This window comes from Glandiceps talaboti, chromosome 1, assembly GCF_964340395.1.
Source record: "Glandiceps talaboti chromosome 1, keGlaTala1.1, whole genome shotgun sequence".
Lineage (NCBI taxonomy): Eukaryota > Metazoa > Hemichordata > Enteropneusta > Spengelidae > Glandiceps > Glandiceps talaboti.
Genome location: NC_135549.1, coordinates 21,869,998 through 21,942,086, shown reverse-complemented (window position 1 = coordinate 21,942,086; position 72,089 = coordinate 21,869,998). Strand labels below are relative to the sequence as shown.

At 36.8% G+C, this 72,089-nt stretch overlaps 3 protein-coding genes across 3 annotated transcripts in view; 2 read left to right on the top strand and 1 right to left on the bottom strand.

Annotated features, from left to right (window-relative positions):
• Positions 1 to 20,428: 20,428 nt before the first annotated feature.
• LOC144436579 (importin-9-like) lies at positions 20,429 to 42,571 on the bottom strand. Its single transcript, XM_078125405.1, has 23 exons — positions 42,433 to 42,571; positions 41,627 to 41,688; positions 39,457 to 39,543; positions 37,184 to 37,385; positions 36,622 to 36,797; positions 35,515 to 35,634; positions 34,965 to 35,124; positions 34,138 to 34,289; positions 33,550 to 33,648; positions 32,810 to 32,916; positions 31,616 to 31,755; positions 30,993 to 31,071; positions 30,267 to 30,495; positions 29,829 to 29,907; positions 28,784 to 28,932; positions 27,816 to 27,944; positions 26,508 to 26,783; positions 25,778 to 25,944; positions 24,958 to 25,091; positions 23,317 to 23,444; positions 22,534 to 22,642; positions 21,479 to 21,555; positions 20,429 to 20,649 (listed from the first exon to the last, which is right to left on the bottom strand). Exons 1-23 carry the CDS (start codon positions 42,569 to 42,571, stop codon positions 20,527 to 20,529), a joined length of 3,123 nt encoding a protein of 1,040 aa, XP_077981531.1. The 3' UTR covers positions 20,429 to 20,526.
• Positions 42,572 to 45,376: 2,805 nt separating this feature from the next.
• LOC144440777 (protein SSUH2 homolog) lies at positions 45,377 to 53,472 on the top strand. Its single transcript, XM_078130159.1, has 12 exons — positions 45,377 to 45,488; positions 46,388 to 46,550; positions 47,111 to 47,211; positions 47,616 to 47,745; positions 48,309 to 48,369; positions 48,580 to 48,704; positions 49,701 to 49,763; positions 50,572 to 50,684; positions 51,053 to 51,145; positions 51,830 to 51,935; positions 52,385 to 52,489; positions 53,111 to 53,472. Exons 1-12 carry the CDS (start codon positions 45,409 to 45,411, stop codon positions 53,267 to 53,269), a joined length of 1,299 nt encoding a protein of 432 aa, XP_077986285.1. The 5' UTR covers positions 45,377 to 45,408; the 3' UTR covers positions 53,270 to 53,472.
• Positions 53,473 to 57,910: 4,438 nt separating this feature from the next.
• LOC144439872 (15-hydroxyprostaglandin dehydrogenase [NAD(+)]-like) overlaps positions 57,911 to 72,089 on the top strand; it is a 20,095-nt gene continuing 5,916 nt past the window's right edge. Inside the window, exons 1-3 of the mRNA XM_078129109.1 lie at positions 57,911 to 58,003; positions 58,555 to 58,681; positions 59,186 to 59,292. Coding sequence (XP_077985235.1) covers positions 57,911 to 58,003; positions 58,555 to 58,681; positions 59,186 to 59,292 — 327 coding nt within the window. The remainder of the gene's footprint in view (positions 58,004 to 58,554; positions 58,682 to 59,185; positions 59,293 to 72,089) is intronic.

Below are 72,089 nucleotides of genomic sequence, written 5' to 3'. Positions count from 1 at the left end.
AATGCCCCGTGTGACTGTGGTGCACAGATGGCTGTCTTATGGTTTCAACTGGAGTTGTTGGATTGTGGAGATGACCATCGAGCACTGAAGAAGAGGATAGCTACTGTGCAAGACATGTGTGCTGACTACAGCAGACAACTTAGTTATGTCAGTGACTTTGTACAAGCTGTCTTCCTGGAACTACCTCTCGAGGTATGTAATGTTTTATTTGTCATTTTACAGTGTGTAACCCGTGAAACAACACTGGTGCATTTGCTTGTTCGCAGTAACCAGGAAGGAGGCAAGTTTCTCACAAAGACATATAATGTGTTGTTGATAACTTATCAAAGCATAAACACTATAGGAGTCAGGATCCTATAATTCTCTTCACTGATAAGATGCTATACGGTGTAACAATCAAGTACAACTGTTACTGTTACATTATAACTTCCACAGATGTAAGCAAACTGATAAAAGCATCGCCTGAACCTACATCAGAGGCACTCACTGTTGCTTTGGTATCAGTTGTATTGTTGGTACCTAATTTTGCCATTGCATGAAATCTTTCCTTACCTCACTTCATTCAAGCTTATTCACCGGTGTTTTTTTGTTGGTTGTATCTAACTAGAGTTTCATTCAATAATTCTAAAAGAAAGAGAAAAAAACCTACAGACCTATGCTTTTATGGGAATTATTTATGGCAAAACTCGGCTTCATTTTAAATTTACAATGGGAACTACATGTATGCTACCTGAAACAGCATGTCTGGCTAGGCACGAGTTGCCCTAAATTCTTTATATGAAATATCATTATTGTAGCACATTCATGTCAAATGATTTACATATTGCAACAATCTGTCATGATAATGGTATTAAGTTAGCAATTGTTAGTAGAAATTTTGCCAGGTCAGATGAAATTTTCGATTTATTTTGTCGAGCCAGACAATGAAGTTTAGAACAATTAGTTATAATTTGTCAAGCCAGATGATGCTCAATTTTCAGGTGACTTGGGAGAGCTAACTTTTCTGTACATTCATCAATTCCTTTCCTACAATAATGCCAAATTCCGCTTTGTGTTAAGGTAAAATAATGCTTGAAGCTGTTTATCCATTCATCGCCTTATTCTTCATGTGGTATGAAATGCTATACATGTACACTGACACAACACCTTTTGAAGTTTGTGTGGGTTATTGACTTTCTTATGACAAGTCTGTTCAACGTAGAATTTGTTCACAAATGTTGAGACCAGTACCACATACAAAATAAGAAGGGAGAATGTGAGGGTCTGGTTGTTTTGATATCAGTTGATTCTCCTTTTGTGAAGAAAGTGCTCAGAACATACAAGAGGGCTTATCACCATTTTAACATTGTTTTGGGAAAACACTGTTCTATGTAAATCACCATAACCATCGTAGAGTCATGATGGTCAAATGGTTAGAATGGTTGGCTTGGAAACTGCAGGTTGCAGGTTCGAGCCCTGTTGCTGCCGTTTGTTTGTGAATGGCTGAAGTCCTTGGGCAAGATTTGAACCACAATTGTGTCTCGGTCAACCCAGCTGTATAATTGGGGACCTGGTAGGATAGTGCTTTGGTTGCAATGTGAATGCTTTAATCCTATGTGCTTACAGAGGCTGCAATGGATTGTATGCTCCCCAGGGAGTTGAGGAAGTAAAGGGCCATTGTGCTGCTATAGATCCGTGTCAGGGGTAATAATTGTAAAGTGCTTTGAGTACAGAGTGTGAAAGTGCTATATAAAAAATAGCATTATTATTATTAGTAGTAGTATTATATGTAAAAGATACTTAGTGATGCCATTTAGGACATTTCTAATTTCTATCTGTTTCCTGCAATCGTTATTTTGGGCAGAATAGTAGCAAGGAATTAATATTCTGTAGTAACTCATAATGGTCTTCTTTCCATTTGTATTCCCACAGCTGGCAAAGAAACTAGCAATGCCCATGGTAGAGTTCTGCATAGCAGTGTCAAGAGTGGTCGAAACTAGTGACAATTTGGAAATTAGAAACAAGAAGCGATCAACCAACAACAAGATGGTGTGTGCACTGAATTCTATCTTCTACAGGATTGATTACCTATTATTTAGGAACTCTGCAGTGACCTTCTTCACCAATGAACCTGACTCCAAGATATACAACTGGCTGCGGCTTGTCTATTGTTCCCCTGAAAAAGACCTCGGGATATCAAAGGACTTAGGTGCTGAGTGGCCAGTCATGACAGACCATTTTAGAATCAAGGTCATCGAGTATTTGAAAATGATGAGACCAGTGTATGTTGACCCCTACAAGGATTGGAAAGACGTTGAACAGCAAATAAAGACTCATTTCTGTTTCAAGAAAAACAAAAAAGGGTTAAAATACAAAGGTGCAACAAAGGTTAAGAATGAGAAGGTGCCGGTCACTGAGAGAGCCAAGTTGAAGGTGCTGACTGTCAAGAAAGCCAAGGCGATAGCTCCGACTATTATTAGGAAAACCGAAATCTACCCACCTGTAGAACTGGGTAGTGATGACATGAGAGACAAGATGACAGTGCGGACTGTGTATGCTCCTGTGGAGCCCTCAAATGGAGACCTGAAAGAGAAGAAAAACAAAGTCTATGCACCTGTGCCAGCTAAGAAAGACATGAATGACAGGGCGACTGTGACCAGTGCAAACAAGGCTAAAAGAAAACTCATCACATCTGTTCCTGAGGATGATCTCAAGCATTTGTTGCTTGGTGACAGTTTTGCATCAACTCAGACACTTTCTGCAAATAATCCATCCCAAGGTGTTGTGCAAATGAATACTGCAAATGGATCTCATCAGATAATGGGTACATCCAGTGATGTGCAGAGTTTGAAAAGGAAGGCTGACTTTGTCAATCAGCGTAGTCTATCCGGCAAAGAAATATCTGCCATACAGTCTATGGTAAGAATAACAAAGGAAACCTCGCAAAGTCACAGGAAGTTGCATAGTGAAAATTGTACTGAACTCAAGACTGGATCCGAGGGAAAACCTGGAAAGTCCAGCACTTATGTGTGTGGAGACAATTATCAACATACAGGTGCTGCAGGCCAATCCAATGCTTTGAAACACAAAGCTGCCAGAGTACTGAACTTTGAGTGTGAGACAGGAAACAAGTCACTGTGTGAACAAAGCAGTGACTTTGAATCAGTAATCCCCCACTCATCAAGTACAGGACCCAGTAAATCAAGCAGTGCTCTATCGGCAGAAAAACTTGTCACATGTCAGAATCAGAGTGAATATCGTAATCTTGTTCACCGGGTATCAAATGATGGCAGTAAAGATCACTCTACAGAAAGAAAAAAGGTGTCAGCTACATCACTAAAGAACAATGCATGTAACTTTGATTCCATTATTAATACTAGCTTCTCAAGAAATGCCAAAAAAACTACTGCCAACGTGAGATATTTCTCTAGCATTACCAAACCAAAGCCCTCCATGGTAGATTGGCCTGTGGTCAGAAGATCTCCAGCAGCTGCTACTAAAACTTACTTGAAAGATCACCGAGCCGCAGTCAAGAATATGTCTTCTGAGAGAAAAAAGACAAGATCTAAGTCTGTTTGCAATGAAAGCAGACAAAGAGTTCAACTTTTGCAAGATTGTGGTGAAGAGGTGCAGAAGAGTGGGATTATAGATGATGATTCACCTCCAACATTGGAGCATACAGTAATTACAGAAGAAGATAACTGTATGCTAGATCAACAAGAACAGTCTGTCATGTTTGGAGATGTCAAATCATCAGCAGCAGTGCCTTCTGAAGTTTCCAGTCATCAGAATTCAAACTCACAAGAGATGCCGGAGCTTGTGAAATGTCCAATGCATAGTCCCACAAGTTGTCCAAGTATATCTGAGTGTCAAAGTCGTGAAGGCGAACCAAGAGCAGATACATTGGAATACAAACCAACAAAGGTTAGCATTGCAGAGAAAGCATCTACCAGTAAGCATGATAGGAACACAACTGTTAATTCTGACAGTGTTCAAATCAACAAGGCTGATGACATTTGCGCAAAAAAAGTAGAGAAACAGCGATGCAAAGAGAAAGAACACATTTGTGAATTCCCTGCTGATGGTAAAGAATCCGCAAATACTGCCAGTGTTGATGGTATTGTTGATGAGGAAATTAGTCCGAGTAAAGGCAATTATGTTTCCAAGAAAACCAGCTGTGCATCTGATATCAAACATAACCTTACTTCACAGTGTGTGGACACTGGTGAGGAGAGTAGTACACATGAGAGAAAGAAATGTACAGTTAAAAGTAAAGGGGTCAGTGTGCCGGACAAAAAGCATAGACATAAACTCAAGGGGTCAATTCAAAATGGACAGAAAGGAAAAGTCGTTAAAATTGTGCGTGTTGTTGACCATGACTTAAGTCGTAGACCAGACAGTGCATTATGGTCGGCTACTTTGAACCGTACAACAGAAGAGGTTACTGAGACTACTGATTCCAACACCAATATTGAGAGTACTAAGGTTCAAGCTCACCTACAAAGACGCAATGTCAGCAATTTGCGGGCAGCCACTGATTGTAAAACACAAGTAGATTCATTGCCAACGACTTCACAAAGCATTACGATCAAGGATGGTGACAAAAACACTGTAATGGGCCGATCATTAAATCTACAGTGTTCCTGGAAAATGACAATTAATACAAACTCAGAAGAAATACCCATCGATAAAGACAAAAAGACTAATGTTTCTAAAGGTAAATCAGGTAATAACAGAGAATGTAATACAAAACAAAGTGTCAAAACATCAGAAAAGTCTTCGTTGCAAATCCATGATAAAGAATCAAATGACAGTTCCAAATCTGAAAAAGCAGAATCCAAAACTGAACAAGTAGAATCATCTTCTGATGAGCGCAGTCAAAAAAAGAATTCAAAAGAAAGGAAATTGAATGACACAACATTGTTAGAGGAGGACACTAGTGTACAAACAGGTGATGTTGAGTGTACAAAGAACTCGGTGTCGGATGATAGCAGTCATGATACGGCAGCTATTAAACTTGAAATTGAGACTGACTCTGAAACTCTGGATGGTTTCATTAACACAGAGTCAACGCAGTCACAAGATAGTGAGGGAGAACAAGATGGAAGATGTACAGGTCAAACAGATGATGATATTCCTGATACAAGTCAAAGGTCAACTCATCCTGAACTTGAAAGTGCAAGGTTTAAATCTGTCCTAGATTCAAGCAGTGCAAAAAAGGATGAAGACATTGTTGAGATTGAACAGCAATCTCGGGATATACAAATTGCATGTATAGCAGTGAACACGAGAGATGGTAGTACAAAAGACGTAGATGAAAATGATGATGCTTCACAGGTTTTGACAACAAGGCTATTACGTGCTCAGGATACTTGTGATGATTCTAGAGGGGAATCTGATAGTTCCAGATCAGATGCAAAGATTGCAAAATCAGATACAGATGTGGCGTTGCCAGAATCAAAATTAAAGTTATGTTCAAGCGATGTAGATAACAACAGTGGACATGAGGAGAAAGACAAAGACCATGATAATTTGGAGAAGGTTAAGACCAAGGTCAAGTTTGACACAAGCAATGCATCAAAGATTCTCACTGGGATAGACAACCAGAAACATAAAACCAGGCATGGTAAGGATACCCCGACAAGATCTTCCGTTCCACTCTCTGATTCTGTGGCTAATGCTGAATGTAAGAGGTCAGGTAGTAGACAGAATGATATACACAGTTGGCTTGAAACTGGCGCTATGTCAGCAGCAAATGATGTTGGCTCAGAAGATACTGAAGCAATGTCCTGCTTATGGGTCACATGTGCAAATACTTTCAGTGACAGTATTAGTAGTAGTGATGAAACTATTATTTATGAGTACACAAGTCCTGTTGCTTCCCCAGAGCCACTGTGTAAAATGAACCCTTTTCCAGAGTCTCCTGTAGGGAAAGAAAGTAATACTACTGCAAAGCCACTTGTACAACATGAAAACATAAGAAATACAGGACCATGTTCAGAAGACAACAGAGCAACTCTTGTAGACAGTGACAAAGGGACAAGCACAGAACCTCCTGTAGACAAAGAAAATCTAGTGTCCATCGAACAACGTGGAAAAAATAAAAAAACGACACTCATAGAATCATCCATGAGCATGGAAAGTGAAGAACTTCAAGGCAATGAGAAAACAAGCTTTATAGAAGAAATGGAAAGCAGAGTTCCCACAGAACAACTTGGAGACAGTGAAAAAACAATATTCATGGAATCATCTGTGCGAAGGGAAAGTGAACAACTTGGACAAAGTGAAAAAACAACATTAATAGAACCATCTGTAGACTTGAAAAGTGAACAGGTTGAAAAAAGTGAAAAAACAACTTTGGTAGAATTTCCTGTAGAAATGGAAAATGAAGATCTGACAGAAATGAAAGTACCAAATGTAACAGATGAAACTCTCTCAGAACACTCAACAGAATCTAGCAGTACAACTCATAAAGAAATGCTAGCCAAAAGCAAATGTGGACATTCTACACTAAAGGTTGTAAAAAATAAAAGAAAAAGTCCCGCAGAAAATGGAAATACCACAAAACAAGGTTCAGAAAAGAAGAGCAAAAATCCCACAGAAGAGGTCACGGATGTGAAAAGCACAAAACTTGAAAAAAGCACAAATCCCAAAGGACAAATTGCAGAAAAAGAACATGGAAGTCCCACAGAACAAGTTACGGAAAAGAGAAGCATAAGTCCAAAAGAACAAATTGCAAAAGTGGAGAGTACACATCCCAGAAGGCAAATTACAGGAAGAGGACGTGGAAGTCCCAAAGAACAAGTTGTTGAAAAAGATTGTCCAAGTCCCACAGAACAAGTGGTTGAAAAGAAGAGCACAAGTCCTGAACAAGAAATTGCAGAAAATGAGAGCTTGAGTTTGAAAGAAGATGCTGGAAAGGAAGACAACACTCCCACGGAAATACTTGAAGAAAATGAGAACAATGTCATAGAATCAGAGGAAGAAAGTGAATCTTGCACAGAACAAGTGGAAGTGAGTGAAAACAAACGTTTCCCTACACAGCTTGTGTTCAAAATTAATCTAAAGGATGTTGATTTAGGAGATTTTTACAAGGAAAACCCAAAGAAAGCAAAAATGAACGTGAATGGCAGAGATAATATCATTGCAGGTATTTCTTCAGATTGTGTGTCACGTAATCAAAGAAGTAGAACTTGTGAACTTCCTAAAAACAAAAGCAATAATCAGACACTTTCCCCAGAATCTGAAATTCCAAATGAAGATAATCACCAAGTAGAAGGAAAGAACAGAAAGGGTAGACAAAAGAGCAGGAGAACAAGCAGAAGACAGTCGAGCAAAGTTCAGAATGTTACTGATGGGTTTGGAAAAGCCGAAGAGATTGTAGAAACCTCAAGTCACGTTGGTGGTAATAGTTCAGGTAAAGAAGAAAATGACATGTCCTGTGAACAGAAACAGGAGAATAGGGCTGTTGTTGATGAAAATGCAAACGTCCAAGACACGTCAGCTGGTACCGTAAATTCAAACAGCAAAAATTATTCCCAGGATGATAACATGAATGACACCAAGAAAACATCAAGGAGAACAAAGCATGCACCAAATGCAGAAAGTCACAGAAAGGTAAATGCAGGTACGAGGGAAAAGAAAACTTCTGCTGGTAAGGAAAGGATAACTAGGGAATGTAATAGTAGGAATATCCAGACATGTAGCCAAGTTAAAGAAACAGTCCATTGTTCTGGAAAGAATATTGAGATGGGGAGAAGCATTCCTGCCATAGAAAAGTCAGTCGGTGGAAGTGTAATCATGGGAGATGGCAAAAGATGTACCAGGAAAGGAAATAGGTTGACCAGGCAGGCTGGAGCTGCTCACAATAGTTCTGAGGATGGTCACATGAACTCAAAATCAGTAGACATCATTCAAGATGCAAACATTTCAAAATCTCTCCCTGTTGTAGAACCAATGGTGTCCCAGGAAACAAAACTCAAGAATGAGAAAAGCAAGACAAAGCCTGTTAGGACTGTTAATAGGATACATTCTGTGAAAAGAAAACAATCACCGCAAGCCAAAGAATATATTGAACAAACACCAAATGTGGACAGCAGTCATTCTGAGAGGGAAAATCTAGCACAAAGGTTAAACATCACAAAGTGTTTACCTGATGTGAGGTGTGAGGACACAACAAAATCTACACCTGCTACTGAGGACACCAGAAAGTGTACACCTTCTAGAGAGGACGTCACAAAACATAATACAGAGAATGTCACAAAACGTACGCCTACTACAGAGAATGTCACAAAACGTACACCTACTACAGAGAACAATTCAAAATGTATGCCGACTAGAAAGAATGCTACAAAACGTATACCTACTACAGAGAATGCCACAAAATGTACAACTGCTACAAAGAATGCCACAAAGCATATGCCTCCTAGAGAGAATGCTACAAAACATACGCCTACCACAGAGAACGCTACAAAACGTACGCCTACCTCAGAGAATGCCACAAAACGTATGCCTCCTAGAGAGAATGCTACAAAACGTACGCCTACCACAGAGAACGCTACAAAACGTACGCCTACCACAGAGAATGCTACAAAACGTACACCAACCACTGAGAATGCTACAAAACGTACGCTTCCTAGAGAGAACACCACGAAACACACGCTTACTACAGAAAACGCCACAAAATGTACTCCTACTACAGAGAACGCCACAAATGGTATGCCTACTACAGAGAATACTTCAAAATGTACGCCCACTACAGATGACACCACAAAGTGTATCCCTGCTTCAGATGTGAGCACCATTGAATGTTTGCCATCTGGAGAAGACAGCAGAACATGTCCGCCTGTCACAGATAATGGCAGCACCAAGTGTGTGTCTGCTACACAAAGGGACTCAAACAATAAGGTTGAACTTTCACCCGATGATTCCTGGAAAGCTTTCCATCCCTGTTTCAGGCGATCTCTTAGACTTTTGGGGACCTCTGCTGAGGAAGTGGGAAGCTTACCGACTTGGAAGAGGAGCAAAGGACAGAGTGCCAGTATGAATTGTAAATTAGATGAAGAACAAAATAAAAATAACAGTATTGATAAGACCCAAAAAAGTGAAAGCAAACCAACACCAAAATCACGGAAAATGGTAAATGAACATACAAGGGACAAAAAAGTAGCAGCTAATGATACACCTAGTACTTGTATACAAACTGTAGAGTTAGATGTTGAAGATAAGAAATCAAGAAGTGAGGACTCTATCACAGAGATACAAGTAGAGAAATGTGTGGCTGAAACAAACACTGTGAATAACATGGATGACATAGCATGCAAATTTTATATGCCACGAACCCGTAGTGGGGCTAATACACAGGCTAGAGATCAAGCTAACATAGACAAACAGACAAAATCAACGTGCAGTGCTAGAACACAGGGAGGAAGAAATAGCCAAGTCAAGAAAAACAACCACAGTCAAAATAGATCCAGAAAACGAAAGTGCGATGAAGTAGAGACTGTCTCAGATACACCTATTTCTACATGTGACTCTAAGACAATGGCAAGTACTGCTGTTACCGAGATTAATACAAGTGGAATGAAGGAATTGGGTGAGCTTTGCACATGTTCTAAAAGTACATGCACTTTAGGAAGTCCAGCTCATAGGCAGTCAGCTTGTGAGTACAAAACTGCTGATGGAACGTATATTGTCATCAGTCCCTCAGATAACAAGCTTCGGATAGTTGGTTCGGAAGGAGTACACAGTTGCTTTCCAGTAACTAAAAATAAAAAGCTGGATTATAAATCTCGAAAAAAAGTGAGATCAATAACACAAAAAAAGAGCCAATCAAAAGATCATTATGTGCACGTATTCACCAATCAGATGTTACAAGTGTTATCTGAACCACAGCCTGCAACAGAGTGCGGTCCTCCAATTCCTACACCATGTACAAACCTCCATAGTAAACGCGATGGGAATCCAAAAGGTCAAACGTCAACAAAGCCGACGAGAGGCTCGTCACAAAAACGTACAGCACCCCAAAATAGCAAAAATCAAAAGGCTGCTCAACAAAAAGTGACTAAGAAGCCAGTGAGCTCTCGACACACTTCTGGAAAGCAGCAGTGTGCAGCAGACAAGAAGCCCGAAAAAAGAAGCCATCCTGTCGTCGAGTCAGATAACAGTGAGAGTTGTCCAGCAAAGAGACAAAGAAGTCTGAGGTTGCGGAGAAGTCAACCGCAGTAGCTGACTATAGCGCAAGACAATGGGAAGAACAAACCAGTACTCGTTGATACTTGAATATTGTAAGATTCAATTGTTAAGAACTATGGGTTCATAGTTATCCAGTCAATTCCATTTGACATTTTGTGAAACTGTAGTACACATAACTCTTGATACAACATGTGGGTAGGTGTGGATAACACTTCAGATGTGCCAACTCTTTCCCAATGTATTGAAATTACAACTAATACGACAAAACACACGAGTGTAAGTGTGGCATACTTGGGGTATTTGCATGAGTGCTTGCAGTGTTTTCTGTCGCAGTACGCTCATGAAAGTGCAGCAGAAAACACTGCAAGCATGAGCGTAAATACCCATCAATACCCACACTTGCACTTGTGCAGTATGGGGTTCTGTTAGTATTACATGTGTTTATCCTAAGCAACAAATTTCCATAAAAGTGACACTGTGCGATCACACACTTTTGTGTAGAACGAACGATCGCATACTCATTTGCATATCATTTGCATGCAGGTATGCAATAATGCTTTTGGTATTGCACTGCAGTGAAAATACCACTAGTATGCACGCACACCAGTGCAAGCAATCTCGGGTAAATACGTAATAAAAGTAACATAGTGTTACCATTGAAGTCTCGCTCATCTAAATACATGCATAAAGTTTAAATTCATCCCAGAGTTCAATGATTTCAGAAGTAACAATGTGTTCAAACTAATATACATACTTCGTGTTCATTTGTAACGAGTCAGTATGTCTATAGAGTTGTCGTCACCTACCCGCTGTTGGAGTCTCAAATATGAAAATATGTTTTCTGACATACACAGTTTCGACAAGGTCAGAAGAAGTAAGTTTCTTACTCACTAAGTTGAAAAAGTATGGAAAGAAATCCTACATTGAAATGACCGATCTCATCGCCATCAAATGATGATCATCTACATAGTGATTCCAATCCTTTTATTCCATATTGGTGACAGTAGTGTTTGTCTTGGTTCCTTTAATGTGCCAAACTATTAACCAAACCAGTGCAAATTTGGGATTTATTTTTCCATAATTTTATGCTTTGGGAGTAAAAAAAAAACTTGAATAGTAATCTGAAATAGCATTTGTAAATATCAGGTAAAAGAGAAAAAAGACATTGAAAACAACCATAAACTGTTTTATGGCAATAGACTTGACAAGAGCGTGTTACATGTATACTGGTAGAGTACAGACAAATGTGTGTAATCAAAATTGTTTTGAGAATATCTCCTGTCTTGTGTTGGGGTGCTTAAAGTTAAAAGCCCATGTTTGACAAGAATTTAGAATTTGGGTTTGAACATCAACAGTCGAGCTATAGTAATTGTTTGTCTTGAACAAAGAAATGATCCTTTGTAAATCTCTATGGCTTTAATGATATGATAGTTGTGTTGTAATCCAGTACCATGGGATTCAAACATTGGGGTTGAAACATTAGTAATAACTGATGTGTGTTATGTCAAAAGTTACAAATGGGAAAGGGTACTTGCCAATTGTTGTATAGCCTGTATCTCATTACCTTGTTTCTTTTTCTTTTTTTAGCACAACTGAACTGAGGTTCAGTAGTGCTAATGGCATGTTGAAATGTCTGTCTCTGTGTGTATGTATGTATGTATGTATGTATGTATGTGTGTGTCTATGTGAGTGATTTAAAGTCAAAAAACCGCTAGACCTATTGCTTTGAGATTTGGTGGAGACTTTACTTTTGGTGTCTAGATGAAAAATTGGTCAAATGAAAGTGATCCAATCAGTGGTTTTCAACTTGTGTCCAAAAGAGTGATTTTCTATCAAATCAGTCCTTCTATGCGGTAGGGTTATATATTGTTAGAATTAGATAATGACTTGGCTAAAGTCCATGGGATGTTCCATTATCCTGAAGGGGCGTTTTCATGTTTGAGGTGTTTTTCTCACTGCATGTGTATGTCAGACATTGGATTTCAGTTGTGCACATTGCCATTTGCAGTATTTTTTAAACTTTCAACTTTAGCTACTTATTTATCATATACTTATATTATTCTACTTGTGTACAGAGTAGATTGTGTACTTTCAACTTTAGGCTTCCTATATAGCAGTCTTCCTCTCTACTATCATTAATTTTTGTACATTCATCATTGTACTCTTGTAAAACTTAATTTTTTTTACTCCCTTGTTTTGTTTTTGTTTTCAAGAATTGATGATTGGAATATTGAACTTGAATGACTGTAAAATTTGTTGAATTTATTTTTGAATCACAGGATGTATGCTATGTACATGAACTTACAAGATAAGGAGAAGCCATACGGTACAAAAATCGTATGCACATATTTAACTTGAAAGATCTAGACAAAACGATGAACAGAATAAAAAAACCCAAAAAAACCCTGAAGGACGGCAAAAGGAGAAAAGAAAGCAATAAAGTATTCCAGGATCTTGTAATACTGGAATGACAAATATCTCCTTTATGTACAAAACAACATTACACTGAATTTCGAAGTTGCCTTGAGGCTTCATACTGTGGTTTATGTAAAAATGACATTATAGAAATTTATTGCGGTTTTAAAATGTGTGGGAAACCATGGAAATGAATGTTTTTGAAACCCTGGCAATTTAGCAGTAAATGCAGATAGTCCTTGAGTGACAACATGATGAACAGTCATTGAGATCAATCCAACTAACTGATAAGACTTTAAAAGAAAATCATAACAACTTTTACATCGTGTATTCATGTCATTTAACTCTCAGTCTTTCAATATTGTAAAACATTTGTGGCTCATTGTTGTGTTAATTCTCTCTCTCTCTCTCTCTCTCTCTCTCTCTCTCTCTCTCTCTCTCTCTCTCACTATTTCTCTCTCTCTCTTAATTGTAAAAACGTTTGCTTCTCATTTTTGTGTCGTTTTTCTGTGTCTATCTCTGATCTGTCTCTGTCTGTCTGTCTGTCTGTCTGTCTCTCTCTCTCTCTCTCTCTCTCTCTCAATATTGTAAAAACATTTTCTTCTCATTTTTGCGTCAATTTTTACTATCTTACTCGGTCTTTCAGCTTTGTAAATATTTCAAGAATTTAAGAATTGCGGGCAATGGGCACTGTGAACATTTTCTTAAAGTTTGGTTTCTACTTTTTATTAGGTTTATTGAATAACCACAAGACTTACAAATAAACCTAAAACTCACAAAAGTCAGTTATTAATCAGACAATGTGTACATATATTATGCTTTTTGACCATTTTACTAGACTTTTCATTATTTTTTGTCTTTTTTTTTTCAAGATTTACGGTTAAATATATCAGATTTTTACTTCGTTTCTTTTTTCAAACTTATGTATATAATGTTATAGCATTTTTAGAAAATTTTGAGAATGAGATATTTATTAACACGTTGAGAAAGAATCACTGCCAGTTCGAAATGCATGCTTTAGTTACAAATCTAGACATGTATAAATAAGTATTAGATTCTGTCTAACACAGGAGTTGTCAAGACGGATATTTCCCAGTTTGATGTCATTTTAAGTATTGTCATTTTTACAGGAATTAATTTTGTTTTGGTAGAGGAGACAAATTTTTTACTTCCATTTTCTCTTCTCTAAATTCAAGAATATATATAGTATGTAGACAAGAGGAATTGTCTGTAGGGTAACCTAAACAATTGAACACATTTGTGCAAAAAAAAAAGGTGAACAAGAAAATGCTTTTCTGTTTGATAGGAATTTGCACAGAATTGAACCGTCTACTGCGCATGCGATCTATTCACCATTGACATTTCTGTATCAGATCTCAATATGTCTTACAGTAGGAAACTATCAATCCTGCCATCTTGACTGATGCATCATGGGAAATGGTAGCATCCCACTGCAGATATGAATCAATCACAGTTTTGTAAACACAACTCGTCATATTGTTTGAACCATGGATAATCTAGTCTTCGCTACCCAGACTCTTGTGGAAGAAGGGCTAATTTTTGCCTCTCCTGCTCACCCAATATCAGGTATTACCATGATTACCCACAGTGCTTTGCATCTGAGCATGCTCAATTGTGATTGCAAGTCAGACATTGTGCTTTGATCTGGAGAACCACTATTATTAAAGAGCTCATTTTCATGATAACCTGTATACAAAGCCTTCAGCTTCAAAATTATTTGAATTACAGAGACAGAAATAGGAAGATTGAGAATTCTCTTCCCGCTTTACACAGACTGAGGTTTTCCTCGAACACATTATTGTACATGTAACTTGTAAGGTTTAACCTTCTGAAGAAATATTCTGGTGCTGCTAACATGCTCAAGCATGTTCTCAACGCAAGCAGATTTTTACTTATCTTGTATGATGCATTGTTATCACTTTACTCCAGTTATTTTTGTCCATGAAAATGTGTCTGTTGTGTGATGGTGTAATATGAAAAAGTTCACTTTTACTGCTCTCAAGAAGTTATTGTCAGTCACTTTGTTGTCATTCTCAAGAGATTAACTTGTTTCCTGTTGACCACTGCTCGTTTCCATTTTGAAGTTGTTGAATGTTCAGGTTTAGTTACATATTGGTTTATGTAAGGTGCATCCTGTGAGGACAAATTTTTTTCATAGGAACAGATTGTAATGAGAAAATGTGAAAAAATTCATCTTGGAATCATAAAGTAAGGTTGTTAAAGTTACTATAGCAACAACACCATTCCAAGATGGATATTGGTGGCAGTGCACAGGTACTTGAATTACATGTTGCCGTCTCCTCTGTTGATCTGCTAAATTCTGTGTGTCTTCAAATTTAGCTTTCTTCAGCGATAGTTGAAGTCATTGTGTTCTATACAAGTTCAAAGTTCCTATAAATAAACAATTTTACATTAATTTTTCCATTCCACAAAGTATTCATGATAACCTAAAATGTTCATCAGCTGGTCAGATGGAATGAATTACAAAGATTATAACACACAAGCAGCTCAATTTTTATAAAGAACAAGAAAGATGTCAGTCAGTCAGCCCTGGTTGAGGAACCCTTATCAGAATGACTAATTTCTAAAGTTACAGCTGGCATCTACAACTACCTCACCTCTGATTGGCTGGTTATACTGCCACCTAGCTGTCAGCTGGAACTAAGGATTTCTGATTGGCTGGTTATACTGCCACCTTGGAGTTGGCCGTAACCAGGGAAATATTGAAGTCAGTCTGTAAGGGTTTGCCAGCCAGGACAGATCAAAACATGTCTCAAAACAACTTTACTGTCATAATAACATTTCAGACATTAGTCCATTTTTGTTTGTTTTGTATTTAAAAACATGAATTAACTTTTGTAAGATACCCCAGAAACTGCTTGGCATGGGTATTATTCAGTTTCCACATATTGAATCTCATTTGCTGTGTACATATCTACAAGGCCAAGGCTAATCTTTTCAGAAAGTTGGTTATTGATAGTTTATCTTTGTTGTTACGCAATACTGAGGAAACTTTTGTTATCTATTTGTGTTCATGTTTAGTCGTGTTTTTTTTTAATTTGAGTGAAAGGTATTGGAATGGCAACATTTTTAGATGCTGCCTTGGTTCTCAATACTTTAATAGGATACATGTACTTGAATGCTGCCCTCTATGGTGGCATCACTCAGTCCAGAATGTAGCAAGAAATATTTGAAGATAGAAAATACATAGAGTTTCTATAGATATTTAGTGTAGTTTACTAAGTTCTAGTACTAGACTTACTTATAATACATGTACAACTGTGCTGTGTTTTCAGACTGCTTGTATATCACAAGACTACTTATTTAAAAAATGTTCTGTAATCAACAGTTTCTTTTTTAAAAATACAAACAATACTTTTTGGCAAGTTCTAAGAAATGTGTTATCTTTCTTTACTATATGTGTGTGTGTGTATGTATGTATGTATGTATGGATGGATGGATGGATGGATGGATGGATGGATGGATGGATGGATGGATGCATGCATGCATGCATGCATGCATGCATGTATGTATGTATGTATGTATGTATATATATATGTATGTATGTATGCTTGTACTAGTAGTGTATGTGTTTATGTATACTCTGTGAAGAGGATTTTTCATGATCCTTGGAGAATCACTTACTATATCCTCACCTCCAACCCTTCACATTCTTGGACATTCTTGGTCCCTCATCAAGTATAGTTTCTACAGGTCTGTTGTGACTTACCTCCACCATGCATGACTACACCAAAGGATGTATAAAAAGTGATGTGCATGGAACATCGGACACAGTTCTCCCAAGTGTATTATTCTTAATATAGGTCAACCTGTACTACAAGTGGTGTTTGAGTGGTGATAGAAGTCAAAATTATCAGCTTCTAGTACTAGTACAAATAAGGCATTATTCAGGTCAGGATAGGAGTCAAGCTACATGTTTTGTGTCAATTTTCTCTCGCTGTCTCATTTTGTTGGCCAATCAAGATATAAAATTACTCAATATGTTTCTTGACATTTATTAATTTTGAGTAGGCTAACACAAATACAGTGCATGTGTGTATAGTTTAACAACAGTGAGAACAATGGCACATATATATATATATATATATATATATATATATATATATATATATATATATAAAACACATCGCATATATACATATAGAGACAGACATTCATACATGCTTACATACATACATACATACATGCACACACACACATACATACATACATACATACATATATACAAACATACATACATACATACATACATATATACATACATACATACATGCATACATACATACATACATACATACATATATACAAACATACATACATACATACATACATATATACATACATACATACATGCATACATACATACATACATACATACATACATACATACATATATACATACATATACATGGCAAAGAATCAAGACATGCACACAATATTACTTACATGTAAGTCTGGCAGTATTTTATTGTAAAACTTGTGAAAGTTTAAGAATTTAGTAATGGTTTGTCAATGGATATCCTGGCCTGCTGATATAACACACACAAAGTTAATCGATGCACTATTCCTATCCTACAGGTTGCTACAATAATGTTATTGTATAGAGACATTGCAATTGTGAAGTTTTCCTTTCAAGTTCAGAGATACCTCCTAAATAAATAATAAACAACATGGAAAATAAAATGATTTGGTCTAAATATCTTTCAATATTACGACAAACATACCCCCCCCCCCAATAATTTGCTCTAAATATCTTTCAATATTACAACATAAAAAAAAACCAATAGTACAAAGTAACTGTCTTTGTCAACAGAAGACAGCGTTTTTGGCTCTCTAGCTTTGTATTTTATCATGAACATAAAAATCATGAGTGAAAATCACTAAAAAAAAAAAAAAATGGTGGAAAAGCGGCACAATTCCCATTATCTCTTATATGTTAATATAATAATGTATTGGTATAGTGCATACTTCCATATTTGTTATACATTGATAACTATGACTTAGCAAGTTGAATTAGGTAGAATGAGCCTCAGAGACCAAATCCAAATTCTTAAAAACTTTGCCATATTAATTAAAGCTTTCACCTGGTCCTTTTGAAATAATAAAAGAAATTTTGGGGTTCACCTAATCTCGTAAACAAGAGCTGATATTTCTTCCTGGACATTGCGAAATATCTTGTGTCATGTCTTGGACGGTGCCGTAAAAAGAGGCTGGGATGGGGCTTCTTTTCGGAATACAGATCACAAATTCTGGTGTTTGCATTACACCATGAGAGAGAGATCAAGGCTGGTCTTGGGATAAGCATAGCTACTCTTGATGCTGAAACCCCAGAAAGAAGACTGTCTCTTTCTTTATTTTAAAAGTGTTGTATAATTTTATTCATATTGGTCATGTTTTTGCCCTCGAATTTTGTAACTTAGGATCAGGATCTGAAGAACGTCTGAATAAGGGTGCTCCTAAATTTTGACATCATTTTGAGACCTATTTCAATAACATGAACAGTGAGTGACCCTTGGGGTTTTGAGAAAAAGTTTGGATTTTATGAGTAAAGTGACAACAAAAGTGTTAAGATTTTTATTTCTGAGGCTCATACTATGTTATATAGAGAGATGCTATAGTTACAATACTTGTCAATAAGTTCTAGCATAGACCCTTCACCAACATAAATGGAAGGTCTATGGTTCTAGGCTTAGCAGCTAACATTCAATTCTTACTTACTGAAAACTTTCATAGGAAGCTCCTAGTAATATTTCACTTTTTTTACACACATTCTTGAATTGAATATTAACTAATGGATTTGTCTGATATATTTTGGTACGAATTGATAAGGCACCATCAATTTAATTCTTTGTTCACCGTCTACGTGCTGGTAAGTTTGTAGGTAGATTTAGATCATAAAACAAACACATTTTATTTTGTTCAAAATTTGAAAGGCCATATTTTGTACTGAGGCTATTCTGAATGGAAAGACCGTTCAAATATCGTCAGAACAACTCACATATCTCTAAATAGTTGTTTCCGACAATCCAACTTTGGATTTTTATTTTTATATTTCAACAGTCTAGTAGATTTAGGGGCAAACAGAAAATAAATCAACAGAAGAGTGAATGTACATCACATCCTAGCATTGTGGGTTTTTTCTGTCTTTGTTTTTTTCCTGTCTGGCTGGTAGATTGGGGAATTTCAAGGACGGCAAACAAAGTATTTAATTGATGGCGCCTAATGAATAATTACTAGTCTCAACACACAATTAAAGCAATGGTTATCAACAAAGAGGATGTGATAAAGCTGACTGGACCTTTTCAGTTCAGTATAAAATCTACAATCTTATTCACTATTCCATCTGTAACTATTGTACATACATGTTATGTATACCTGATTTGGGGTAAACAAGACACTCATTTTTTTTTTTTTTGAGATTCAGAAAGCTCTGGTCACAATATCTTGGAATACTTTAGAATTACTAGGATACATATATACATCTTGCTATATATGCCATTGACTTTTGCTGTGAAACAGTGGGAAATTATCTTTTTTTTTTCAAAAGAGGCTGTAGTACTTGACTACTGTGGCCTTCATTTTGACCCAGAAGTTACTTTGGAACAGCGCCCCCTTGAGACCAGACTATACAATCTTTTGTCTTTCTGATAACCATACTATGGTATATTGTGCGCTGTTATTAATTTAAGTCCTACTTGCATCTCCCTTTCATACATGGACACAATTCACTACCTCAACTTGCTACACTATTTGAAATCTTTTATATAATGTATGTTACTAGACTACTGTTGAACTTTAAATGGCTTGCAAAAAGTGATAGCTGACTGACTAGTCAATATGACTTTTAGAATGATAGATAAACTGCTGTTTTCATAATTTACGATCATAATCACTACTTTCAGTTTGGTCTGGAAAAAACTTTAAAATATAAAAACCAATTCATCAATTTATATTCATGAAAACGTGACCATTACATTGCTGTCTTTGACCTTGTAACCAAATTATAAATTCTCCTTATGTATTATATATTGTCTTAGCAGTACATCAGATGACTGCACTTCGATAAACCATGGATCTGCCTTGTGTCTTTCTAATCAGTCGCTCTCTTCAGGGCTTCGAAAAATTAGCAGTACTCCAGGGCACATAGATTACTAAACATTGTATCTAGACTACCAAATTTGTAAGGTGGCAGTCTGTTCGACCAATGAAAATCAATAGAAAACTGTAGCTGATTCGATTGGCTAAAATCTGATGACCCAGCCTAAAAAAATTAAATGCAAGAGCCATACTCTTCTATTCAGCATTCTGTTGTAAATATGACATGACCAGATGATATGGCACTGTAAGACACCAAAATATATGTGTTCCACTGGGAATATATTACAGAACTCTGCCAACACCCATCAACTTGGTAAAGAATGCCCTCTGATTGTATCACAGCTATGATTCAAAGTTAATACCTTACTTTGACAAAAATTCAAAATCCATCTTCTTTAAGAAATAAAACATTTCTCTAGAAGTCAAAGGTGGAGAAATATTTTGTTCCTGTTGCATTCCGAGTGCCACCCCCTGTCAATTAGAGTCTAGTGTACCTTCTGAAAGAAACCAGAGTGCCACCCCCTGTCACTTTGAGAGTACAAGTCTAGCTTTTGAAATAAACTAGAGTGCCACCCCCTGTTACTTAGATCGCCTAAGTCTAGCTTTTCAAAGAAACCAGAGTGCCACCCCCTGTCACTTAGAGAGCCTTCTGAAAGAAACAAGAGTGCCACTTCTTGTTACTTAGAGAGCCTAAGTCTAGCTTCTGAAAGAAACCACTGTCTGAGAGAACAATGGAAGACAACAAATTATTCTTTACTTCATGCTGATAAATGAAAAAAAAAAGAGAAGATAAATTGTCTATGTTGGAACTGGTATACTGGCTGATATTAAGACATGTTTCTCATTATCATTTAAGGCTGGTATGAACAAGGCATAACATGGTAGCTGGGACAATCGTTGAAGGAACTCTGTCAAATACGCCTGCAATACAAAGGAAAGAAATCATGATGTATACTTTGATTAGGAAGGGTCAACATCATGATATGGCTTTGGTGGGAATGTGTAATGCACAATATACATATTTAATTAGAGTTTGAGTTTATCTTTATAGATGTCTTGAATTTGCTTTCTGTGATACTTTTAATTTGTCTATCTAAGCTATCTACAAAAAGTTTTCCATAGTAGTTTTTGTCTGTCTTAGTCTGTCTACAAAAAGTTTTCCATAGTAGTTTTTGTCTGTCTATCTTAGCTTGTCTACAGTTAGCGTTCCATAGTAGTGTTTGTCTATCTTAGTTTGTCTACAGTTATCTTTCCATAGTAGTTTGTGTCTATCTTAGTCTGTCTACAAAAAGTTTTCCATAGTAGTTTGTGTCTATCTTAGTCTGTCTACAAAAAGTTTTCCATAGTAGTTTGTGTCTATCTTAGTCTGTCTACAAAAAGTTTTCCATAGTAGTTTTTGTCTGTCTATCTTAGCTTGTCTACAGTTAGCGTTCCATAGTAGTGTTTGTCTATCTTAGTTTGTCTACAGTTATCTTTCCATAGTAGTTTGTGTCTATCTTAGTCTGTCTACAATTAGCTTTCCATAGTAGTTTGTGTCTATCTTAGTTTGTCTAGTTAGCTTTCCATAGTAGTGTTTGTCTATCTTAGTTTGTCTACAGTTAGCTTTCCATAGTAGTTTGTGTCTATCTTAGTTTGTCTACAGTTAGCTTTCCATAGTAGTTTGTGTCTATCTTAGTTTGTCTACAGTTAGCTTTCCATAGTAGTTTGTGTCTATCTTAATTTGTCTACAGTTAGCTTTTCATAGTATTACCTGTACATCCACTTGGTATATTGGATCATTCAATGCATCAGGATCATCTTCCTCGTCATCGCATTCAAACTCATAACCTGAAAATATATCATATATCAGAATAATATCTTGATGATAACATACCAAATGAGATGCCAGATCTATTGTACAACTGCTGACATCAGACTATGGACAACTGGAATCTGTTACAAACAGGGAAAGTAAACAAATAAATTGGATTAATAACACCTGGCAACGCATGTTGGAAGTACAGAGACTTGTATTACATTCCATCATTTGATAAGGACAGTTTTATGGCCACTTTACATAATATTTCACCATCACAAACAAATTTCCAATTCCCTGCTATTTCACATGTACAATTAAAAGAGGCCTGAAAACTGTTCTCATCAAACCTTCAAACTTGTAATACAAGTCTCTGCTGTTCCATCATGCTGAGCCAAGTGTTATTAATCCTATTCATTTGTTCAGTTCCCTCTTTGTAACAGGTTCCATTTGTCCGCGATCTGATGTCACAGTTAGTTGTATAACATGTCCATGATGTAGTGGTTTGCAAACTAAAGTAATAACATGGTGTACTATTTTGTCTATTTCTTTGAACTGTGCATTATTATAATAGTTATAATAGTTACGGTGGCTGATAGAGCTGTATAGCTGAGAATTTGTACTGACATGAATTCTTGATGATTGGAGGGTTCAAACGAAAGACTTGGCTAAATTCTCAATGTCAATTTCAAACTTTAAAAAAAAATCTTTATTCTTCAAAATAAATTTGTTGAATGAAATTTGTTGAATGGTTGCCACAAGAGCTCTGCTCCAGTGTTGAAGAAGCAGGAAACCAGAGTACCCGGGGAACACCTGCATTGTTTGGCAGGGTCAAACTGAGCATCACCCTTCTTACATACAAACCTGGTTAAAATTTAATCAAACCCAGCCTACACCTGGTGGGTTTGAACCCAGACTGCAGAGATAAGAGGTGGTCGACCTAACTGCTCAGTCACTGAAAACCCTCACGTGACAACATTGAAAAGTTAACACAAGAGGTCAATACTTACCAGGAAAATCTGTGGCTGGGGCATACATTCCTAAAATACTTGATAGTGTTTGGGCTTCACCCTCACCATCATCACCATCATCCTCTTCACAATCTTCCCATCCTTCAGTCTAAGGACAGGTAGAGGAAAGAAAAAGCAGAAAATACAAAACTTTTGAAGTTTTTCTCATTTGGCTCTTGACGAATGGGAAATATCCCTGGATATTTACATTACTAAGTATACCATGCATCGATGAAAGGGTTTACAGTCAGTGAAAACAACGCGAGATGAAATTCTGTGTTTTTGGTCAAAATGATAAAAAAGTATGATAAAAGCTGACCTGTGCAGACATTCAGTATAAGTTCATAACTTTAACTTGGGACTGGTTTGTGAGGGGATTAAGGATGCAATTCATATACAGACTTTAAAACCCTCAATGAACTGTGATGGGGAACACTATCAACTTCTGAGAATTTGGGATAATGGTGCGTTGCGACTTCAGAAAACACTAACCAAGCCATGATGGCTATCTGGGGAAAGCTTTGGTGAGCTATTAGTATTTCTTGATGCAAAATCACGTTAAATTTATGAACTTGGATAAAAAGTATGTTTCCTTGTTAGTGACAACATACACGTATGACGGGATAGGGGCGCACCATATTTGGGTAATCACAAGAAAAATGCTGTGCATCAGAGAGTGGTATGTCAAATTGGCTTGGAGGGGTACACTACTACTATAACAGTGATATGATAAGATGTCTAACTCTTATAATCACTAAGACATAAATTACATCTAATTCTTACCTCATCGAGATCCTCTCCACCAGTTGATGCTTGCCGTGACATGTTGGTTTCCATGGCATTTGATAACTCATTTACTAGTAATTTAAATATCTTGACAGCCACTGGAATAGTTGTCCATTGCTCGGGCACTGTAATGTATGAAACACTAAACATGAAATGTGGGTTATGACTTCTTAGGCACTGTAATGTATGAAACATTAAACATGAAATGTGGGTTATGACTTCTTAGGCACTGTAATGTGAGAAACATTAAACATGAAATGTGGGCTATGACTTCTTAGGCACTGTAATGTGAGAAACATTAAACATGAAATGTGGGCTATGACTTCTTAGGCACTGTAATGTATGAAACATTAAACATGAAATGTGGGCTATGACTTCTTAGGCACTGTAATGTGGGAAACATTAAACATGAAATGTGGGCTATGACTTCTTAGGCACTGTAATGTGGGAAACATTAAACATGAAATGTGGGCTATGACTTCTTAGGCACTGTAATGTGAGAAACATTAAACATGAAATGTGGGCTATGACTTCTTAGGCACTGTAATGTATGAAACATTAAACATGAAATGTGGGCTATGACTTCTTAGGCACTGTAATGTATGAAACATTAAACATGAAATGTGGGCTATGACTTCTTAGGCACTGTAATGTATGAAACATTAAACATGAAATGTGGGCTATGACTTCTTAGGCACTGTAATGTGAGAAACATTAAACATGAAATGTGGGCTATGACTTCTTAGGCACTGTAATGTATGAAACATTAAACATGAAATGTGGGCTATGACTTCTTAGGCACTGTAATGTGGGAAACATTAAACATGAAATGTGGGCTATGACTTCTTAGGCACTGTAATGTATGAAACATTAAACATGAAATGTGGGCTATGACTTCTTAGGCACTGTAATGTATGAAACATTAAACATGAAATGTGGGCTATGACTTCTTAGGCACTGTAATGTATGAAACATTAAACATGAAATATGGGCTATGACTTCTTAGGCACTGTAATGTATGAAACATTAAACATGAAATATGGGCTATGACTTCTTAGGCACTGTAATGTATGAAACATTAAACATGAAATATGGGCTATGACTTTAATAATCGGGAATACTTCATATTTCAGATTAAAGAATTTGATGTTAGTTGTGAAAAATACTGGGCCAAGAGTAATGGGAATCACAGGCTTCAAATGACCTGTAAAAATACCTCTTTGAAGATATGGCCAGTTAGAAAGTGTATTTTTAAGTACATTCAAGACCACATACTACCTTCTACTGACAACTGATATATGGATTAAATCAACAGATTAAAAATAAAATTTGAAATAAGTTTGGAGATTGTCTGAATATTGGGGAAGTTGCTTCAACTTAGACTATTACACTAATCACATCAGTGTTAAGGCCAAACAGTGTGATATTTCCATCGATGAGTGATGTAAAAAATACACCCCGGTTATCAAAAATTTCATTGTAGATCAGTGGTTTTCCACTTTGTCATTTGCCAATCTAGAAGTAACATGACAGTATAAATGTTTAAGATTCAGTACGAACATTTTGATGAAAACATACTGAGGATGAGATACTTATAAAATACAAGTCTTAAAGTATTACTACATTTGAGGTACGTACTTTGTGCTGCTCTGGACCGTGTACGGATACCTTCTCCTGGATTAAATATTTGGTCTCCCTTGACAACGATACCTTCAAACCTCTTGTCATTGGTTGTGATTATATGTTCTAGTAACTTGACTAAGGCTGTTGTGCTGTGGGAAAAAAATAAGTTCAGTATTTCAAGTTCATTGCTGGTATGAGTTTTGATAAGCTACACAGTTAGGGAACTTACACATCCTACATCAATGTAACAGAACACAGCTATGTGTGAGGTATGTGGCCCACAGGGTTGTTTAATACAAAGTGTGTTTTACAGAGCTCTCTGCTATATGGTTGTGAATAACAAGAGAGGGTGAACATATCACCTCTATGCTAGGACAGGTCTGCATATCCCTTTGCCATGGTTGTGTACGGCATACATAGTACAGACAGCACAACAATGATTTTTTATGATTATTTTTTTTATGATACTATGTTCAAAGAGTTTTGTTTCAGCTTGTTTAAAGGTGTCAGACATGAGAATGGTAGACATGGTCTGAGGTTGAATGGAGTGTTATAAATGGGGTCGGGGTGGGATGGAAATTGGTGCTACACATAATGGGGTGCTAAACTAAGGGGTACTTGCCATGGACTGGGGTTGAAATGGGTGTTATAAATGGGGTCGGGATGGGATGGAAATTGGTACTACACATATGGGGTGCTAGACTAAGGGGTACTTGCCATGGGATGGAGTGTGGGTGGAATTGGGTCCTATGCAAACAGGGCACAAGACATTTGGGTGCTTGACATGAGAAGTATGTATGAAAGTCTAGGCTAATGAAATGAAATAGCAACTTACCTTACTTTACTTTCATAGGCACCATAAAAGAGATGTTGTCTTGCTAACCATTCTGTAAGTACAAATTCTAATGCTGTCTTCCCAGTTGGACCAGGTACACTGCACAGAAATTCTAATACAGCTTTCATTTGGGTGTGCATTAGGTTTGCAAACACCAACACTAGTGACTGAAGTATAAACATGTACCACTAATTACTTTGGAGGGCCCAAGTTCTGCTAATAAGATAGGGGTTACTAGTGACTGAAGTATAAACATGTACCACTAATTACTTAGGGGGCCCAAGTTATGCAAATTAGTAAGGGGTTACGAGTGACTGAAGCATAAACATGTACCACTAATTACTTAGGGGGCCACTACAAGTTCCTACACATTGATATCCCATAATCATCGCTGCAATATCAGTGGCAGTCATGATATCTGATTGGCTGTTTACAAACAAGATGGCGGCACACATCCATATCTCACTAAATAGTGTAAATATACACGGCACTTCTTTTCCCCATAAACTACCTAACATCTACAATCGGCTGATAATATCGCCACCTAGTGGTCAGCTGTAACAATGGAATTTGTCATTCTGATGAGGATCATCGACCAAGACAGATTGCAAGCTAAATGCTAAAAAAACTTTGAACTGCTTGTGTGTTATAACCTTTGTAAATCTCTTGATATACCAAGCTGATGAATATTTTCGGTCATTGATAATAAAAGTTTGACTACATGACTTACTTGTACAACACTCAGTGACTCGGCTTGTTGCATTTTACTCAGTACAGCCCTCAACATCAAGTCTAAGTCACTGCCAAGACTACTGCCACCTTTAGATATTAGTGTTGACACCAGTCTTCCAACGAAAGCCGCTGTGAACTCTGACGTCCTTGGATTGAGTAGTCTAGACACCACTTTGACAACATAGACAACACCATTGTTGCCTTCCTCATCACGCCATGCTACCAGCTGATCAAAGGCTACAGATACATAGGCCCTAATACACTCTCCACCACTCTGTAAAACAATGATTAACACAATCTGGTCACACACTGCAATGTTTTACATGTATGGTATGATGTACAGCGGAGCAATTTAGCATGATGTACTGTGCTGATGATTGGTTTGATGTTCTGACAATGGTGTATGGTGTTACAACTTTCACCTACCAACAGTGTGCCCTCTAACGATAGCCAAATTTTGTTCTTGTTAGTCAAAATGAGAAAAACTGGGATTTCTAGTGAGTCACCACATAGTAAAAGATGGGGGGAACACAAATTTAGGTGCGTCACTAGAAATTGTGTGTGTCAGTGGCGCGTCATATTAGCTTAGAGGGCACACAGCCTACCAGGCTATGATAAAATTGCATGACTTTATGGTCATCAGTTCTAGATATGTACAGGTACACTGTAGTGAGTGTACTGTTCACAGTTGTGCTGTTCACGTACTCCGAACCATCTCTATATCAGCATCCATATGATACAATTTGTTACAGACAATTGTGGTCTTCTGTATCATGACTTATTTGCATTGACCTCAGTCAATATGATTCTGCTGATAGAGGTGGTGTGCATTATGACCTACCTGCATGATGACAGCACTCTCATCACTTCTAGATATGCACTGTGCTGCTGACAACTGTACTGTTCCACACTATGACCTACCCGCATGACAGCATTGTCATCAGCTCGTAATGTACACTGTGCTACTAACCACTGTGCTGTTTGGCACTATGACCTACCTGCATAACAGCATTATCGTCAGTTCATAATGTACACTGTGCTACTAACCACTGTGCTGTTTGGCACTATGACCTACCTGCATGACAGCATTATCGTCAGTTCATAATGTACACTGTGCTACTAACCACTGTGCTGTTTGGCACTATGACCTACCTGCATAACAGCATTGTCATCAGCTCGTAATGTACACTGTGCTACTAACCACTGTGCTGTTTGGCACTATGACCTACCTGCATGACAGCATTATCGTCAGTTCGTAATGTACACTGTGCTACTAACCACTGTGCTGTTTGGCACTATGACCTACCTGCATTACAGCATTGTCATCAGTTCGTAATGTACACTGTGCTGCAGCTGGGAATGATTGGGTAATCAAAGCTTCTGAAATTGGTGTTGTGCTGTTCCTTACCACTGTACAAAGTACATCCATGGCAACCTGTGGTAGTCAAATAAATCAATGTCAATGACTCCACTCGCATTAATGTACTAAAATAACTTTACAGTTGTTTGTAACCACATAAAAAAGTCTAACTGGACTCAATACTTTGTAATGTTGATATGGTCATGAATCTACAAGATATGGGGTGGTAGAACAAGGCCCCCTTCTGTCACTCATATGACACAGTGACAAGCCCCCTTATGTTACTCGTACATCAGTGACAGGGCCCCTTATGTCAGTCATTGTGTTTCTCATCTACAAAATATGGGTTAAAGGCCAGGGTTTCAATCCCAGGTTCTTGCATTAGTGTTACAACCTGATCAGCGTGTTTGCATGCTCGTGGTAAGAAGGAATGAGACAAGTTCCATGCAAAGGGATACAATGTAATTAGTGTCAATAATTCATCTAAGTATGGCTGGCATAACTCTATATACTTTTTAGAACGCCACACGTTATAACAATCAAGTATATTACTGTAACATTACAAATTCCACACACATATATAAAAGTTATAAAAAAGTTATGTGAACCTACACCAAAGGCTGCCATTGTTGATTTTGTATCACTTGTATTGTTATTTTTACCTAATATTGTCTTTGAATCAAGTCTTCCGTTCACTCACTTCATTCAAGCAAATGAACTGGTGTATTTTCGCACGTTGTATTTTATCAATGGGTATAAGACTCCTCATGTGACTAATCCTTGCCAGTACAAAATAAACTGGGGGAATATCTCACAATTCTCTGTCAACTAATGGCCCAGTATTTCATATTAAAATAGAAGACGACAACTTCTGATTCAACTTAGAAAATTGTTAATATTACAGGCATACTTACAGAAGCCATTCCTAATGGAATTTTATCACTGGTTGAAGTTATTATGCTATTCAATGGTGGTAGAAGTCTGGCTTGTAAAGATTGCTGGCAGCCTTCATTCTGTGACAACTCTCGGAATATATCCTGTGACAATGACGTAATCAAGTGATCTGTAACAGAAATGTTTATAATATAGTGTTCAGTTTTAGTTTGTCAAACATCAAAACAAAACAAAATAAATTATTACTTTGTTGTTGAAATGCTGTGGTTCTAACACCTTTATAGCCCAGAGATTTGTCTTGGTGTTAAGATCTCAAAAAAGCTCTCTACAAGCCAAACCTTTTGCTCTTTGATGCAAGAAAATCTGTTCTGAATTGTCCTCCAACAGTTGTGTTAAATCTAAGAGGATGCCATATGTACACCTACGAGGGTAGCCAATTACAAGTGGCTGGAGATCCATGTAAATTAAAGGGGAACAAGCTGTGTTTAGACCTATTTGGTTGCAGTTTTTGCCGCATATTTAAAACATACTTGCAGTATTCTACTTACTGAAGCATACTTAACCACCACTTCCTATTCACTGAACTCAAACCAGGTATTTATATAGCCCATAAATGATCCGATGATGTAATTTATGATACGTGTTTAAAAAAAGAAATCCCTACTACATAATGGACTGTTCTAACGATGCTAGAAGACAATTGTACTGTTATAGAAGACGTACATTGACATTAATGGGAAAAAATATAATCTCAGCTTGTGCCACTTTAAGTACAGCTGTTGGTAGTATTTTCAAATTTAGAACAGGTTCATATGCGACCGAGGCTGAGAGACTAGGCTTAGTGTAGAGAGTTTCTTGAAATAGTAACACCAAGACTCTGTACTTTAACCTTTAGCAAGAAGTTCAAGAAGTTTGTTTATCTTAGCAGAACAAAAAATGTAAAAATTTGCACACTCAGCTCTGATTTCTTGGCTATACTGGTCAAAGGTCAAACTTCATGTCAGGTTGGTTCAACAAATGTCTACCAAAATAGTTTGATGAAGATTCAATGCTAATTTGACTCACCTTGGCAATATTTTAGAAATAATGCTATTGTCAATGGAGCTACTTTACTTTCCACTGATACTGTAAATGCCTTATCAATCTGAAATAGGAAAGATACAGACTCTGATGGGTGACCGTATGTATGAATATTTTGATCATAAACAAAAGATTGTACAGTTTGGCCATAAGGGGCACTGTTCGTTCCACAACAGATTTTGAGTGTGGGCTAGAACTCTAATCCACTCAGTGGGAGTGACAGTCTAGTTAATTTACTGTAATACAGCACATTAGAACACTTACAATCGTTTTCAGAATCATAATCATCATAAGATTCACTATATGGAAGTAACAGTATTGAATAACATTATAATAGAACAAATCAGAAAACTCAAATCGTTTTCAGACTTATAGTCGTCAGTAAGATTTTACTCAGTGGCAGTGACAACACAGTTCACTTACTGTAACAACGATACATAGAGTCTCCATGACTAACGCTAACACTTCTGAATGGAATTCCACTGCTAGTGCTACGAGTCCATCCACAATGTGAGCTAAATACGGAACAAGAATCTGAGTGTTGTTTGATGTCTTCAGATGATCACAGAAACCGTAGACTGCCCTCACAGCTGAAAGACGAACTGAAGGGGGCTGGGTCTTCTGGATACCATGCACAGTGGCTTCTAGAAATCTAGACAATGAGATAAATATGAAACCAAAGTTGTAAACTAGAAGCACTGAATTATTACAAGTGAACTTCTAATCTAATATGATCCAAACTGTCCATATTGAAATCATATCTGACAGAGGACCAAAATTTATTCAATATTTATTCAAAATTTGATCGAATCAAAATTTTTCAACTTTTACATTTTTTCCCTCAATAAATGATTCTAAACATGTGAAATCATGCACAAATAAACACATGCCGATAAATAGTCAGTGTGCCGCAACTAATGAATAATCACGTCTGCTAAGACCCATTATGCAACAGTGTATCAGTGAAAGAACATTAGAGGTGAAAAAGGGTTTCAATTTGATGTTTCTTAGCAACCGAGTGACATTTACGTAATGCAAAATCATGAAATGACTCCAGAACCCAAAATGTTTATGAAAATAACTTAATTTCCTGGAATGGCACTCCCCTTTAATAGATCAAGCTTTGATAGATTTACAAGGAAAACTTACTTTTGAATAAGTTCTGGGTTCATAGCTAACGTAAACCTGCTGGCTGCCCAAAGTGCTCTTCCTAGTAAAAATGGTGACACTGAAAATGAGAACATAACGTAGAGTTGTTAGTGTGCAGGGTCACAGTAGTAGTAGGCATACATAGAAATGTAAATTGACGACAGTGATTTCAAATGTCCAGAAAATTGGTTGTATATTTTTTTTTTCAATAATATTCATTTTCCATTTTCTATATTCCACCTAGCCTGCAAAATTACATTTTCAGGTTGATGAAAATATGAGAAAAAATCGACGATAGCATGACATGGAATTCTCTGTCCCTGTGATAGCATTTTATCTCATACTAGAGGATCGAAATAAAATAAGAACTTGTTCTCATGAATGTAATTACAGTACTCCATGTGTTGTGCACTGAATGGAAATCATGGTGTCATCCAAGGAATTGATTGATTACTATTTATACAATATGGTAAAATACAGCTAAACCATCGAGGGATCACCGAACGACTGTGTATATCATACACATTTTACGTTCCCCAAGAACAATTTAGTTAGATAAGAAACAGGCTTCCCCAGTATAGGGTTTGTTTGAAAGAGCAGACATCGTAGTTGATTCAACTTACCTTGCATATTAAGATCAGCTAGTATCACCGATGTTAAGAATTTTTCCATGTCAAACATTAATTTGCCACCTGCCACAGTATCAATAATTAATGCTTTGACAGAACCCATGGTTAAAAGACATGACTCATGAATCTTCCACCTTAAATTAGACAACAAAAATATCATAATGAAAAACTTGATGAGGAGAATTTGAAATAGTAGCTCTATGATACATAATTAGATGTTAGTTCCCAATACTTTGCTTCATTCAGCCAGGGAAATTACGAGTGACCTAAGGGGTCTTTGTCACTACACGTCGATAGGTGAGTAGTGACAACCCTTATGTCACGAATTTTCCGACTGAATGAAGAAAAATATTGGAGAATAACATAATTACACCAGCACCGGTAATATCAAAGAAAAATTAGGGAGAGTAATGGCAATTTTGAACATTTTGACTCATATTTCGAACCAGTGGCATAGACATGTGTTGTCGTGACGTAGAATGACCAGAGTATATATTCCATATTTTTTGCTCTAAATGGCTAGTGCATGGTAGAATACTTTGGGTACAAGACTAGCTGAACATCCATGCCCTAGCAGTGTGAATTCCCCTGTGGTTGGCCATGTATCAGAAACCAATCATATGTGTCAACAGTGAGAAGAGAGATGATTTGCGAGGGGCATGCAAGAAGCAGCTCACAATCATATACGTAACAAGGAAACCACATTGAAAAGACACGGAGGATGATACCAACTACCTGAGATCTATGACCATCTGTTGTGGCTATCCAACGGTGTCACATTCAGTCTCAATCTACTACTACGCCCTCTAGTGGCAGTGACTAAACAGGCTTTACATTAAACTTGACTGCATATTTTCACATGGAACTGAAATGCAGTTTTGAAAAATTTCGACCACGACAGTCAATACATCCAGATCTTAGACTAGGCTAGAGCAATATATATATATGTAAGTTTTCTTCTGTGCCTTTGAAAGTGTTTTACTTTCGGCAAAGACTTGGGTATGAATTGAAAGATTATAAAGTCAGGTGCCCGTCTTTTCAAGTTACTATGTCTAGTCTTTTGTACCATAAAATAACTGTCATCATCCATTATCTGAATTACTTACATAGGAAAGAGGTAAAGATGAATGTTGACTGCTGCCCCTGCATCTCAGGATGAGAAACCTGTCTCTCAGTCTCTTGACTTACCATTGTGTATTGCCGGCTTCCATGGCAACCTTAGCTTCCTGTAAATGCCTATCAACTGCACTGACAATACCCAGCGCACACTCGGCTTGAAATTCACTGGCTATAGACTGAAAGAAAGACAAATAATTCCCCATCTTAATCTTTTCTTTCACTAAATTCTACGTTTCATTTTCCTCTAACACAACACAGGTCAAGAATTTGAGGCAAGGACACTTAACAACACTGAATTATGCATTTATTTTTATGAATTAAAATAACAAGTCTTGTCACCTACTGCAGATTACCCCTGTATTTAATATAACCACTGGCACACACTAATTTACTTGTACTTTTATTGTTCATTGATTTTCCTTTATGGTCCCTTGATTTTTCTTCCCAAGTGTAGTTATGCCAAGTTTTTAAAGTTATTCATATTTTCAACAATCATTGTCAGTCGTTCATCTTAATTAATTATCTTTCACAGTGTCACCTTGGGAAGGGGAGCCAGAAAGACATCAAGACTGACAAATTTCCCAAAGTCAACAAGTCTTCTGCACTATTCTACCAACTGGTCAACGCCGCAAAATAAAGTTATGCCCATATAACCATAGTGTCCTGACATTTGTACCAGGTTTGCTTGAAATTGAACTATGGGTATCAGAGATAGGGTTTGTCCATGGACAGACATGGGTCATTCTATAGTCCCTTTGTGCTTTTCCAATTGTTGCATTGGGGCTAAATATATTACAATGTAAACTTACCAGTAATAAATCTTGTGCTGAAATTCTAACAGAATAGGAAAATGTGTCTTCATCTTCATCTTCTACAAATTGATTTGGGTAATCTGTCCAGGTTTTCACCTAACAATACAAACAAAATCAGGATACAACATTTTAACTTTCAAAAGCCATTTGCACATTTCAATTTTTAAAAGATATATAACTTATAAGAAATATTACAAGTACTGTATGTGATTGGCTTAAACATCACAAACAATATGCTTGGTGCTATTTACATCCATGGAGCCATAGGGATTGGAAAGGATCATTTTTGGGTTCAGAATCAACTTCTTCCATAGCTGTGCTGGACAACTGTTTTTTATATCCAAATTTTAATCCTCAGTACGACATGAATTTTGCAAGCCAATTTGGTGTTGATTGAATATCTCACAAAAAGGCTTAAATTTGGCAACAAACCATGCTTAGATATATATATATTCTAAAGCTTTGAAAGACAGTCCCATTTTCACATGTGATTATTACAACAGTAAAATCTAGCTGATGTGTGATAAAATACAATAAAAAGGAACAAAACTGTAAAAAAAAACCCCACTGATTGCCACCACTAACCTGTTCCTCTGTTATCTGCATATATAATATGACATAATAAACTACATCGTCTAAACTTTTCAGCACTGTACTTCTAAACTTTGGGGTCTCAATTAAACCGTGTACAAAATCAAATATACTAAACACAAGGTTCTCAAAGCCAAGTACTTCACCTGTAAGTAAACAGACATTACGTGTAAGTTTTCAATGATTGTGGAAATGTACATGTAAATAAACAAACACTGAATGTAAATGTACAAGAAAGTAAACTGAAATTGAAGTTTCAAATGATTGTGGAAATGTACACGGTTAAGTAAAGAGACACTGAATGTAAAAGGTTTTGGAAATATCCATGAATATGTGTCTATGTCTGTGTGTCTAGGAACAATGGACCAAGCTGCATTCCCAGCCAACCAATACACTGTCATGCCATAAGTTCACTAAACTATACCCTAGTACCAAAACCTTGTAAAACTGTCAATGCACATCGATGAATATTTAGCCAGAACACTCAGATTCCATACAAATTCAGGTATACGCTGACAGCAAAGTTTGTTTAGAAATATATTGTGTCACAAGTTCACAAATTGCCAAGAAATTAGAAATTTCTTTTCTTAACTAGAGGGCACACTTAAAAATAAGGTCCATCCATTTATTTTTTATTTGGTGAAAACTGACCTTGCCTTCAACATCATTCTTTTAATAATACAGCACACTTCATATACCAAAATTTGATTTTACTCTCAAGTGATACCTGCTCGGACCATTTCTCTACTTTATCAAAAGAGGGCACACTTTACTGGAAAGGTTATTGACTTTTAGATTGATGTGATTGGCTCACAACTTACCATCAGAATCCACCGGGTCATCAGCATCTTCTGTATCACTGACTACAGTTCTAATATAGACGGCAGCACTGTCTGTTAAAGTTCGCCAAATATGGGGAAGTAGATCCGGCAACCACTGAGCCATTTGTTTGGGGTAACTCTTAACGAGAGTGGTGAGAGCCTGTGATGACAGTAACAAGTGTGAAGTGTAAAGTTACCAAGAGTATTAAAATTTAAGCAACACACACAACATAATTTGATAGATAGCTTTCAACTTCAAATTGTCAAGCTTGTTCACTCAATGACAGATGACACTGTTTGTTACCAGGATACTCTAATAGATCTCAGGGAGAAAGTATCATCTGTCATCCCTGTTCAAATCTCAACGTCTATAAAGCTACCAAATTTATCAATACATGCTCTTTACAAAGTACGTCAGAAAGAGTGCTGGGGGCCGGGTGGAGTGGGGGCACTTCACTTCTGAATACCTATAAAGTATGGATGAAGTGATGGTGAGGCTTCTACATTTCTACAGCATAAATGAAACCCCTGATATATACATCTAACTTACCTTGATGACTTCCATTTTGAGACCACTATCTGACCTTTCTCCATCTGGAAAGGTCAAGGCTTGGCCAAATGCTATGACAAATTGTGATAACACTGGGAACAATAACTGCTTGGCTACACCCTGTATGGAATTACACAGACAACAGTGTTACAATCACAGTATTACTTTTATTGTCGTCTGTGAATGTTCATGATCTGCTCAACCACTTCTTTCATTTAATACTAATGTCTTACATGCTACAAGTAACTAGTATTTTGGTAGATGTCCTGAAGTATTCTTTAATATCAGTTCAGAAAAATATTACTCCGTCAACACTTTGAAATTTGTTGACAGTAATAGCTACAACACAACATAAGCACCGTTTTTACTCTGATTCTGTTTGACACACACACACACACACACACAAAACAAACATAGAGCATGCACACACACACACACACACACACACAAAACAAACACAGAGCATGCACACACACACACACTAACACACACACAACAAACACAGAACATGCACACACACACACACAACACACACACACAACACAAACACAGAGTATGCACACACACACATATTACATGGCATAATAATTAATGATCTTAATATGTAAATTTTGTATTGTATTAAAGGTCAGGACAGGACATCCTTCAAGTCAGGAAAGTAGTGTAATCTACATTTGCTAAGGTACTGGTGCCTCCACCAAGTGTGATGTAATGGTTCACATCAACTCAAACAACAAACAAATATTTATAAGCAGTATACAAATTACATACAGGAAGAGTTCACTACAAGATCACATGTATCATACACATTTCATAAAAGTTGATCCTTCGGTAAGTTGATGTTGTTGTTTTACTTGATAGACAGAGCACTTTTACCGCTGAACACGGCAGGATTATTATTGAGGATAGTCCAAAGATGTGAAGTACGTAAACAAAACTCTCCTCAATCACAATCTTGCTGTGTTACTTATTAGTAAATGTGCTCCTAGCTTAGCAAGTAAAATCGTTACAACGACCTCGACTCGCTAAACGGTAAGTCCTGATCGGTAATTATATCTGTTACATACAGTCTTCCAGTGAACACATCCAATTCAAACTGTATCTTACCTTATGTAATTCATTGATACTAAATATCATACCAGCACATGTATTGAATATCTCCACAGCTCTGGCCCTTGTCCGTATACTGTACACATCAGCATTGGTAAATATATTATACATCTCAGGAAGGATATTTGGGGCTACTTGGGGCATTTGTATATCTGTAACCTCTCGAGTAAATTCTGAAAATAAAACAGAATAGGGTTAATTATCAGTGAAACCATAAGAATTATTCTTTTATTTTGGGATAACTATATATATATATATATACAATATACCCTGGTTTTTCTATGTCACAACAACTCGCGTCTACATCATAGATCTGCAGAGTTCGAAATAGAAGTCAAAATGTCCCAAAACACAATTGTTTTTCAAGATATTTCATTTGAGGAGTTAGAATTATATTATATCCCAGTACTTTTCTTAATTCAGCTGGAAGATAGTTGTGATCTAAGGGTGTTGTTGCTTCTTCTCTATTGACTTGGAATGACAAGGCTTCTTGGCGTGGGTAACTTGAACAAAGACAGTTACTGGGGAATAATATGTACTTGTATGTAACACTTCATACCTGTTAAAACCCTCATGGCACCATGAACTGCATTACTGTCACCACTTGTCAATGCATTCATTAATTCATTAAACAGTTCTGGCCAGGCTTCAGGCCAATCCCAGTGAGCTATGGCAGAGATGGCATACGCCACACTGGTACGTACTTTACTGATTGTTTCCTTCAACCCACTGGGAAGCATGGACCGGATAGCCATCTTAGCCTGCAAAAGATAACAATACAGGTGTGAAATAAGGTATATTGGTGTAATAGAACATGTTTAGATACAGAGCCTGCAGGTGCTATGTGTTGCCAGGCCTGGGTGACTCTGGGATAAACTGTAGACTAACTGGAAAAGCCCTGACAGTTTCACAGTGAGGTGCAATAGCAAGTAGGCAACATAGCCATGTCATGTAGTCCTAAACCTGAATAGATTTCTGTAGATTGTAGCTGGAAGAAAATTCCCCATCACAAGAAATTTTTTTGGAAGAAGTATGATTTTTCAATATCAATGGAGAAATCTGGTAAAATTCACATTGTTTCTCTAGTGTCCAATTCAAGTTTAATTCTGTTGAAGAACAATAATTAATTTCAATAAGTTGGGTAGATTTTTTTCCATAGTCACTGACCTATAGCTAAAAAGAAACAAAAAGTCAGACAGGCAGATGCCAAGGAGTCTGAACAAAGTAGATGACAATGCCGACCCTTTTACATGTACATGATGTATGCCTTTGTAGCAATTAAACCACCACACAAGCTAAATTGTAGTATTCTAGACAATTTGCGATTTTTGTTTTGTTATCCTGTGTTTAATACTACACTTAGAAGTCAACCTGACACTGATGTATCGACCAATAGCAAAATATTCTACCTCATCTCATTTGCTACACTTGTCTATATCCTAAAGCAAACATCTTATGGAGAACAACTGAACACAATGGCTTAGATTTCATCTCCTCCTAAACTTATTGATGCAGTATAACACTGCTAACAATGTGCCTGGATCCATCTTTGTGAGCTACCATCCATCCACATTTATTCATGAAGATCTCTCTTTCGAATTCTAACTAACATTATGTTTACATCTAGAGTTATGACGTCACGTCAATGCAATATAATCTTATTGCTCTGATGCAACAATGTACAGCAAAGCTATATGTATATAATGAAGACAAATTGTTAAAATGATCCATTTTTTCCTTCAAATTTGATGAACTTGTTATTATTCAGTCAGAGATTTCATCATTAAGGCCTAACAGAAAGAAAGAATGAATGGTTTCTGGTGAGGACATTTTGTCTAAAGTGGTGCGATGATGCAATTACTTTTTCTCTCAACAAATCTGTCACTAAGTGTACTACTTATGGCAGTTACTGTTCTTTTTATTTAGTATTTTATTTAGCGTGTATGTGGGACAGATGTCATTTGCTTGTTCATGATTGGCTCTGCAGTTGTCTTCACTGAAGGAGAGAGTTATTTTTGTGTTTCCACCAGATCTACAGACTGCATGGGCTGGACAAACATGCAAAAAAGACAGATGCATGCACTGACCAGAAACAATTATCTTTTTTCGACCTGATTTGAGTTACTTTTAAGACATACTGCTTGTATCACCACTGTTTGTTAATTGTGATCTCTTAACACGACAACAATGTCTGTTACATATATATTTGTCAAAAATTCAATAATTCTTGCAGCTGAAGAAAGAAATTATTCAGTAACATGTAATATCAAATCATCTTTGTTAAAGTTGATTTTTCTAAAAATTATTAAAATGAGTATGTTTATTCTTTGAAGCCTTTTCATCAAATGTTTTACAAGTGTTGAATTTATGTGCAAGATTTATTGCGTTTGGGTCATGAAAACTGTACACTAGGTAAAGACAGTTGGGATATCCAGATTAGTACCAGATGTTGTTGAATACCATGAACTTTGACCTTGACATTATTTTGGAAAGTGTCTCAAGTATAGTACAGTGCCCAGATAATAAATCACTTATTGTAAAAACTATGTGATTTACTGATAAAAGTAGCAAGAGAGAAGAAAAACAGCTTGCAGCTTAAATTTGGACATACCAACATACTTTGAAACAGTGCATTGACCTATGCTAAACAATGAGATAGACTACAACCGAAATTTGAAAAACCTGGCATGGCAACTGATCTATAACATTCCATAGCTAAAGTAACATCAATGCATTGAAACCAAAACAGAAATTTGGGCTATTGACCATGCTTATGTACCAAACTGAGATATTTACCGAATACTATGTATATAATGATGCTTATGAACTTACTGTTTCTGGTGTTTCCGGAGATCGGAATTTATCACTATGTTCTGACCAATGAGCTTCCACATACTGCTTCAATACAACAGAGGCCAACTGGAGAGAGAATTTTTCGGAAGAAATAAAATAAACAAATTTGAAATCTGATACAACTCATTTTTGACAAACTGCTCTTACATCCTGTTTGCAGCCATTTATTTTTTTTAAAAGAAATATATTCTTATATTTTTTGTACTGTTGTCAAAATTCAAACCTATCTCTTTCATACCTGTCGTATAGCAATGATAAAGAGTACCTGAAATTTATTTTATTTGTTTATTTATTTATCTATATACCATCCAATAGGCATTGCCCAATAACAGGATGAAGGTTCAGTGTTAGTGCAGGAGGAAGTCGGAGTACCCGGGGAAAACCTGTATTTAAACTAAACAACATTCTCCTTACTTACAGCATGGTCAGACAATTTAATCAAACCCTGAATAGGTTCGAACCCTGACTGCAGTGGTAAGAGGTAAATGGTTTAACCACTAAGTCACTAACAACCCTTCAAATTTACAATACAATACCTGTTTGATAGCAAGGGTAGGGGTGACTGAAATATACAATACCTGTCTGATAGCAAGGGTAGGGGTTACTGAAATATACAATACCTGTCAGACTGATAGCAAGGGTATGGGTGACTGAAATATACAATACCTGTTTGATAGCAAGGGTATGGGTGACTGAAATATACAATACCTGTCTGATAGCAAGTGTATAGGTGACTGAAATGTACAATACCTGTTTGATAGCAAGGGTATGGGTGACTGAAATATACAATACCTGTCTGATAGCAAGGGTATAGGTGACTGAAATGTACAATACCTGTCTGATAGCAAGGGTAGGGGTTACTGAAATATACAATATCTGTCTGATAACTAGAGTATGGCCTGATTGACTGAAATATACCTGTCTGATAGGAAAATATGAGTTACTGAAATATACAATACCTGTCTGATAGCAAGGGTTGGGGTGACTGAAAATATACAATACCTGTCTGATGGCAAGATATGGGTGACTAAAATATACATACCTGTTTAATAGCAAGGGTATGGGTGATTGAAATATACAATACCTGTCTGATAGCAAGGGTATGGGTGACTGAAATATACAATACCTGTCTGATAGCAAGGGTATAGGTGACTGAAATATACAATACCTGTCTGATAGCAAGGGTAGGGGTTACTGAAATATACAATACCTGTTTGATAGCAAGGGTATGGGTGACTGAAATATACAATACCTGTCTGATAGCAAGGGTAGGGGTTACTGAAATATACAATACCTGTCTGATAGCAAGGGTAGGGGTTACTGAAATATACAATACCTGTCTGATAGCAAGGGTATGGGTGACTGAAATATATAATACCTGTCTGATAGCAAGGGTATGGGTGACTGAAATATACAATACCTGTTTGATAGCAAGGGTATGGGTGACTGAAATATACAATACCTGTTTGATAGCAAGGTTAGGGGTGACTGAAATATACAATACCTGTCTGATAGCAAGGGTAGGGGTGACTGAAATATACAATATCTGTCTGATAACTAGAGTGGCCTGATTGACTGAAATATACCTGTCTGATAGGAATATATGGGTTACTGAAATATACAATACCTGTCTGATAACAAGGGTAGGGGTTACTGAAATATACAATACCTGTCTGATAGCAAGGGTAGGGGTGACTGAAATATACAATATCTGTCTGATAACTAGAGTATGGCCTGATTGACTGAAATATACCTGTCTGATAGGAATATATGGGTTACTGAAATATACAATACCTGTCTGATGGCAAGATATGGGTGACTAAAATATACATACCTGTTTGATAGTAAGGGTATGGGTGACTTTAATATACAATACCTGTTTGATAGCAAGGGTAGGGATGACAAGGGTATGGGTGACTGAAATATACAATACCTGTCTGGTAACTAGAGTATGGCCTGATTGACTGAAATATACCTGTCTGATAGGAATATATGGGTGACTAAAATATACAATACCTGTTTGATAGCAAGCTATGAGTGACTGAGTGAAATATACAATACCTGTCTGATCAGATGCCAATATATATGGTGACTGAATTATACAATACATGTCTGATGGAAAGATATGGGTTACTGAAATATACAATACCTGTCTGATAGCAAGGGCACCCTGTGGATCAACTGTGAACTCTGCAAGGTGAATACCAAACTCTGAAAAGCAACAACGAAAATAACTTAAAAATTCAAGGAATGATGTTACAATTTCACGCTGCATATACTTAACTTTAAAAGATCACAAAGTTTAATTAAATTCGCTATAATAAAGAGCATAATATTACTAATTCTAGTAATTGTTCACTTGGTTGTTGAACTTGACATTTCTAATTAATTTTTTTAGGGGGGGGAGGGGCGGGTATTAATACAAATACTGATAATACGTTGTGCAATGTAATCTACTATTAATTAATGTTTGCCGTATTTTTTTCAGGGACGATTACTACAATCGTACTTGTCAAAAATGTGTTGCCTTGCTTAGACAGATATGCAAGTGATACCTATAACAAACACTTCCATTGTTTTGCATCAGTACGCTGACTCTCCGATAACCTTGTGGAGCCTTGTACATGCTGTACCGTGTACGCAGCAGCTGCAATTTCGGAAAACTGGGCCCGAGGGAGATCATGACACTCGACCCCGGCTCTCCACCACTAGTTACAAAATAAATATACTTGAACGTTACCTGTTCACGATACAAGACCACTCTAGTGACATCAACTACTGTATAACATGACACAGCAATTTTCAGGCCACGTTAGACATTGGCTGTCCGTACCGCTGTGTCAGAGTTTGACATATGTAAACTGGTCGGTGACATTGCATGTATGTAACATGTACAACATACCGGATGAGGCTGACGGTACGGTGTACCTATTTCTTCCTTTACGATTGTCTTACCTTCTGTAACTTCCAAGAGTTTTAATTGCTCTTCTCCATGTGCTCGTATTTGATGCTCCGGCGATAAAATTGCCGTTAAGCTTTCCAAAAGCACTTCTTTCAGGGATCGCTTGACTTGCTCCGACGACTGCGCCGCCATGTTTTTTTGATAGTTTAGTTCACTGCGCCTGCTCAAATAAATTGGCGCCAAATTCACATGCCTTGAATGTCACAATTCCGCGAAGCCCGTGAGACGAGATAAACACAAAAAGGCAGAGCCGGCCAGTCACAGCACTTACTTTTGTATTGGAGCTTCGGTTATATAGTATGAAGAATGTAACCAAATTTGGTATCAATAAGGGAATGTAACATCAATCTTACAGCATTGCCTTTAGCAAGCTCCTAGTACACTGACTACTGATATAGTCTAAGAAGAAAGATACATTGTGAATTTGTTATGGAGATCTGGGATTGATTTTATGTCACGGTGTTGTGGGGAAGGAACTTGGCGGGACTTATTAAGAAATGGTGATACTTTTTGAAAATGATAACTTAAGAAAACTTTCCAAATACAAAACGTACATATTTCCGTTCATTAAAAGAGTTGTATCTTTGTAATAATCCCAACAAAAACGTTATCAAATACAAAAGAGAGAGAGAGAGAGAGGTCGGAGAGAGAAAATTAAGAAGACACAGTTTAATAGTATACAAAAAAGAGAGACTAGAAAATAGTCTTGAGAAAACTAATCGAGTCTAGCCCGCACTCAATTTCAAGAGTATCAATTGCACATTAAACTGTGGTGACTGCAGTTGTTCAAATTAAATAACATTGCCGGGGCAATTATTAGCACACACATCATTTGGTAAAGGAAAATGGATGAATTAAGCAATATTGAAAATAATGTAGAGTGGACCCCATTTCAGACTCTTGAGCTCGAAAAATAACCAGACCTCATTTTAGACCAATGGGGAGAATGACATGTAAGCTTACGTTTAGTCAAATAAAGGGGAGTAGCCCCCCCCCCCCCTCCTATGTTGCTTCGATCGGATACGAACTGTCGAATATAAATGAGAGGATCACATTTTACTTTTAATTCTTTGTATTACATGTGCATCTAATTCTGCATTATTTTGTGATTTTGGCAAGATTCCATCGCTGTCACCAATTGCTGCAACATCCCACCGCTGCCACCATTGTAATGTAATAATAAATCGCTATAGTTGTGGTATGAAAAAGGAGTGGGTTTCGATCACAGGGGTGAAGGGGAAGAGTGTGGTAAGATATTGGGATAATGTGGTGGAATGGGGATGGAATTGGGATATTATGTTGGCATATGTACGTATGTCCCGTTGTCCCCTTGTAATTACTGGAGACTCCTATTCCTATTAAATATCTGAACACATGCATATATAATTTCGGTTCATTTTGATTACCATATATGGTACGACATTCAAATACTAGTATGTTCAATGCAAATATCGTCCAACCACCAAACTAATGAGAGTACGGACATGTTAAAACAGTGAATGTAATTCAAATACAACTTATGTCCGATTAACTTCAAATACTGTAGCATTTTTTTTGCGTTGCATCAAATCATGGAGCTACCTCAACAACGATCAAACTTAGAAAGAAATCGCCCATTTAATATACATAACAAGTAATCGATTCAATGCACTGATCATGATCATCAGTAAATTTTAAAGCGTACATTATGCAATAGAATTTCTAAGGTCACGACACAGACAGATGTCCTCATTGAATGAATCCCACCTATTGACTGAAATAAAAAGACAACCACCATATTCCATATCAAAGGATGCGACAGTTCAATTTGGCTACAATACTTGGTAGTGTTGTCCCAGGAATTTGAATACAAAGTTCACATGCTCACTACGTCTACGTCTGTAAGCACTGTGAAGTAGATTGATGCATCGATTCGGCCAAATAAAGAATAGTGTGTTTCCGATAACTCGATCGACCTTAGTTTAAGTCCCGACCCTCGACATTTTTTGCAGAATTTTTAAAGGTAGAATGGTAACAAGATACTTTATTTCCGTGTACAGCTTTATGCCTTTGCCTTTCTGTGGTCACTTATACAAATTGTATTCCAGAGAGAAAATAGGTCTTTTTAGACTATAACAGTACAGTCTGCATAACATGTTCGTCTACTTAATATAACTGTCTTCATTTACTTTTATAAATCATTAAACTCTCACGGAAGCATTTGTGACCAAAGAGTATCTTATTTTGGGGTCGAAGTAATGTTTAAACTTTAAAGTAAAATAAAATAAAATTCCAACATACCTACCCTATTTCCTGAAGGCATGTCGGAAACAAACAAACATCAGATTGTGTTGAACTGTGTAGATGACGAGCGAGGCTGTGGACACATGACGAGAATGTGGACACATGACGTGCATACAAAACTGGTAGCTTGTTTATTGGTGTTTCAATTTTGTGTCGTAGTATTGGTCGTGATTTTTCATTTTTGTATGAAATATGCATTTTTGTGCCAAATGAAATGTACCAAATGTAAGCTTACATATACTATGTATGTATGTATGTATGTATGTATGTATGTATGTATGTATGTATGTATGTATGTATGTATGTATGTGTGTGTGTGTGTGTGTGTGCGTGCGTGCGTGCGTGCGTGTGTGCGTGCGTGTGTGATGTGATGTGATGTGATGTGATGTGATGCGTATTTTCCGGTGAGAGATTATCTCCCCCAAAAATACCACTCCCAATGCAAAATTAAATTCAGAAAAAAAAAAGTTTTCGTAACATTGGCACTGGCATGAATTCACCTGAGGTAGTCATGGTAACGAGAAGTCAAAGAGGTACAAAATGTGGTCAAAGTGTCCTCCTTTACGCCACACGTGACGTACCTCTAAATATCGAACCACGCTAAGGTGAGTCATACATACGTCACACCAATCTAGTAATGACGTTTTGGATCCCTGCATGAGGTCAGTAGACCTGGGTACAGTCATATGGAGAAACCACTGACAAGGCCATTCCCGTACCACGAAGATCAATCAGTACAGTCCCAGGGAGGCGTAGCACCAGTCAGGTATGTAGTATTTTGTGATTTAGTCGACTAAAAAAAAGCTTACGTACGATAATACCGGTGCTTTTAGAATTAAATTGTTTGTTCATTTTGACATCGAATGGAATCGTGCGGAAAGCCACACACCTTTACTTTAGTCGAAAGACTCTAATGTTATTCTGAATATTAAATTATATTTTGTATTGTACATGTCCACAAGTATTGCAAGGTATTACAGCCATTATATGACAGCACATTGTAAACATACATCGATAAACCGCCGCGCGGCGACCGAGGTATTATTTGTTGAGCGCCATTGCATTGTTTTCACGCACTATATATAGCGCCTATGTATAAAAAGAGAAAGAATTCCGTGAACTTTGACCTTTGTACTCCTAGCTGTACCACAAAGAGTACTACCAAAAAAGTCTTTGCAAAATAGACAATGAATTTTACGTTTGGTCACTGAATGTGAATACAAATGCAACCCTAGGCACGCCATACTATTGATCTCAACAAAAATTCTTGATTTTGTGCTCTAATGTGCTCTAATGTTGTCTAAAGTTCTGCGTAGGTAACTAGTAATGGTAAACGAACATGATCTCTAAATAAATAATATATCCACACAGTAGGGGGCGCTATATCAATAACGCAAATGAAACTAAAATCAAAATCTTTCTTGTTTCAGAGAAATTCTAGTCGCGCATTGAAATTCCAGGTATTTTAGAACGTAAACATAAGTTGATGGTGGTCCGATCATGCGGATCGTGTAACAATGAGAATATTTACATGTCCACACAAACAAACAAACAACCAAACAACCAATCAATCAACCAACCAACCAACCAACCAACCAACCAAACAAACAAACAATATAGTAAAAATACATGTAGTATAAATTAGTATATCTGTTCTTTTATCAGTTTATCAAACCCGACGTCACCACCAGAGGGAGCTACAACGATGAGTCAAGGTGCCCAATCAGCAGTTATCAATCCACCGTCACGGTGCACCCTACCTGCACCTCCACAATACCACACATTACAGGAACCGCACTCACTCCCGTCAAATTTTGACTCAAGTGACGTAAGGAATTCTTAAAACTATCACTATGGTGTTCTTGTATGGCCCGTTTATTGTTCATTTTAATTGACCTAGTAACTTTTTAAAATTAATTCTATAACTTGCTTACTCGCAATGTGTTTGTTTTCTGATTAACAAATATACTACGAACGCTGTGAAGTTTTGACTACGTTTAAACTTTAACATTACTTCGACAACTGTGAATGTGACACGAGTTCTACATTTTTATGTGCCCTGCATCGGGTGACAAGACTATAACTAAACCTATAATTTCTAAAAATTCTCTAAAAACATTCTCATTACTCATATTAGTAAAACTTACATGTATGCACTGACTGTACTGGTGGTATTGATATTATGACCCCAAGCACTTTCAGAAATATTCGAACTAAATCCGGCTTGTAAATTACCACAGAAAGCAAGTGACTTGCATGTACAAATCAAATGATCAACGGGTGAATAAACTGAGTATCGAAGTAATTTATCTTTTCCCTTCTATCAGATATTAAAACGATCGAATTACATCACTGTTTTCATTTCAAATCTTTTTTGAATACTTTCAGATGGAGGTTCTCGAGGGTTATGAAAGCGTGGGAAGTCCCTTACAACCACCACCAAGTTACGAAGAAGCAATCTCTGAGAGACCTTCATCACAACACATAAAGTAAGGCAATCTCTCTCTCTCTCTCTCTCTCTCTCTCTCTCTCTCTCTCTCTCTCTCTCTCTCTCTCTCTCTCTCTCTCTCTCTCTCTCTCTCTCTCTCTCTCTCTCTCTCTCTCTCTCTCTCTCTCTCTCTCTCTCTCACACACACACACACACACCGTCTACATTTTTCTCGTCGCCCTTTCTCTGCCCGTATTTATCTATAGCTTCGTTTCATTCTCTCCACCTCTCTCATTCAATGGGAACGTTAACACACGTATCCATGGATATCATGGGTCCTCCGAATGGGAATAAACTTATACCATTTCGAAGTCCGGTCAGCTTTTCAATTTTTTAATAATCTTTCACACACGACTTTTATAGATCTTTAAACATTTACACATACACCTTGTACTTGTCAAACAGCTATCCAGCCATTACTGATGAAGATGTACGTGAAGCACTGCTCCAACACATCAACGAGAACTGTTGTTGGGGCACAACAGCTGCTACTGAAATGAAAATACATGATATACAAACTAATAGCGCTTTTCACGTGAGTATGATTGTATATGACATGATGGATGAGGCGTTGTTCCTCTGGGAAAAAACCACCACCATTTATATTAATGGCGAATTGTATCCAGGACTTAAACAGATTGATGAAATGATATACGATTCGTAATACATCTATTAATCTACTAAGCTTTGTAGCTATGGAAACAAATCAATTCTTTGTCAAAGTCATGTAGGATATATTATATAAAATACTTAAGTAAAGCGAAAACCACGTTTGATGAATGTCAAGGCATACTAGTCAGCATATTATGTGTAATTCTTCAAGATCTAACTCAAAGACCTACAACGGTTATATAATCTATATACTCATAGACAAATCACCCATTAAATAATTTAGAAACATTTCCTATATTTCCTGGCATCGCTGGAATTTAGACTGGAATCACCGCATGTTTGTGTGAAGTTAAATTATATATAATAAATGTTTGACTGCAAGAGTCATCGACTATGATGTTGCACAGAGTACAGTCAAGAAGAACACAAATTGATATAAATTTAATGAGCTGACTTTTTTGTATGTTTTTATGTTCGAATTCTCAGTACACTTTGGAAACTTTCACGGAGGGTAGAGCAACAAATTGGGTATACGAAGCTTACGTAGGTAAGAATCTATTAAATTCTATTATTGGCTTACGTTTTTTTTTAAACTGAGTGTTTATGTTTTATTGTTTATCACATATGATGATCTTTATGTCTAATATTTGGACTGATTTTGGTTAATTTCACTTTACATGTATTATTGTAGTAAACATTTGAATTTCGATCATGGATTTGTTTGGCTAATTTTGACTAATTCTGTATTTTGACACAGGGCAAGCCATTGATTCGCCGTCGAACGGTCCCCCACCAGGTCCGTGGGAAATAAACGTAGAACCTTCGGAGATGTTTGACAACAGTGAAACTTACCTGGAAGTGCCACATACTGCCAGTATTAAGGTGAGAATGGGCAGGTTAAATATGATATCACGGTCCCTTGTAAGCCGAGGATAGGTTCGATTTTAATACTGACACTTCGTGAGGTACGGTGCGGGTATACATGATGCTACCCCCACGGTATACAAATACCATTTATTTATTGACCTAATCTTTCACTTATAATTATATTCATACTACTGAGATACTTGGCAAAATGTACTATAATTCATAAGAGAGAACCGACCATCAGTTCATAAGCGACTGGGGCTCAAATCAATAACATACATGTAGGTCAACAATCCGGGATATTTGGAGTACAATGTACATACAAGTTGTTCTCATATGTCACTAATAATTAAGTACATACGATTCAACCACACATTTCGTTGATCAACATCAACAACTCTCACATAGTGATACCCATTCCATGACCAAAACATTTATGAAAGAGGAACACCACTCCAGGAAATAAGGTTTCCGGGGAGTCATTTCATAATTTCAGGTCACATGAATTTTGTGCGATTGCCAAGAAACATGAATTTGAAGCTTTTATTTCACAGTCATTGTCTATCTAGTCCACATGTCCTAGAAGTGGTCCAGTGTAACCTCTTCGGAGTTAGCAGGCATGAGTATGTATCAGATGAACAACGACTCTCCAGAATCTCAAGTTTACGAAATACCTTTGTGTTCCATTTTAAGGAATGTTCTGAGATGAAACAAACTTGTATTTGCAGACACAAAGTATGCGATAAACCAAATCATCAAATAATTCACAGTGTCTGAAGAATGGCGATGTGATGTTCCTGTAATATTGTATATAAAGAATATGGATTTCGTACACGTGCCAAATTTATGGAAACCCGTATTTAAAAAAAAAATTACTTGAATATTTTCATTTTCTCCAATTGTTCCTTTCAGTTCATGAAAACGGCGGATACTTCCTGTATAGTACATATTGTACTAGACTAAGTTTATTTTCCTATGAAATGAGCTTTCTTTCCTCCGTTTGATTTTCAGAATTGTCATTATTGCACTGGTAGGGGTAAACTACGGTGCGGAGCCTGCAAAAGTGAAGGAAGGGTGAGTTTCCAAGTACAAAACATTGAGAGAATTAGTGTGTGTGTACGTACAATACAATTTCTTTCCTTCTTGATTTCAAAAGGACCAGGAACATGCTAGGATGCATACTGTGTCCTATACAAACGTTTGAAGACAATTTCGACAATCAGCTTTTTTATGCGGAATCACAGGCCACTATATTTTCCATCATGATCTGAGGTGAAATATGTGGAGCGCCATCAAACAACGTTGTTTTTACCTTTCCATGTCTTTTGTTTCTATTAATTACATGTCGGAATTATTACTGAAGTGATCCTAAAAAACCTTGCGCAAGAGTGCGTCTGTCTGTCTGTCTGTCTGTCTGTCTGTCTGTCTGTCTGTCTGTCTGTCTGTCTGTCTGTCTGTCTGTCTGTCTGTCTGTCTGTCTGTCTGTCTGTCTGTCTGTCTGTCTGTCTGCCAGCCTGCCTGCCTGCCTGCCTGCCTGCCTGCCTGCCTGCCTGTCTGTCTGTCTGTCTGTCTGTCTGTCTGTCTGTCTGTCTGTCTGTCTGTCTGTCTGTCTGTCTGTCTGTCTGTCTGTCTGTCTGCCTGCCTGTCTGTCTGTCCTTTCATTCCGTGTTGTGCATAGGGTTCGATTAACACGTGTCTTTTAGTCTGTACGATAAAGTGGCATTTTCATACTGTAACATTCGCAATGTCGTTCCGCCCTCATCGGTCTACTCAACCGTATTGTCCGATGCGTGAGGGCGCCCCGACATGGTGCAACTTACAGACTAACCCATCAACTACATTGAACGACTTTGTCTGACTAACATAATCTTTTTATTTTCAGCAAAAATGCCCATATTGTGCAGGTTTGGGCCATCATTCACATCATACTAATGCAGATCGTACAGTCGAAGGATACGCAATATGTGGCACGTGTGCAGGCACTGGACATCGAACGTAGGTTTCACTATAAATTCGAAATATAAGGAAATAAATGAAATCTACTCTAAGCGAAACTCAACTCAACTCAAAAATGTTTCCAAAAATTCTGGCTATAGCCCCCCCCCCCCCGAACCATGAACAAGAGTGATAACAAACTTTAGCGAGATTTGAATAACTTTGAATTTCATGATACGAGGAGCTTTACACCATTCAGTTACGCCATTGGCTGCAGTATACGAATACATTACAGTGTCTACATATATTTACTGAACAAAGAACACGATCGAAGTTATTGATTGATTGATTGATTGATTGATTGATTGATTGATTGATTGATTGATTGATGCATCTATATACAGTTGTACCTGTTTATCTATTTTCAGTTGTATGTCCTGTAGTGGTAATGGCTACCATCCATGCCAAGTGTGTCAAACGAGAGGCAAACTTAAATATTATATCAGACTAACCATCAAATGGTAAGGAAAGAGAGGTTCATTATTTCTCACATTATTTAGGGCGCCATCTGCAAATACAAGGGAGGAGGGCTGGGGAATTCAGGCCCAGGCTGTTGCGTAAAATGTGACCCCTCCCCCGATTCCGCCGTGTTAATAAGTGGTTCATCTGTCTAAAATGTGACCTTTCCCCTGGTAAAATGCCAATTTTGCAGCCCTGGGATGTAGAACTGGTGGCAGTGGTGGGATGCTAAAAATCACAAAATAATGCCAAGTTAGACAATACAATGAGTCAAAGTAAAATCTTGACCCTCTCCTCGTCCCATTTTCCAAAATTCGTCTTTCTCGCGAGAACCGATTTGTAAAAAGTGACCAACCTCTTATAATTCCCCTGGCCCTCCCCACTGGTAATTACTGGAGGCTCCCTTACTTCAGACTAGCCACACCTGACGTAACCATATTCGTAAAACTATAGGCACTGTATCTTTACGGGTAGGTCGATGAGGGCGCCCCAACATGACCAATCTTGCAGACAAGAAGTATACAGATATTACAATACTGCTCAAGAAAGAATTAATCTAGATTTCTGGATTATTGCTAATAATTGTCCATACAATTCGTCAGTCTTCTCATAACAGTCATTACTGTCTGCTCTCTTTTCGTCTTAAAACCTATCGACATTTTAATACTGTTTATATTTCGTCATAGGATTAACCATACAGATGATCACGTGGTAGACAACCTGTCTCTGGTTCCTGGAAACTTAATACGTAAGGTTAACGGACACGAGGCGTTTAAAGAGGAGAAAGAAAGGGTAGGGCGAACCTTGTACAAACTATGGTGGGGTTTCTGTAACATGGATATCCATAAAGCAATTGCTCGAAAGTTAAATTTTTAAGCAAATAATTTATTAGATTAATTTTGAGCTTGTTCAACATACGAAATCAGGAATCTCTCACAACATGCACACGAACAACAACAACAACAACAACAACAACAGCAGCAGCAGCAACAACAGCAACAACAGCATCAACAACAACAACAACAACAACAACAACAACGGTACATCTGTTTGGATATAGAATCTACGACTTTGAAAGCAAGTTATGGAACTGCAACCGGTTCTAGATTTAATAGCTCACAGATTTGGCTCTTCGTGACTATGTCGTCCGGTGCTGTGTTGGTTGGTCACGTCTCTGGACTCGTCCAAAATTTGAACTGGTAACCTGGCTCAGATCTGCATGTTTATCTTATGATTTTCAGGTCTGGCCGATAAGTAATTTTCCTGACAATAAAATCAACTCAGCATCACGTCAACTCATCGAAAGGCACAGGACTGCCTTTCCATCAGAACGAATTTTGATGCAGGTAAATCTCAGGCGAACGTTTCTCTTTACAGAATACTTCATACCATATATTCAACGATCATTTGCCCTTATATACATTATAAGCATAAACATTCTCATCACTTGGTAAATTTTAGACTTAAATATTCGTCGCTGTGTACCCCTATACTGACTCGTGAAATGGCAGCGCCATCAACGACGAATAGTCCATTCTAGGCGAATTCAGACTACACAAAGTTGTGCTTTGACGAAGCCGAAATGTGTCATACTGTCGATGTATTGTTTATCTCTTTTTGTTTTCAACCAACATTTCATTTAATAATATCGTTCACTTTACCGTCGGGAAAATCTTGTGACCTTCAACTTTAATATACGCCATCTCCACTAATTTCAATGCAGCTGATTATTATTCAGTTTAACATACAATAAAATAAACAAGAAACATTTGTTTTAAAATAAAAAAATTTAAATAAAAATTTAAAATTTGAAATAAAAAAAATAAAAATTTAAAATTTATTCCAATCCATAAATATTTCATTGTATATACCCTCAGACCACTATAGCTATATGGTGGTCTGAGATATACGATAGCTACAGGTGATGTTCTAACTGGTTTACAAAATATGTATTGTTTGTTTTTCAGCGTCATCGTGTAAGAATCATACCACTCACTAAAGTTCAATGTAGCTGGCATAGTCAAAGCGTCAACCAGGGATTCACTTATTGTGTCTATGGTTTTGAAAACAAAGTCTATGCGCCTGAATACCCTCTTCAGTATTGCTGGGGCTGTGATATTTTGTAGAAGACGAACAATCCATCACATCATGTGTGCATGCACTCCACTGTGAGGATGATGTTTAAATGCGAGCAGAAGGCTATAATTAGATACACATAGTTCTCAGTTCTCACTGAACAAAGTGACAAGTGTGCCAAACTTCTCTGGCCCTTTTGTCAATCTTTCTTTCTAGATCTGTCTGTCTGTCTGTCTGTCTGTCTGTCTGTTTCCTCTCTCTCTCTCTCTCTCTTTCTCTCTCTCTCTCTCTCTCTCTCTCTCTCTCTCTCTCTCTCTCTCTCTCTCTCTCTCTCTCTCTCTCTCTCTCTCTCTCTCTTCCTCTCCTTCTTTCTTAGTGCGTTTTTGATATAAATATATTCCAGACTACTCCAATTTATGCCAAAACATTATCGTATCGTATCTTGGGCATTAACCGATCACTACTTACAGAGGGAGGTTGTGTCTCATTGCCCTCTTGTGAAAGTACTCTAGGGAGAACACCTTATCAAACTTCGCAGCCGGCCACATAATTTTATAACTCTATTATACAGTGAAACTGTATGGTTATTTGATGTTCAATTTGAAACAGCTGTTCAGTGTCTTTGAATAACTCTACATCAATGTGAGATTTTGACCATCAAGTCTTCCTCTCAAAACTATTTACAGAAATCTTTCACAGTTGTTGAGATCAGCCGTAGATAGTGCAGTACTCTCACTTTATGTGGTAAAGAATATCTGCAAAGCAATATTTTGATGCAGACATTGTAATGTTTTACACTTAGTCCCTTTTTGTGTGCTGTTATTCTCTTTACTTTATTGCAATTTTTTAAACTTCAGTATGTACAACGCGCTGAGACGCATTTGTAGCGCGTTTTTCTTACAAGAAATAAAATAATAATAATAATAATGTAATTTTTGTAAAAACAAATGTAACCTTTTAAGATTATTTAAAAAATATTAGCATTATTAGATTATGTATTAGCAACACGTGGTATTAAAGGATGTACGTAATCGCTAACAATAAACATCGACAGATTAACAAACTTAGTATACATAAGACATTTATGAATGTAAGTGATTATAATCTATTCTTCCGATAAATGTCAGATATGTAAGTTTTGAATTTTTGCTCTTTTAATTAATAGTCCAGATACTTGGCTTGTGAAGATTTTGTTGGCGGGGGGGGGGGGGGGGCAATCTGATGTTAGATAGGCTGGTTTTCCTGTATTTACCTTTATTCCATCGTTATTGCGTCTTTTACGTGAGTTTTTTTCCTGGGCGAACGCCGTTAAAAACCAGGAAAACCAGCCTATCTAACATCAGATTTTAATCAGATTGGGGGGGGGGGGGGCAGCATCGTCAACGTCAAACTTGACAGCAAAGCCACTTTGGCTATATTTTCTAATTTTTACATAATACATATTCAGGACGAAATGACTACTTTGCTACCATGTGTTGACAATTTTATATTGCGATCGTCATTGTAGTTACAGTTACGTATTAGTTTGTCTGAACAACACAGACACAGACACAGACACACAGACACACAGACACACATATACACAGACACACTGAGACAATCACAGAAAGACAGATAGATATAAACAATCACAGACACAGACAATCACAGACACACTCATAGACAGACAGACAAACATTGTAATCACAGACACACACAGAAACAGACACACTGAGACAATCACATAGACACATGCTGATACACTGAATCACACACCCATAGACACAGACACTATTGTAATCACAGACAAACACAGAAACAGTACACATTTGTCTTGTATTATTTTAATGTTATCAGCTGTACGTCTTCGGTCTGGCTGGCGAGACCAGGATAAAACAATAAATGTTAATATTTTCATTTCATAATTACTCTGCATCCCCCGAGCAAATATCAATTAAGTTCTCATTTCATGACTTTACTATTTTGTCTGTCTGTCTGTCTGTCTGTCTGTCTGTCTGTCTGTCTGTCTGTCTGTCTGTCTGTCTGTCTGTCTGTGTTTGTGTATGTATGTATGTATGTATGTATGTATGTATGTATGTATGTATGTATGTATGTATGTATGTATGTATGTATGTATGTATGTATGTATGTATGTATGTATGTATGCATGTGTGTGTACGTGCGTACGTGTGTGTGTGTGTGTGTGTGTGTACGCGCGCGCTCTAACAATCTCATACTAGTATATAACACAACTGACTTTACATGTCATATCAACGGCGACGAACTTCAAATTTCTACGGTTGGACTTTAATTATATTGTTAATGAGACGTTCACAAAGAAATAAACGTATTGCCATGGGCTGATTTGGAGAGGATGAGTATGTGTAATTTACCATAGAACCATACAACATATTAGTAAAGTGGATAGCAACCCTTGATTGCAACTGGAATTTCACTTCTAAGAAGCTGTCATTAGAGAATAAAGAGACATGATGAACTATTGAAACAGGGTATAAGCTGAACTACACAGGGGTGAATACACTTTTTGAAACTGGAGAACTTTATTTTCTGCCACCAGATGTAACGAATTTGTAGTGAATATGAATCAGTGTGTGGCACCCCCCGTTAATATATCCTCCAACAGGGGGCGCAATCATAATCTGGGTCACGTCGTTGGACCAGCATCACAGTGTATATAAATAAGTCACTGACTGGTAAGTGGCTATATATCCCGTTATGTTATTTTTATCCTATGCACATTACACGTAGTGATTTCAAGGACTGTAATAATTCTGCCCGGTAACCCTAGTAACCAAGTGAAGAGGAATCAAAATAGGTCAGCGTCCTTCCAGGGTCATGTGTTTTTTTATAATTGTCAAGTACAACAGAGATTTGCTCTTCCTTTCTACAATAACAAGGTCATCGTAAAGAAGTATTTCACGTCTGTACTATCGAGGTATGAGTTGAATAACAGAGTGTCTGACTCTTGGATTTTAGTAGAAATATAATATGGTAACGTATAGAATTGTTTTGACATGGGTACACCTTAATTTGTTTAACTCATTTCAACTCGATCATAACATGGGACACGGGTAAGTAGATAGTGTATTACACACCCCTCTCCCCCAACATTCAGACCACCATCACCACCACAACCACTATAATAGTACAATTAAACAGGTGGTTCACATTTATAATACGTCATCTATATGCAGTATATGCCTGTGAAAATGAATGACTCGGAGGCGGTGTTAAAGGTTGTGTATAATAGATGTAATATTGGAGACTTCTATATTGGGCATAAAAGGGCAAGAGCCTCGGGACAAAAGATAATTTGAGAAGGGTTAGGTTGATAAATACGAATCTGACGAGTCGAAACGAGATGATTTACTAGTAATTACATCCAAGCCTGAAATGTTCACAAATACGAACTTGAACAAACACGACCAAATTAAAGGCGAAAACCATGCCAACAATTAAAGCTGGCCAAAATCATTGAAATACCAAGCCAACCGAAACAAATTAAACCAACCAACCAAACAAACACACACACAAAACATTAGAGTAAAATTTTGGGAACGAGGGCGACCTTCTCGATAAAATTTGTAAAGAAAGAAGTAACCAGACCACCTAAGCTATTGGGAAAATGTCTAATACACAGAACGAAAAATCAAAATAGGTTTGAAAATGGTACTAATACCATGACCTTCTCTGTCACCATCACCTAGAGAAACATAGCCAGGTCATTTCAATGATAACAAGCTACTTTAATTTGCCATTTAGACGTTGCGTGGAGAAAGACGTCTCTCTCCAATGTTTATGATTGCACGAGAAAGACTAAATATAATACATCGCCGTGACCAAAGAATGATCGATGGTGTACGTATTTACACACTTACATGTCTTGCACGACGTGCATAATATAATACAGTGTACCAGTCTGATTCTGACAGATTGACCGCGTTTCACTGCTTTGCATTGTATACACAAGTGGTTTCATGTCAACAGTGTACTTATTAATAGGCGGGAAAAAGAAATACTTGTGTGTTTCCGATAACATAACAAAAATGGCAAGCCGTTCAGGCCAAAAGTATTATTCTTATTTTAGCTGTAGTAGTTTGTATTTTTCGGAGTTGCAAACCGTTTATGTGCAGTTTGTCGATTGAATCCACACTTTTATTCACCCATTATTTAGTTCAATCAAGCTCTAAAAAAATATTTTAATATATAATAATAAAAATATTGTGTGGTTCCGATTACGCTCAATTTTAGAATAGGTGGGGTAGATAGATTTTTTATTTTATTTTATTATATTTTTTTTTCATGTGTGAGTGTCTAGTTCAGGTTTTCCATTGTTTTCCAAATGGTCTCTGACTGAAAGAACATTTTTATTTTGTCTTTTTAAGTCAATGTCAGGTTCCGCATCCACTATTTCTCGTGAGACTTCACAATTTTTGAGATTTTTATTATTTTTTCCCCTCAAATACGTAAAAAAAAGTTTAGGGTTGACATTGAAAAGCTAGGTGGGGGTCGGGTAACCGGAACCAAACAATTATTTTTTTAATCCTTAAAAATATTTCTGGTTTGACGAAAAATCAATCAAAATAAAGCTTTAAAGAAATGAACTAGTGTTTATGCTATTTGAGCAACGCTTAATTAATTAACATCTGAACCCAAATTTGATTCATCCCATGTAGAAATAACTTGTAATCATGAACATCGACAACAAAGTAGCCATTGTCACTGGATCTGCTCGAGGTATTGGAAAGGCGATTGTCGAAAAGTTATTGGAAAAAGGAGCAAAGGTGAGGAGATGTTGCAATTGCTTGATGGTCAACAAGTCGATGGCACAAACCATACTTGTTTTCGATTGTAGGAGGAGAAACATAAATTATCATCATTTTGCTCTGTTGTCATGACATAAATTGTCATGACAAACATAAACGATTCGTGAACTATTCTTTTCTCTTCTTTTCCATCATAACAATTTCTTTTACAGTAGATTTGGACAGGACCAGGAACACTACCTTGACAAAACCCATAATACCTGCCCCGTTTGATAATCAAAATTCAAATTTTTATTGTACATACAATAACAAACTTTTCCAATGTCTTGAGTTACAAACAAGGACTTGGTATATGTTGTTTCACATTGATTTTTCAAGTTAGGAAGCCACGATAAAATTGTTTTAAAACAAAATAAACAACCAATCCTTATCCATATGACCACTTTAATAACATGGGGATTATTCCTACTTTTCAGACATTCATAATAAACTTAGAGTAATGATGTAATGGAAAGGACTGAAATGATGTAACAACTTGAGGTTTCTTCTAAACACATATATTCTGTTAGGGTGTCGCTATACTCGATGTCGCTGATGAGCCTGGTGAGGAAAGCTGCAAGGATTTCAAAGAGAAATTTGGCCAGCAGAAAGTGATATACATTCACTGCGATGTGTCCGTTGCCTCAGACCTTGAAGGTATGGCACGTCTAAAGACTGTTGTTTGCTTACAGACGAAGACGATCTCAGCAATTTCCACTGCGATCGTACACGTCTGTCCTGATTTTTTTTTTCCAGTTGATTGATTTGTCAAATTGGAATGTAATATAGCTTGAATTAGAAACAGGGGGAGGGGCTTATATTACACGTGGTTATAGACGGGTCATGGTAAAATGTCAATCCTTGGTTCGACTGCCTCCTCAGCAATGGATAGCTCACGTGTTTTTGGACCAGCAAGAAACATGGTGTTGGCGATAGGGCTGAACACTTAATCTATGTTAACATGTTGAACACATAAATGAAATTGTGATAATGATCACGCCCATTATCATTATTTGTGTCACAAGATATATCAAAATCCCAGAGGTTGATAGCTGAAAGTAGTGTCGATTAGAATGAAATTCAAAAATCGTATCTTTACCATGATTGTATAAATAAATATGTTAATAATTTGACCACTGTATCTCATCTCTACTTTGTCAGCTGCCTTTTCGACTGCTGTTAAAAAATTTGGCGGATTAGACATTGTCTGCAACAACGCCGCAATTATCAATGAATTTGATTGGGAACGCATGATTGACGTGAATCAAGTGAGTACCATGTAGTTTGAACCATGGAGGTATAAAGGTATACCTGGCGCCATGTTTTATTTTTATATTAAAACGTCCAGTCAAAGTTATTAATCCTTGTATTGATTCCTGCTACCAACCAACATTCACTTGTCAAGACTAAGAGTATAAGGTAAATGGCACCACCGGGTGTTTTCAATTCCCCAAAAATCTTTACAGGAAATCCCCCAAAAGTCCGATCCCATGTAAGTGCAGCCAGTACATCTTTACAAGATTTCAAAGTTACCAAGGTTTGTGGATAGATTGATTGCATGCATAGCCGGTTCGATGTCTGACTGACCACTTTGTGGGATGCCAGGATGGTATATCTTGGTCGACATACACATGAATTGAATCAACTAGTAACTCGTGTAATTGTTCCGTTACTTTGAAGAGTGTTCCAACGGAATACTGACTATTAAAAGGCTAGTCCGGTGGACTAAGCCATCTAATGATCTATTGTGTTCACGACGATCTTACCTCGAACTTAAGTTCTAAGCTTTGATTTCGCTTATAGTTAGGGAATGTAGTTTCTATAATATTTGCACTCTCATTGGTCAAATAGTGTGCCATTGTATGTATGTATGTATATATGTATGTATGTATGTATGTATGTATGTATGTATGTATGTATGTATGTATGTATGTTATTGTACAGTATATAGTAGAGTATATTATTGCACATTCATGTTGTAAAACATGTACAAATAGAGAGCAATACGACATCAGAATACTGATTGTAAGTCGAAAACGCGTCATAAAATGATGTAAACAGCATTCAATTACCGCTGACACAGTCGATCACAACACGTCCAAATCGCCGATCGTAAAAAAAATGTCTTGAAATGACGACGTTCGGTGAAAAAAAAATCTTGGTACATTAAAAACGATAAAAAGAAGCTTATGGAATGGTTATCTCTTCAAACTCTCACGGAAACTCAAACAATTCGGTAATCAATGTGCGCTATTCGTATATGGTGTTGCCCATAGTAAAGATGGCTTTCGACTGATTACACCCCCACAGTCGTCTTCAAATTTCCCGGTGCACATTGCGAGAGCAATCCCACGACCCCGTGCGGCGTTCAAGATGGCGAAACACATATGTTGCCCATTCAATACTTGTCGAGTTTCAAGTACAACTTCAAGTATCGACAGTAGCCATACACTTTTCAAATTACGTCCGACTTTGTGGCCCACGTGCACCTGTCCTTTCGGCGGATCAGCAGCAGCTCGCGGTACTGATTCGGGATCGAGTGTTCGCGGTCCTTCGACTAGTACGTGGTATGAAGCTCACTATCATCTATTGAACTTCAGTGTACAGAGGGGCATAAGTACTGGAGAAAAACAGTGTTTGCCATACGAAAATCTCCTGGTTGCCAACATACAGTGTATAATGGACTCACTATTTATGTCCAAACCAACGCTAAATGAAACCTTTGTATTAGACCCACCAAGAATTATACAAGATGGCGTTGTGGAGAAGTCAACCTTGAGACATTTGATAGGTATGTGCATTAACCCATTCATCATCATCATCATCATCATCATCATCATCATCATCATCATCATCATCATCATCATCATCATCATCATCATCATCATCATCATCATCATCATCATCACCACCACCAGCACCACCACCACCACCACCACCACCACCACCACCACCACCACCACCATCATCATCATCATCATCATCATTTTGTACTGTTGATAAAGGTCAGCGACCTGTACAAAGTTCCAATTGGTGAGATGCAAGTGTTAATCCAGTTTCCACGGCGGTAGTTTCTGAAGTAAGGGTCAATGGTATAGTCATACAGAAATGGTGCTGATTTCCAGTAATTATCAAGTCTTGATTTGAAACAGTCAATGGTCGGCGCATTCACCATATCTTCAGACAAATTGTTCCAAGGTTTAGACTCTATAAGTGAAAAAGTATCGGCGGATATCTAGTGATGGTGTTTTTGGTTTCTTCAACTTGAAAGTGTCCACGAATTGTAGCGTTCACTATATAGCTGCAACAATTGTAGCGTTTTGCTGTGGTTTTCATCTGTTTTGGTGACCTTTTATGGATCGCCCGTCTGTCCGTGTGTGTGTGTGTGTAAACAACTTAAAGTCAAAAACTGTTGAACCGATTGCCATGATATTTGGTGTACCTTGGGTGTCTAGTAGGGGAAATTGTTCAAATCAAAATGCTCGGATCACAGGTGTGTGATTTGAGTAAAAAAAATGTGATTTTTGGTAAAAAAAGTTAAACTCAGAAACTACTGGGCAGATCATTAGTGTGAAATTTGGTGGGAACATTCTAAAGGGGGTGTAAAGTAAGATTTGTTCATGACATGATGATTCCATCAGTGATATGCAAATATGGGTCTTTTTGGTTAAAAACCTATAATTCCAAAACTACTGAGCAGATTGGGCTAAAATTTAATGGGAATGCATCTAGGGATGTATGGACATAGAGATATTAAGCATACAATGATTCCATGAGTGATATGCAATTTAGGTGTAAAAATGTTCATTTTTGGTCAAAAACTTATTTCAAAAAGTACTTGGTCAATGAGTCTGAAACTTGATGAGATGTTTCTCAAAGTGTTATTCTGCAGGTTTTCTTCAAAACATGTTGACAAAATTGGCCCTAGCAACCATGACCATGCCCTTAGCAACAGCAAAATGGTAGTATATTTTGGTTAAATAACATCTGGTAGGCAAGTGAGCAAACATTTAAAAAATGTATGCAAATATCCCTTGCAACCATGACCATGCCCATAGTAACAGCCAAATGGTTTCGTATTTCACAAAGATAACAGGGATTAATAGACAATTGAATAAACATTCAAAAATGTATGTCAATTTGCCTAGCAACATGACCACGCCCATAGCAACAACCGAATCGCGTATATTGCAAAGATAGCAACATGGTTGGATAGGCAACTGGATTCAGAAAATGAACACCTATTGTTAGCATGGACTTGGACTAGCATATGGATAAACATTTTTAAAAAGTGTACAGTTGTGCTACAACGCCATTGGCGGTATTTTTTATATCGATAGCTCATGAATGTGCTGAAAAACTTGTGATTATTTTAACAACTACTTTTTACAGGTGAAAAAAAAATGTATGCTATACTACATGTATAGTATGAATATTAATTAGGCCATGCAAATTAATATCATCTAGGACTCCTGTTTAGTGTGGAGAGAACTTTTTAGTACCCACTGAAACTTTCAAAGTGACATTTTTTGACAATAAACAAAAGAAAGACCACTTAATCACAACAGTGCATTTGTAAGCCACAAAAAAAAAAACCCCACTATTTGGAATCGGCAAGCACTTTTTGATTTGGGCAAGTACTGTTTGTTTTCTACTTGCCCAGTGGACAAGCAAAATTTTTTCATTATTTCGACCCCTGGGTCTGATTTTGACAGCTGTCACACCACTAGCTCAAACTTCCGTACCATTTCCAGTGTTTACATTCATTATTTCACTTCAGACAGGCCGACAGGATAATGTATGTGCATACACTGTTTTGTTCTGAATTTACAAGTTCGTAAATACATGTAGTATCATTTGGGGATCGATATTTTCCTCAAAACTTCCTTGATTTGAAAATTTCTCAGCAATATCCCCAACTTTAACGAATTAACCCATTATATATTGTAGGAAATAATCAAGTCCTACAATATGCGCTTAACCTGCTAGAATGTGAGGGTGCCTTCAACTTCAAGACAGCATCCATGGAAGATTATAGTGCATTGAAATGTATGCTATCATATCCTTAAAAACACTATTGGTTTTGAAAGGGTTTATCTTTAGTTTCAATTTGATTTTATTTCAATTGATACACTATACAAGAATGTATATTTACAAGATATATTAATCCACCTGTTTTGTGTTTGTTCCTATAACACAGAACTACATATACAATGAGGTAAAAGTCAAGGGACAAACAACATTAAGAGAAGATGTTATCAAAAGGATAAACATGCTCCTGTTGGACATCTTCGAATGTTGTAAAAAACGTGACAGCAGAGAGGAAGTTCTTGATGACATCATACATGACATGATGGTACTTGTCCTTATGGGTGAAAACTGTCAAGAAAACTACAAACTTACGTAGGTAAACTTGAGTTCAGATGTATACATGTACATCAACTGTCTAATAGCTAGCTGTGTTATATGTTATTGGTACCATTGACTAATAAATACATGTATGTACATCAACTGTCTAATAGATAGTTGTCTTATATGTTATTGGTACCATTGACTAATATAATGTACATCAACTGTCTAATAGCTAGCTGTGTTATATGTTATTGGTACCATTGACTAATACATGTATGTACATCAACTGTCTAATAGATAGCTGTGTTATATGTTATTGGTACCATTGACTAATACATGTATGTACATCAACTGTCTAATAGATAGCTGTGTTATATGTTATTGGTACCATTGACTAATACATGTATGTACATCAACTGTCTAATAGCTAGCTGTGTTATATGTTATTGGTACCATTGACTAATACATGTATGTACATCAACTGTCTAATAGCTAGCTGTGTTATATGTTAATGGTACCATTGACTCTACATGTATGTACATCAACTGTCTAATAGCTAGCTGTGTTATATGTTATTGGTACCATTGACTAATACATGTATGTACATCAACTGTCTAATAGCTAGCTGTGTTATATGTTATTGGTACCATTGACTAATACATGTATGTACATCAACTGTCTAATAGCTAGCTGTGTTATATGTTATTGGTACCATTGACTAATACATGTATGTACATCAACTGTCTAATAGCTAGCTGTGTTATATGTTATTGGTACCATTGACTAATACATGTATGTATATCAACTGTCTAATAGCTAGCTGTGTTATATGTTATTGGTACCATTGACTAATACATGTATGTACATCAACTGTCTAATAGCTAGCTGTGTTATATGTTATTGGTACCATTGACTAATACATGTATGTACATCAACTGTCTAATAGCTAGTTGTGTGATATGTTATTGGTACTATTGACTAATGCATAGATGTACATCAACTGTCTAATAGCTAGTTTTGTTATATGTTATTGGTACCATTGACTAATACATGTATGTACATCAACTGTCTAATAGCTAGCTGTGTTATATGTTAATGGTACCATTGACTCTACATGTATGTACATCAACTGTCTAATAGCTAGCTGTGTTATATGTTATTGGTACCATTGACTAATACATGTATGTACATCAATTGTCTAATAGCTAGTTGTGTTGTATGTTATTAGTACCATAGACTAATACATGTATGTACACCAACTGTCTAATAGCTAGCTGTGTTATATGTTATTGGTACCATTGACTAATACATGTATGTACATCAACTGTCTAATAGCTAGTTGTGTTATATGTAATTGGTACCATTGACTAATACATGTATGTACATCAACTGTCTAATAGCTAGCTGTGTTATATGTTATTGGTACCATTGACTAATACATGTATGTACATCAACTGTCTAATAGCTAGTTGTGTTATATGTTATTGGTACCATTGACTAATACATGTATGTACATCAACTGTCTAATAGCTAGTTGTGTTATATGTTATTGGTACTATTGACTAATGCATAGATGTACATCAACTGTCTAATAGCTAGCTGTGTTATATGTTATTGGTACCATTGACTAATACATGTATGTACATCAACTGTCTAATAGCTAGCTGTGTTATATGTTATTGGTACCATTGACTAATACATGTATGTACATCAACTGTCTAATAGCTAGTTGTGTTATATGTTATTGGTACCATTGACTAATACATGTATGTACATCAACTGTCTAATAGCTAGTTGTGTTATATGTTATTGGTACCATTGACTATATACATGTATATACATCAACTGTCTAATAGCTAGCTGTGTGATATGTTATTGGTACCATTGACTAATGCATGTATATACATCAACTGTCTAATAGCTAGCTGTGTGATATGTTATTGGTACCATTGACTAATGCATGTATGTACATCAACTGTCTAATAGTAATAGCTAGTTGTGTTATATGTTATTGGTACCATTGACTAATACATGTATGTACATCAACTGTCTAATAGCTAGTTGTGTTATATGTTATTGGTACCATTGACTATATACATGTATATACATCAACTGTCTAATAGCTAGCTGTGTGATATGTTATTGGTACCATTGACTAATGCATGTATATACATCAACTGTCTAATAGCTAGCTGTGTGATATGTTATTGGTACCATTGACTAATGCATGTATGTACATCAACTGTCTAATAGTAATAGCTAGTTGTGTTATATGTTATTGGTACCATTGACTAATACATGATCAACTGTCTAATAGCTAGCTGTGTGATATGTTATTGGTACCATTGACTAATACATGTATGTACATCAACTGTCTAATAGCTAGCTGTGTGATATGTTATTGGTACCATTGACTAATACATGTATGTACATCAACTGTCTAATAGCTAGCTGTGTTATATGTTATTGGTACCATTGACTATATACATGTACATTGTATATACATGTACATCAACTGTCTAATAGCTAGCTGTGTTATATGTTATTGGTACCATTGACTAATACATGTATGTACATCAACTGTCTAATAGCTAGCTGTGTTATATGTTATTGGTACCATTGACTAATACATGTATGTACATCAACTGTCTAATAGCTAGCTGTGTTATATGTTATTGGTACCATTGACTAATACATGTATGTACATCAACTGTCTAATAGCTAGCTGTGTTATATGTTATTGGTACCATTGACTAATACATGTATGTACATCAACTGTCTAATAGCTAGCTGTGTTATATGTTATTGGTACCATTGACTAATACATGTATGTACGTCAACTGTCTAATAGCTAGTTCTGTTATATTATTGGTACCATTGACTATAATATATACATATGCATCACTTGTCTAGTAGCTATCTAGTTGTGGTACCATTTCATTGTCCTTGTGGTGTATTTATTTGTATGTTTTAGACAAACCCATGGAATGTAAACATGGGCCCTCTACAATTTAATAGTAAAATGTATACATACATGTATACATAACAAGTGAAGGGCAAAATTTCTTTTTTTAATTTTGCATTCAGCATAAGTAAACAATACATGTAGATTCATTTATATCGTCATTTTTGCATAACTTTTGCAAACAGTTACTGTCACTAGAATGTATGTTGTTCACTAGGAAAAATTTACTCTAATCGCAATTCCACATCCAGTCATTTTAAGTGCGGTATGTATTAATAATACAAGTACCTAATTAATTTCAGTTGATAGTCGTATTACTAAACAATTTTTTAGCACAACTGAACTGAAGGTTCAGTAGTGCAATAGGCTTCATTAAGTGTCTGTCTGTGAGGATGTGTGTGTGTGTGTGTGTGTATGTGTGTAAACAACTTAAAGTCAAAAACTGCTGTACTGATTGCTTTGATATTTGGTGGTCATGTTACTTCTGGTGTCTAGTTGGGAAATTGTTCAAAAGAAAATGATTGCTTCAGATATGTGGGTTTTTGGTCAAAAAATGTGATTTTTGGTTAAAAAACTTTAACTCCAAAATTACTGGGTAGATTGGCATGAAATTTGGCGGGAACATACAAAAACAACCAGACTGATGATTCTCCTTTCCTTGTTTATGTTATGTAGAACAAAAGTGGTATGCCTGAGAAAGAATCAACTGCATCAAGTCGTCCTTACAAGAAAACACACACGGAACATAAGAAAATCTCACAGGTTATTGGCCAGGCTCTCAGTGTTGCAGAAAAGTCTGTATTTGAAACAGATGATTATAAGATTGTCTACCATATTTCTCTTATGGGTTTAGAAAAGCTTGTTATCACTCGTACACACGTTGCAAAGAATACCCTTAAGAAAATAAAGGAGGGTTGCCTGGTAACAAAACAAGATGCGCCATCTCCTTCAGATGTTGAGCCACCTCCGACGAAAGTTGCGCCATCTCCTTCAGACGTTGAGCCATGTCATTCACGTGTTGAACTATCTCATTCACATGTGGTTGACACGTCCTTTCAGCTTGACTGCAAACCTGGCTATCTTTTCCTTTATTTGTACATACCAACTTTAATTCTGGTGAAACTTTGTAATTTTATTCACCAACCTACTGTAAAAGATGCACCAGAAACACAAACAAGAAAATCAAAACCAATCTTGAAACTTCCAAGTAAGAGGAAGCAAGATGAAAGGATTCCCACAAAGAAAAAGAAGAAAACCTAGGTGATTCTAGTCTCTTTGCTAAGAGAGAGCTAGCAGAGCTATAGAGGTAGATGGACTGTCTTATTTTTTGAACATTGTCCATCTACTTTTAAGCTCCGCTGTCAAAGACAGTCAGTGGAGCTTCAGGTATAGGTTGATGTCTGACCTTTGACCACTCCGTCCATCCGTCATCCCTCCGTCAACTTTTTAGCTCCGCTGTCAGCGAAAGCTGAAAGCGTAGCTTTAGGTATAGGTGGGTATTGAGGTATAGAGAGTAGAGTGAATCATAGGTGTCCGTCAAACTTTTATATCTTCACTATCTACTCCGAAAGTGACAGTCGGAATTCTTCGATATTTGGTGTGCATGTTCCCTGGGGGGAGGCTATTCAGATTTGTTCATGCCAAGTTGATCTGTGCCATTTTCAATTTTTTATGATTTTTTTTCCAAAAATGACATTTTCATCAACTCCTCATAAACTTTAAATCAGATTGCTTTGATATGTGGTGTGTTGATGCACAGAGGGTACCTTACTTAGATTTGTTAATTTGAAGTCAGCACGTCTTCTCTTCTATTTTTTATGATTTTTTTTTTGAAATTTGAAAAAAAAATGAATATGTTAATGAGTATAATGACCGACGCCATATTGGAAATCACTCCGCGAGACTTTAGGTAAAGTGCAACTTTAAAAAAGACACTATTGACGTCAAACAAGCAATGTAATATGTGCTATAGTCTTAATTCTACGCATTGTGCGCCCAAATGACAAATATTTGTTCGAAAAAGGGTTGTAAACTTCAAATCCAATTCTCCATCCACCCCTCCTACAGAATGGTTCATTCCTGTATATCCCTCATGATCAAGTTTGAATGCCTGTGAACTGAAGTGTATGGGACGATTTTTGACAGAGTCAGTCGTCAATAAAAACGATAATACTCTTTCTAAAATTACCACATTTTGAAAGGGAAAGTACTTTGTGGGTGGTTCATTTATGGAGTTTTGTTTTTGTACGATCAATATTGGTGGCAAAATTACAGCGTCAAAATTGCCGATGTGGTAGTTCCGTACGGCGACAATCTCAAGTACCCGGATGTACGAGAGACTAACCCGGAAGCAAGTCGTTGCCAGCCGTACGTTACAGTGTTAACATCGTCCGAGAAATCGCTGTGTTCAGAATGTCATTATTCACAGAATTGTTTCTTTCGAGTGAAAACCCGTCTTGAATTGTATAACTCTAACAAATGAAGACATGTCAAGTTATATTTTGAAAGTTGTATCGCTAGTTTCATGAGTTTGAGACGATTTGCTCACGTACTATCGAGGCTTGGACCTTACTCCAGTTCAGCGGGAAGTTTAGCCAGTCCGATAATTCTTTCTGGTTTAGTTTACAACACTTTTGATCACACAGATTTTGTTTTTGTGATGAAAAGAAATTTAAAAAAAGATCACTTAAACCATTTCGTTGTGTTTTCTTTATGAAAGGTAATCGAACATGAACGAGTGTTACCACTGTAACCAGGAGGGTCTATGCTGTAACGTATAGCAAGGGTTCGACATACACGTACACGCTATCCCGCGAGTCGAGTAACTTTCTGTGATAGGTATATTAGTAGGGAGCTCAGAATTCAAACCACCGGCTATATGATGAATTCACGGTCATAGTAAAATTCATTTGATTTTTAATTTGCTATTTTGACCAACTCCGGTTGTCTATTCGCGATAAAATTACGATTAGTTTGGAAACGGGGTAGATTTTCTATGATTCCGTGTCATAAAAGCATGTGTTGTGTAGTTTTCGAAAAGCACACCCGGTGGGAAAGTCGCCCAACAGGCGATCTCGCGCCATTGCTGTACTACGTGGCACTTTATTCTGGCGGGGTGTCTCTTGAAAACGGGAATAGCGAAGGATGAGCCAATCAAGTGAGACCTTTCAAATGTAGCTAATATTATAGCCAATAAAATTAGTTGTACGATGATTTGTGTATAATAAGGGTAAGGCTGGCCTCTACACTGTACTACTGGCCACGTTCAACGGAAGTAAGTGAAGCTCAATCATAACAATGGTGGCTGTCAAAATCGAAGACGCGATTTGACCGTGTTGTTATTTCAGTGAGTTTATTCAGCAAGAAAACAACGTGTTCTATGTTTTTGTACTTCCTACATGATGTGATGATCGTTTTTTTACCGGTACAACTTACAGCCTACAATGAAACTGCTAACTTAGTTAGTAACACTGACACGGTACGATTCCGTGTTCCGTGTTCATGTTTTGGGGCACATTTCTAAATACGCGAAACCAGTTATTGAATGTGTAGTGGATATTGATATTCAGTTTGAAAAATTAAAATCCTGAACTTTATTTTGCGAACGGTTTTGTCATTTCTTAGTAATTATAGGGCCGACTGTATCACGTTTAATGTTTATGTCAACCCGGAAGTACGTAGACACGAAAATAGACGAAGTGACTTGTACATGTAATTAGTAACAAAATTTTGCTGTAACTGCTGGTAACCTTCAAATTTATTTATTTTTATGTTGTAAATACATTCTAATATGCACTAAGGACAACACTATAAAGACTTGCTCCATGGGAAGGTAATTTTTTGTCTTTTAAAAATGCAATAGTTAGATCAATGTGTACCAGAAATGTTATGAGCTAGAAATAAGACCACATAACATCTTATTACCCCCCCCCCCCCAATTAAGACAAACTACTCACAGAAAGCAACAAAAAAGAGAAGAAGCTCCAAAACATAAAAAAGAGAATAAAATTACAGTAATGAGTTGATGATGCACAAACAACTACAAAGAAATAGACAGTTCAATTACAACACACGGTTTGAAATAAATATGGGGTTTGGAAAAGTGAATTAGAAGTTGAGCAAAAACTAAGAGAGATGAAGAGCCTAAGTGAACAAGCGAAAGCACTTAAAGATAGGACCACCAGATTTTATGCAGGATTACTACGTTATCAATTTTACTAGTCCTGTGGGATAGTGACTTTTTTACTCCAGTGTCGAACCCTGTCAATGGCTGAGAATGACTCTCTTTCGGGTACTTGGGGATTGTCACCGTACGGAAACTAAGATGGCGATTAATACATTTCTTCCCTATATATATATCTACTACAACTAGTACAAGTTGAATGTTGTTGACTTGGTAAATTTGTTAGAAAATTGAAATTCAAATTGCCTCAAAATTATTTTAGATCCCTAGTTTATTTCATTCATCATTAAAATTTTCCAGGGTTAAAGCTGTAAGACACTGGAATTATTTATAGCCAACCTCAAAATCCTCTTTTTTTTCTTTTTCTTGTGTGCATTTCCCAGTCATTTTTTTCTGAGATTTTGTGCAATTTTTCATAACTGTAGATTTTTGTTATAAAATGGTGACTATGGTATAAAAGTACAATACATTACCAACTTCTGTGTAAAATGTGTTTTATAGTGAGACATCATATGAAACCACTAACCACTTTATTGCATCGCTAAAACAAAACTGCATAGTAAAGAGCTGAAGAACTGAACCACTTCTACATGTCACCAAAATAAAAAATAAAATAAAAAAAACAAACAGCGGAGCTATTCTGACCGATAGGTCGCTTGTTGTATTTCAATCTTCGCCCAAACTACTAGGCCTGTTGAGCTGACATTGGGTGTGAAGATGTCTTTGAATGCCCAGATCAAAGTTTGTTCAAGAGAATTTGAATGGGTCATGAATATGCAAATTAGGTCTAAGATAACTTTAAATAGCATCAGCGAATATACTTCAGCTATTGTGATGAAAGTTGGTGTGAAGATGTTTTATAGTGCCCACATCTAACGTTATACATGAGAATTTGCCTTGTCGTAAATATGCAAATTAGGTCTAAAGTACAACTTTTTGGTACAAATCTTCGCATAAACTACTGAAATTTGGTGTGAAGATGTCTTAAAATGTCCAGGTCTAAATTTTTTCAAGAGAATAAAAATTATCACATAAGTAATGTGTAAATATGTACTTTCAAATTGTGCACTTTTTGCCATTTTTTATGACCAAGGCTACGTGTGTAGCTTATGTTACAAACATTTTAAAGTAATCTTAATTTTATGAACATTGACATTGATAAAACTCCATGAAATTATATCAGTAATTAACATATCATCGTCATCGTCATCATCATCATCGTCATCATTGTCATTGCCATGGCCATAGGAATCATCACTGTTATGTTCACCTTCACTCTTGTTTGGTGCCAGTGTACAATTTGCTTTGGTAGTGCTTGTAAAAGGTGAGGACTGCCTGCCACTGTTTTCTTCTTTGAAACTGGATATTTTTGTCAAATCCATTGGCGTCATAAACATCCTTTAGGGGGGAAATGAGAGATCATCTACTTATAATAGTTATCTGCTGTCTTGTTTCAAAGTCATCATTCTGCATGACTCTAGGCACCAAGACTCAACTACAGAATATCTCAATATGCATTTAATCAAGATATGTAGTGTTGGAGTGAAGGCTGTAGAACAAATATT

Coding starts and splice junctions, on each gene's coding strand:
- LOC144436579 (XM_078125405.1), bottom strand. CDS start 42,571: ATGGCGGCGCAGTCGTCGGAGCAAGTCAAGCGATCCCTGAAAGAAGTG. Junction 41,689..42,432: donor ACTCTTGGAAGTTACAGAAG/GTAAGACAATCG, acceptor GTTGCTTTTCAG/AGTTTGGTATTCACCTTGCA. Junction 32,917..33,549: donor CAGCACAAGATTTATTACTG/GTAAGTTTACAT, acceptor TCTTTCTTTCAG/TCTATAGCCAGTGAATTTCA.
- LOC144440777 (XM_078130159.1), top strand. CDS start 45,409: ATGGAGAAACCACTGACAAGGCCATTCCCGTACCACGAAGATCAATCA. Junction 47,212..47,615: donor CCTTCATCACAACACATAAA/GTAAGGCAATCT, acceptor CTTGTCAAACAG/CTATCCAGCCATTACTGATG. Junction 50,685..51,052: donor GCAGGCACTGGACATCGAAC/GTAGGTTTCACT, acceptor ATCTATTTTCAG/TTGTATGTCCTGTAGTGGTA.